Source organism: Accipiter gentilis, chromosome 5 (genome assembly GCF_929443795.1).
Source record: "Accipiter gentilis chromosome 5, bAccGen1.1, whole genome shotgun sequence".
NCBI lineage: Eukaryota > Metazoa > Chordata > Aves > Accipitriformes > Accipitridae > Astur > Astur gentilis.
Genome location: NC_064884.1, coordinates 35,506,562 through 35,578,650, shown reverse-complemented (window position 1 = coordinate 35,578,650; position 72,089 = coordinate 35,506,562). Strand labels below are relative to the sequence as shown.

The following is a 72,089-nucleotide window of genomic DNA, read 5'->3' as shown; positions in this document are numbered from 1 at the left end:
GGCCGAGTACCAGAGGGTCTGGTCTGAAAAACACCTCCTGCAGCACTGGAGCTGTGACATACAGACATTTCCAGAGAAGACTGGAGTACGCTCCTCCTGTGGCAATGCAGAAAGAGCAGCCCCCAAGCTGAAAAATGATCTGATAGAGGAAGGTCCTGCTGTGTCTTTCCCCTCCTTTAGTGGATATGTAAAGTCTCTAGGAAAAGTAACAAGGAAATACTGAGTATCGCATTAGTAGTAGACAGATGATACTCAGCTTCATGTTGCTGTTATGGCAAATCCAGCTGGTGATGTGGAAGAGATGATCTCCAGCCACAGGAAATTTTTACTTGAATGTCACTCATCCACAGGGGCCAAGTTCCCGATCAAGTGAAACCATGCCGGTAGGGTTGCTGAAAACAGCATCAGCAAGTACAACTGTCCTTCCCCCTCTAGTAAACGAGGGACAGAGCTCCAGCAACATCGCAGGCGCCAGGCTGGCGCTAAGATTGCAAGAAGGCAGTCAGGTCAGGGAGCATTGTAATTATACCAGCCAGGGTGAGGAAAAACTTGTGTTTTCTATAGGACCTTTGCAACTGTTTATAAAACCTCTGGTAATTTACAAACTGAAGAGAAGATTATTTCTTGTGCTTGCAGGGTTTGCACAGAGAGCGCACCAGCTCTCCGTTTACCACTGAGTCACTGGTTTAGCATCAGCTTGACCAATCCACATAAGCTGCAGCCAGTTAATTCCACCTCAGCAGCAGCAAGCAGTTCCCTCTCGCTGCCAGCTAACCTCTGGCACAGAGAGCTGCAAACACTTTTGCCGCGTCGCAGACGGTATGTTCCTGCTGGTTTATGACCAGTTCTTACTGTAACTGAAGCAGCTCATCAAGGTTTTTATGTACTAATTGTCTTCCAAATTGTCACGGTGGCTGTTCATTTTAAATTTACATGCTGAGTGGATCATAAGCTACAGGAGGTAGAAAGAGAGGCCAAATCAGTTTCTGCTTTGAATGGACAATTTGTATTTAAGAAGGGGTCTAACTGAGGAACACAAATGCAACCAAACAGTGTATCTAACACAGAAAGTCTCCAAAATCGAGACTTGTACACAAGGGAAGGGTATCTAAAAGACAGCTCTCCCTTTCTAAATATTCATCATTTTCATCCTCAATTTTCATAGTAGCTCACTGACTGTTCACTTGGAAGAGAGGCCAAGCATTTAATTATCAAATGATGTGTGCCTTGGCTCAGGGTAGACTGAGGCTGAAACTCCCAAGGGATAGGAGACAGCTGCTCAGCACCCATTACAGTTTCACTGGCACTTAAGGGAATTAGTGCAATTAGCAATTGTAAGACAGAGGAGATTCTCAAGCTGACAGTTTTATACGGGAATCCAGGGAAGCTAATTTTAATCTTTCTGAATGTAGGTTTTCCTGCAGAACAGAATACTGGGAGCAGATGCTGCCCTAGAGTGCTCAGATATTTTTCTTGGAAGAAACCCTATGCTCCCGTGAAATAGTTAGCAGGGGGCTGATTCGTCTCTTATTTCTGTCAACATCCTAGTGTTTACAGCAACATCCCAATGATAAGTATTACCGTACCAAATCCAGATGTCCCAACTCATTAAAAACTTTATGAAGTCAACAGGAATTCTTCTATGGATAGGGCAAGCTGCAGCTTGCTCTCGATGGATGTAACCGGAGCCAAAGTTTAGTTGCACTTGCACTGGCAGGAGTGCAGAAAAACTCCATAAAGCTCCAGATTTACAGTGGCCTGGCTGACAGCAAAACACATCCCCAGACACTGAAACTTACCCAAAGGAACAGACTTCTTTAAACATCTCATCAGAAATGGCCAGCAGCACACCTTAACTTTTGACCTTTCCCTCCAGCTATGACTTGTTTAGCTTTTAGCTCTGTCAGCAGTCCAGATTTTCCCTTTTCCCTCACCATACAAACACCCAACAACTTCTGTTCTACTAACGCGCTATCTTCCTTACTCAGGATACCATGGATAGCTAAACAAAGGGAAACTGGATATAGCAGTAATTTTTTTTTTTTTTTTTTTTTTTGCATGTGTTAGGAGGAAAACATTGCCCCCCAAAGCATTACCCATGCACTCCCACTTCTCTCATTGCAGTTCTACTTCACACACCCCTGTTCCCCACCTCCCTGGATGAAGATTACAGCTCCCAGTCATCACCAGCATGCACCCACCTTTCCTTAAGCCAGGAGCTCCCTGCAGTGGGTTGTGGGATTGGCACAGGTGACATCCCTTGCATGAGCAGGCAGGAGGGATCCACTGCCCGGGTTCCTTCTCAGCCTTCAGTCATATCCTTACAGGTAAGAGGTGTGCCCGAAGTCTGGCCAGCAAAGCTCCCAAAGCCAGAGGGGTCTTCTGTCTCCTTCGCAGTGAAACCTCAATAGGAAATGGATGCTTTCAGGGTGATTCCATTGAAAGCCTACCTTTCATTTCTCACTGCGTACATCGTATCACAGTATTTAAAACTAAAGAGATTTCTCTCCAGCGAGGGGGAAATCAATTAAAAAAAAACCAACAAGCCACACACCCCCCCCCCCCCCACTACCCCCATTAGCGCAAGTGCTGTTACAGGTGATGTCATAGGATAGCATCATCATAGCACATCTTATTGAAAGTCTGAACGTCACTCACACCAGCTATTTTCCTTTTAATTCAACGAGACCCCACTGCAGACTTTCTGTGAGATCAGCTTTTAATAACTGGATGCCAAAGAGCCATAGTGCCTTCTTCTAATATACTTAAGACTTCGTTTATTCCAGAGTATAACAGATCTGTAAAAACCTTGATCAATGTGTGCAGCACTTTTGATTGGTGTACAGCCTTTTGACAGAAAAAAATTAATCCCCTATTTACAGCACAAATATTTCAGCATATCAGGTCCTAAAACGCTCTGGTCTGCTAACAGATGTGGTGTTTTTTCCAAGGTCACACTTTCTTCCGCATTATTGCTAGAACTGGCATCTCTTGAGGAAGACTGAGTGGCTGCTCGGTGCAGGACAGCTGCTGAAAGCTGCCAGCCGAGGCGTGGGGGACATGGAAGACAAGGCTGCTCCTCCCGCGCGCGACCCTGAGGAACAGGGAGCATTGGAAGCAACAACCCAGCAAGTCACAAGAACCTTCGTAAAGTTGCATCAATATACAATACCACAGTAGCAGCAGGAACAGGATCCCGTCGCGTGCCAGCGGGCACCGTGCGCGACAGCTTGTGCTGAACGGCCTCAACCCTTCCCGTGCCAGCAGAGGGATGCGACAGAGGGATCCGAAAACAAGCGTGCCGGTGGTGGCTGCCCGCCAGCTCGGGTGGGCTCGCCTGGTCTCCTCGCAGGATGCTCTCGTCTCCTCTCTGCCAGCCTCTGGCTTTGGGCAAGTCCCTTCACCGCCCTCGCGCCCTTTGCAGCTCTGGTACGTTTTGGTTGCAGGTTCCCTCTCCCTGTGTAACTGGTCCACAGACCATTTAACTCGATAGAAGATTCTCTCATTTGGGATTTGCACTTTGGATTCTAGCCCAAGCATTTGTACTGTGCCCAGAAAAGTAAGGACATGCTGGAGTCGTGGCTTAAAACTAAGTTAAGATACCTTATTTTCAATATAATGTCTCATGCTTTGTCAGGAAGTTTGGGGTTTTTTTGAAACATATCGGCTATTTTCTTCGTTCTTTAGGTTTTAGCTAGGTATAACTGAACAAATTTTTCTTTTTTTATTTATTTTTGAAAGTGTTAAAAGGAATTAGAAGCAGTAACACATGAACTGCAATACAGCAGTGGGCCAAAGAGGTCTCCTAATTATACCACGCTTCTAAAAATCGTTCTGTGTATATTGGGATTGACTAGGACTGATTTACAGTTCTAGGAAGGAAACCACGATTCCACTGATCCGACTGATGACTTTATCGAGGAGATGTCACAGGCCCAGTCTCTGTGGAGCAGGAGAGAGCAGTGTATAGGTGATGTAGGGAAGTGTTAGCTGTTCCCAGAAGGCAGCAATTTTGGAGCTGGGTTCAACCAACCACGCCAAAAAGAATAATTATGGACCCCTGGGCTTCTACACATATTGTCATTGTAGTTTTGAATAACAATTATTTACACATGCAGAGCATTCCTACTAATTGATACTATTTAACAGTTAACATCTATCAGACAATTCAGTTACATACTGAGGACCAGGAACACAAATTATTAAGCGCTGTCTCTCAGAAGAGGCACCAGCTATTTTTACTTTCCACAAACCAGAAAGTCAGAAAAAAAAGGATATTTAATGGCTACTACAACAATCAGTATTATTTCAGCAGCAGGATAATGCAAGACAATAGTTTGTGTTCACAGATTTTGAAATAGCTGCAAACCTGAAGAGACAATATGATGTAATACTGACAGCAAATTGTGAATGCAAAAGAAAGGGAACTGACAGGAACGTTAAGTTATTCAGAGACCAAGAGAACATTAAGTTGTACATTTACCCATTCCTGGTACTTTTCAAATAAGAATTTAGTTTTGCTACTTTCTAGATAAATTATTTCATTGAAATTACAAGGCCTACATAATGCAAGGAATCAAAATTCTCTTTCTTGGCTTATCATCCAGAAATTTAAGTTTTGGAACACGATTGAAAACTGCTGTTTTCTCTCCTGTGGGTTGCTTTCTAAAAGTCATTAATTTGCCACTGCAAAATCTAATTAGTTTCACTATTCTATTACTAGAACAATTCAATTATTCTCCATTTCCACACTGAAATCTATAACTAAATTACAGAACATCAAGTTGCTTGCAAATACCTGACAAAGTATGTTAATATGCATTTATATAAAAGAAAACATTTTCTATCAAAAAGTGGGTAATTTATAGACTTTATAGTAATTTGATTACTAAAGCAATAATTGAAAAATTTAAAAACTTAACTGTAATTCAAAGATCTATCCCAGGATTAATTTGCAAATTTAACATTATTATAGTAACAAAACAATAACATGAATAAATGAGGAACTGGCAGAGCTGACACTAAGGCAACTGACCATTTTATTTTAACATCTATATCTGTTCAGATTTAAAATATTATAAAAGGATAGCTAGAGCCTTTCTAAGCAACAAAGTTATAGTTAAAAGTAATTCAGAGGTTATAAAAGAAATTTTGTTTTGGTACTATCTAAAATTATTCTACATCCCACTGTACATCCGTATGACACCAAGGAAGCACTGCCTTCTGTTATTACACAGCTATGATAGATTCTGATTTAAGATTAAGTTTTAAAGCTGACAATTACACCAGCATATGTTAAGAACCTGGCTTACAGGGTTTCTGCATTGCTATAGCTGCTCTATGGAAATACCCTCTTTCAATAATCAATGATGGTATTTTCTTCAGGAAAATACACAACTCGCCCTCTCCCACGTCAGCACCATCTGCTGAAGTTAAAGAAATCAGCACAGAAGCAGCCGGTAAACCAGCAAGCAACACGTTGCAAAGCAGAGTCAGTATCAAACTCCCCTCTGCGGCTCAAAGTTAGGATAATTCTGAAGACCTCTCTGTATCTTTGCACTTCCAACTGCTTTCTCTGGTGGGAGTAAAAGGTGGAGTTTTTTTCAGTTCAATGGAAGGTGAAAGAATCCCTTGAGACTTCTAAGTCCAGGGCCACGATTTTGGGCTTTAAAACCTCTCCACATAAACAAGTGCCTCAAAAAATGACCAAATGGTGTCCTGTGCCCAACAACAGAATTCCTAAAGTGCAGAGCCAGTGGAGACCGGGACAGCTCGGAAGGCCTTTTCTACCTATTTTAGAATCAATTCCCCCAGAACGGGACCAGACCCACCCCTTGCCATACCCCCTCTCACACATTTTTCTCTTGTGCTGCAGCAGCAGCAGCATGGTGTGCCCTTTACTAGGCAAAAGTAGAACCCCCCACACTTCACTTTGTCAACCCCTTTGGTGTTTTATGTCCTTCAGTTCTACTTTGGAGGCTTTTAAGGAGAGCTGTAAATGATTCAGAGGCACCCACCTTTGTTACGAGTGAGTAACAAAAAAGACATACGTGCTCCACAGGGAAAACAGAAAAGTCCTTTTCAATAGCGGTAGCTTGCTGGTGAAGGAAGCGTATGTTAAGAACTGTAGAAACTTTATAGAAAAATCTATGCTTACAAGATGTCCGACGATTACAGTACGCAAAAAGGGGAGATTGCCCAGAAATATCTTCTGACATTGCAAGCTCAAACCTCTGGCAAGACTTCTCAGCAGTCTGTTTCCCTGCGTAACAGGACTGGCCTAGGCTTTCTGCCTTTCATCCATCCCCTCTGCTGACATGGAAGTCCGCTAAGTGCAATTACAACATCCACTGTCTTACCCCTTCAGAGACACTTGTGCGTTTACAGCAGAAGTGATTAATTACCTTTCCTTTATTAAGCAAGACTTGCCAGTTTGTTTCAGACAGATCTATAAATTTGTATCTTACGAGTTTGAACTGTTATCCTTCACAAATCCACAGCATAAATTTGGCTAGGGAGTCCTATGACTTTTCTTAGGTGCACGTTAAAACATGCATCACAGGGGTAAAACTTTTCAGCATTCCCATTTGCTCAACCCCTGCAAAGCCCTGTATATTCATTCATAACCCAAGATTCCAGTAAGAAAATGACTATAATCTCAAATCATGAACACACAAAAACGTGCCGCTCCATCAGATGAACATTAAGCTCCAATGACTAGGTTACACTTACGATCTTTCCCCCTTTGTTTATTCATTGCTTAGATCAGTGACTCATTCTTCCCACAGGAAAATCAGCAGAAAGGCACCTCCTCCCCATCTCCTCCGACTCCATCCAGTGCAGGTTCTAGCTCCGCTGCAGCACGTCCAGCAGCAGCAGATATGAATGGATCACTGGGACTCGGAGGTATTCCCTCCTTCTCTTTTCTGGCTGGTGGCAATTGCTCTGGGCTTTCTACCTCTGTAAGAAGAGCCGTATGACAGAAATCTCTTTTCATCAGTTCTACTTGCGAGGCCTAACAACAGCGGCAGCAGTTAGCACAGTATAATCATTTCCACAAAGTCCTACGTTGCTTTACTGAGAATTTGTAGAAGACTAGAAGAGAAACAACGCATGTATGTTCTTTACTGGCTGCTGGTCCCCTTCCCGCGTGGACGGGACAGACAGCATGCTCTCTATGGTACTTGAAGGTTAGTGCTGTGAAGGGGGCACGCATTTAAGAGAATGGTAGTACACTATGGAAGATCTTATGTCATTTAGGTATATCTGCTGCAGAATCAAGAGCGTGTATATTTTTAAAAGTGCCCCATATCAAAGAAAAAATTGCAGGGAGGAGCTGTTAGCTTTACACCTGCACTACTTTGGTTTACTTTCCAGTATGTTGGGAGAAGCTGGAATAGAAGCCAATTCTGCTGCTTGCAGCTGCTGAATACATTCTTGTATTATAAATGTGCATTAATATACATGGGAGATGGAAGAATTAGTATCATTATTTGTCATTTTATGAGTAAGTGTCCTTTTGTGAGCAGGAAACGGCCTTTATGTTAGCAAACGGGAGATCAGAAACTTTGTGCAACCAAGATCCCCCATTCCCAGGACCAGAGTTACCAAAGGGAAAATAGAAGAGGCATTCCCAGGAATTATTGTTCCACAGCCCAATATAGTAATGTTTGGAAATGACAAAAAATAATCCGCCACCCGAAAGACTTAGGCTGACTTTCTTATTGCTTAAGTAAACCTCCAGTTTGGTGATGTAAAAGCTGGTGCTCATCCCTTCAGTCAAACGTGCCCTCTATTCCCTCACCATTTGTTCTACTGTTGCTTCAAAGCCTACAGTGCAGAATGCAAACCAACTGCATGCAGGGAAGAAGGAAAACAAAAAAATGTCACAGTGGGAGAATGAGAAAGAAATATGTCAAATACAATGGCTTTGTTCTCTATAAAATGTATTCACTATCTTATCAATGTACCCCAAAGCTGATTTCTTATAAGTGCATATGAAGCACCTAGTGAGCGGTGGCCCTATATCAATATGCAATTTAATAGTAATTATTTGGTTGTCCAAGATGACATGCTGAATATGTATATGAATACATACATATGCTCTATTAGTGCAGAACAAGTCATTAAAAATGGTTGAATGCGCCTTGGCGTTTTAAATGCCATTCTAGAATAGACTAGGCTATTTCAGTTGGAAGTGACCTAAAATGATCATCTAGTCCAACTGCTTGACCAGTTCAGGGCTGACCAAAAGTTAAAGCGTCTTAAGGGCATTGTCCAAATGCCTCTGAAACACTGACAGGCTTGGGGCATCGACCACCTCTCTAGGAAGCCTGTTCCAGTGTTTGACCGCCCTCTCAGTAAGGAAATGCTTCCAGATGTCCAGTCTTAACCTCCCTGGTGCAGCGTTGAACCATTCCCCACATGTGCTATCACTGGATCCCAGGGAGAAGAGCTCAGCGCTTCCCTCTCCCCTTCTTCTCCTCAGAAAGCTGTAGAGAGCAAGGAGGTTGCCCCTCAGCCTCCTTCTCTCCAAACTAGACAAAACCCCGTGTCCTCAGCCACTCCTCACAGGACATTCCTTCCAGCCCTTTCACCAACTTCGTTGCCCTCCTCTGGACACATTCAAAGACCTGAACATCATTCTTCAATTGTGGGGCCCAGAGCTGCACACAGTATTCAAGGTGAGGCCACACCAACACTGAACACAGCAGGATAATCCCCTCTTTTGACCAGCTGGTTATGCTGGGTTTGATGCCCCCTAGGATGAGGTTTGCCCTCTTGGGTGCCCTGGCATACTGCAGGCTCACGTTGAACCTGCTGTCGACCAGCACCCCCAGATCCCTTTCTACAGGGCTGATCTCCAGCCACTCCTCTCCCAGTTATACTTGTGGCCACTGTTACTTCATCCTAGGTCCAGCATCTGGCATTTCAACTTGTTAAATTTCATCCCATTAATTGCAGCCCAATGCTCCAATCTATCCAGATCCCTCTGCAAGGTCTTCTGTCCCTCAAGAGTCAAAAGCACCTCCCAGTTTGGCATCATCAGCAACATACTTAATGGTGCATTCAACTCCTGCATCCAGATCATTGATAAAGATATTGAACAGAACTGGCCCTAGAACAGAGCCCCGAGGAACACCGCTGGGGACCACTCACCAGCCAGATGCAGCCTCACTTGCTACAGCCCTTTGAGCTCTGCCCTTCAGCCAGTTCTTCACCCAGCACACTGTGAACCTGCTCATTTCACCACTAGGCAACTCGTGATGCTGTGAGGGGACATATATCAAAAGCCTTCCTAAAATCCAGACGAAGTACATCCAACGCCTTCCCTTCTTCCACTAGGCAAGTGACCTTATCATAGAAGGAGATCGGAATAGTTAAACTGGACTTTCCCTTTGTGAACCCATGTTCACTGTGGCTGACAATTGCATTGTTCCATAAATACCTTTCAACAATACCCAGTATAATGGCCACAGTTTTTCCAGGAACCGAGGTTAGACTAACAGGTCTGTAGTTCCCAGGGTCTCCTCTCATGGCCTTCTTGGAAACTGGAATAACAGCAGCTACCTTGCAGTCAGCAGGGACTTGTGAACATTCAGCTGATACAGCCGGTCCCTTACAATTTCACCATCTACAAATGGCAGGTCACTGCTCCCATGCTCATGGTCCTCCGACTCAGGGGACTCCAAGAGTGACAAGACAAAAGCCCACCAGGGTAACAAGAAAGGCAGTCTAGATTTTCTTCCTTAACCAAATTACATAGTCAAGAGAAAGGCTAGATTCATCAACAAAAGTTGTTTGACAAATGATGATAACCTGTTAGCAGCATAAAGAGGGAACAATTCACAGCAACATAGCGTCAATCCTGCTAGGTCACTAGCCCCCATAAGATAGGAGGAAAAGCAGCATAAAAAAAGCCCACAGCTATCTAAGCCAGCCTACACTAACAACTTACATTTTGAGACACCCTGTAAGCAGTCAGACCTTACACTTAGTAGAATTTGGAAAGGTAGTTTCTCCTTGATGTGAAGGTTGCTATCAAACCATGAGATGTTACATCATGGAAATAATGACATCTGTTCCTAAACTGGTAACATTTGATATGTGTCCAGTTGAATGAATGGGACTGGGCACTTGCTTGTGTGAAATCTATAAATACACAAAACAAACGGACTTGGAATTTAAGCCCTGGAAGGCTGACATCTCGTATACAGAAGGAAACTGAGCCAGAGGTTTACAGGTATCTCACATTGCAATTTTCTAAGTAGAATTATTCTAGTATTTAGACACCCTATGTCATTTGCCTCCCCACCACCCCAGATGACTTAATTCCTTAACTACATTTGAAAGCTACAAGTTCAACCAACTGTCCTCCTTACACAGTGTATGACAGTACAATATGTAGAATGACTACTTGGGACTTGAATTCAATACTACAGCGATTCAATAGTTACCTATTCTTTCCTCCTCCTCCTCTAAAGGAGAGAAGACAAGACAGTGGATGCACTGGGACTTGTGATAGTGGTTCAGGTGCACTTTATCAATCCAAAACCTACGGACTTTACAACTAAAAGCTTGCAAGCCTCACTGATTGCTCAGAAATTAGATTACCAGGTCCTTTAATTAGATTACCAGGTCCTTTTTACATGTCAGCTGTACAATATAAAACCAGAAATAGGAAAGTTAACAGACTGAAATTCAACATCTGTTTCTACAGTGGTGAAAAATAGGGATAAATGAAGAAACAAAAAAGAATTTACACCAGGCTAAAATTCCCTTTACCTGGAGACTTTGACAAAATAAGCTAGTTTTACTGTAGCCATTTTATGGATTATGACTCTTTTACTCTACTTCCACTGACCAAACACAAACATTCTTTGTAACAAACCGAGCAAGCTGGGAGTGGGTGGAGGGTGGGATGAGCTCACAGACACAGAGAAAGGGAGACGGACAGACAGGGAGGGAGAGACAGGAATGTTTTGGACCTCCTTTTCTCTCCATTATGAAATTCCTTTAACCTACATTAATAATATATAATCTTGTAAAGACCTTACTTGTTTCAGGCAACCGAAAAAGGAAGAAAAGCACAGGCACAGTGGCTTTGCAACTAGCCTTTCAGTCTATAGAAAAGCTTATCATGCAGATTTTAAGCAGTAAGTCCTTAGATTAAGCTTCAGAAACAGGCTCCATTTATAGCTTGAAAAAACCCAGATTTTCCTTTAGAAACTCATCTAATTCCTTACCTTGGGGGAGCAATAAATTTCAAGGTTAATTTTTCTTACATCAGTCAATGCAAGATTGACAAATGCCCTCCAATTTAACTGAAGCACAGCTGCTAAATAAACGAGTAATTCTGGGACTCCTAGAAAATACAATGTAGTCATAAGGATTGCAAAAAGGATGGAAAGAGGACAGCACTGTGTCAGAAAAGACAGTGGTAGAGAGTTGTTAACGGGTCCTTAGCCACTAATGCAGACAGAACCTTAGAGGAGGAACCATGTCTAATTATGGTTTTAACCAGAAACAACTATGCATTTTTTGCTTCTGTAGGGTCCCACTCCCATTCGTATTGAAGCACAGTTACTTCTGAAGTAGAAGGTGCTTTGCTGGCAGACAACTTGGATACACCTACAGATATTGGCAGAAAAGTGGTTTTGGAAGACCTGTCTCACAAAAAGCATCAACTCTTACATCCATTCCTTAATATGCAACTTTAATATGCATGAGAAGACTGAGGTGAATATTCTTTTGTAGTATCTGACCAGTGTGAAAACTGCAGTGTATCCCAGGCTTTCATTAGTATGCTAAAAAGTTACCTAACAGGTTATGAAAACCTTTTCCTGGCATAGACTAATTCAGAGAGCAAAGATGACCTTAACTTAGAACAAAGCTCAATTTAACACCCTAAGGGAATCCACTCCTTAGTTTCCAACACAATCATACTGTGTGGTTCAAGGAAGCCTACTACTTGCATCAAGCTTTTACGGATACCTAAGATGACAGCTCTGTGCTACAAGACACTGAACTTTTATATACAGGGAGAAAAAACAGTCCTGAAATCCTCACCAACTACAGCCAAAAAACTCCAATTATTTGTCATGGAACTGAAAGAGATGAAAAGGTCAGCACTGAGTTCTTTGGAATCAGTGGGAGCCTCATTTTTAAAGGGACTGACTTCACTGGATGATACGAGCTGACACTGTTGTTTATGTTTACATGTTTTAGCAGGAGAACACATGAGAATCTGGTACGTGACTGTGGGTATGTCCACACAAATATTATGTAAATGCTGCAGTCAGTATTTATAGATTTCTCTCTTCTGTGGAAAATGCTATTTCTATGAGTATATTGGAACTATTACAACAGCGCAAAGTTTGTTCTCAGCTAAGATACTGTCTTCCAAAAGAGTGTTCTGATAGAGAGCAAAATCATGGCAGCACCGTGAAAACAGGCTTACTGTGCTTTGATAAGAGAAAAGCACTGCAGACATACAAGCTGCACCCTTCACAGAAAAAAAAAAAAGAAAAAGGGGAAAAAAAAGAGAAAGTTTACCTCATGAGGTGTCTTAAGATGTCTGAAAGAAAACCTTTGTCAAAGAAACTAAATGTTGCAAAGAATGGCAAAAAGCAGTAAATTACAGTGTGGTTTCTTTTTCAAAATTAATTCTTTAAATTTAGTCTCTCTTCTTTTACATGATACTAAGTATCATGTAAAACTTGAAGAATCCATTTTCAAGTTTCTTTGCTAAGCTTATATAGTTACCCAAAGCTTTGTATTTTATGTTTGCTTTCTTTGGCCAAATAGTCTATGTGATAATTTTTTAATAGGAAGACCTGCAAGAGCTTTCAGGGCTGGCAGCTTCCTTGTGGGAGAAGGAGCCAGACGTTTGCCTTTTCAGAAAAAGTTTCTGCCGAGAACGAGCACCGTGACATGCTGAGTCTCTGGGAAAGCAGAGATCCCCAGTGCTGTTGCGGCTAAAGATAGGCTGCAGCAGACTATATATGCCAGTGGTTCAACCTCCCAATTTCAAGAGGTGCTTTGACACAATTAGCATACACATTTTAACATTATACCTCATGCTCTAGGTCCTGGTGCTCCAGGTCAGTCAGGAGAGCGCCTAGAACCAGATCGCTGGCTTTCCATGCTGTTATGTGAGCATAAAGAAAATAAGTCAGGACTACAGACTCATGCACTGCTTGATGAGAAGCTATGCTTTTGGTTAGGAATCCAAAAGCCACATCTTCATAAATAAACAAGGAAGCCATCATCTCTATATAAATAAGCCAAAAACTCGCATAGCTTGGGAAACCTCTCATAGCAGATATTTTTCAGTTTGCTTCTCTGTATTCACATTCACTGACAACTATTATTCCCACATCTAGTTATTTAAAATGGGAGCTATGAATGTAAACACTGTGTGCTTGCACAGTTTTTAACATAGATACATCATTTCTCCGAGTGAACAGCAGCTCCTCGTTCAGTCACATTACGTTGTACACTACTAAAATTCTCTGAGGACAATGAGGAAACTGCAATGTTGCTGCTCTCAAAGTTCCTGGAGTGTCTGTACAGCACGATCTCCAGTACACTGTAGAATAATTTAGGCTGGAAGGAATCCATGGAGGTCATCTGGTCCAACACACCACTCATAGCAGGGCCAACTTTGAAGCTGGATCAGGTTGCTCAGGGTGATATAAGTTCCCAATACGTTCAAGGATGGAGATGTCACAGTCTCTGTGCAAACCACTGGATCAATCTCATTTAAAAAAAAGGTCTACCACCTATTCTATTTCCCTTGCTGCAAACTGTAATCTGCAAAAAAATCAGTAATCTCCAAAACAAAATGTATAAATACGACTAATACATATTACAAATATGGGAAATAAAGATGTATTATCTGTAAATTTACTAAAATAGTCTTTAGAATAAAGTATCTAATCGGTCCAGAAGGCCAGCAGACTATAAATACCAAAAAAAACACTTCTTGATACAATATTATTCATGTAAATTCTGTTCACATTTGTTGTCAGCAGTGTCTGCCATGCAGATAGGCTTAATACCCAAATGGTGCAACTCAAATGTAATACGATTGAAAACAGAACTCAGGAAGCTCAATAACTATATGGCAAATCTATTTAGCAGACATGATTAGAGTAAAAAGTCTAAGATGAGATGTCTCAAAGGACACAGTTTAATTTCAATCTCAAGGAAGTTTTCTAAAATATACAAAACCCACTGTCTACTGAAACAGTAAATACTGTAATTTGAGGGAAGTAGCCTGTGGCTTATGCATATACATTTGCCTTGTCGCTAAACTCAAAAGTGTGTTTAACATCAACTGCGTAACTGAGCTTGCTTCTGTAATACCTTCAGAAATGATGTTATGTAAATGAGTATCCATAATCTATGCCAAAAGACTTCAAATTTATCTTGTCTACTTTCAGCAGTCTAAAAGTTAGCCTAGATTTGTTTTCTAAACTTTCTACTGTCAATAGAGATGGGGTAGAGTGATCTCACATAGCTAAGGATGAGGTTTCACAAAAGTTTCATCTCTCTCCACTGATTATCTAACTTAGATTAGGTACCTAATAATAGACTGCCTACCTTAATTTCATCTATTTTGAATATTTAGATTGCTGCATCTTTAAAGGGGAGAACTAGACAAAAAAGTCAGGGTGAGAAAATGTACACAAGCACCAAATGATTATAAAGTCATCAGCAGCTTAACCAATTAATTTTTTAAAAATTCTGTAACAAATGCATTACTTTTTTTTTTTAAACAAAGCACTAAATTAGTTATGGCTTCAAGAATAAGTGAAAACATGTACAGTAAGTTCAAGTATTTAACTGATTACCAGACCAACACACATACAAAAAGCATAATTTAATTATCAACATTTTGCAGTGAGTAAGCATTAACAATGAAATTTTTAACTGTCACAAGTCTTTATGAATATCTAAAAGCCTAATACAAATATCCAAATTAATACAGATTAGTCATTTAAAGTGTTACCAATAAGACCTTCAGTAACTCTGCATTAAGTGCTAACAAGCCCTTTCTAGAAGAATATTAATTTACAATCATTCTTTCTAACAATTCTTTGTACAGTAAAAAAAATTAGATTTGTGTTTTTCTCCTTCCCTTTCCCACCCAACCACCCACATAGTTTTGCTCTCAGACTGAGCTACTAGCCAATCAATCAAACCTGATGGTAAAAATCCTTTCAACCAAGGGTCCAAGATCTTAGTTTTTAGCATCCAGCTCAAATGCTCTTTGGGACTAAAATCCATGTTTTTGTATAATGTGCAAAGTGCAAGTTTTCTCCAGTGCTAAAAGAAGTGTGTGCTGCTAAGAACTTCACCACAGAATAAAATAGTAACAATTAAGACTTTTTGATTTCCAATAGCTCTGTAACGGACAAATGTTAGATGATGTTTACAGGAATGACAGATCAAGTGGATTATATACCGGTGCTTATTAGGTCAGGTACTTTCTGATTTCATTAGGCCAAACCAATGTTTTTACTCAAGTTCTTCAGTTTCCTCTGTAAAAAGGTCAGCCAAATCTGCCACTGTCAGAACTGAGGCTTCTGACTGTTTCATGGAAGAGCTCGTGTGGCTGTGGGAAAAAGTTGCATGCAGACATCAGAGAAAGAATCAACTTAAGTAACAAGCTGTTTGAACTAAAGACAGACCACATGATTCAGAGTCCAATAACTGTTCAGCTTTGAAGCTCAGCAGGAAAACACACTTTCTATCAGGGAAAATACACACACTCGTCAGCTACTTCTTTTGCACATTCAGAGTAAGATAAAAAGTCCATCTACTGTCCCTAACAGTGGTCGACACCAAACATTGCAGAGGCAGCAGAACATGGGATAATCTGCTTTGCCCTCTTAACATTTAAGGGATTGGCTTTAGCTTCCAAGCATTAAGGTTTGATATTACTTTCAAAACATAAGCCCTCATTGGATCATTCAACCACTGGATATTTATCTGAATTTTATATGCAAAAGTAGTGCTACTTTACAGACAGGGAAACTGATTAAATCATTATTTCGAAGCTAAAGCTGAAACCTTTCATGACTACAACCAGAGATACGCATGTAAATTTTTAGTCTCATAATTTGTAGCAGCCAAAAAAAGGAAAAATAACTAATTTTCTTAAACTAAGGCCTTCCCCTAGATTTGTTATGTGTATACAATACAGTTAAAGAGGTACAAGTCTCTTATACTTTCTGCATAAAGAATGCAAATACCACTTTTGTTCCACTCCCAGTCTGTCATTGCTTACATATTTTGAAAAGATAAACACAGTGAAAACTGCTTTCTGTGTCTGCACACCAGACTGACTTACGAGCTAGCATCTGGACAACTCTTGCACTGACTGCAAAACCAACCAGTGTGACATAGCACTGACAGACTAGGTTTGTAGAACTTAAAAATAATGAAAGAAAGAATTTGTGTCATATATTAGACTGTCACTCCAGTGGCAGACTTAGTATTACTTCATTAATTGCAATGCTTTTATACTAATGGAAATAGGTAAACTGAAAAGATAAATCATAACACAATTTATTAATTGGGCTTTTATGAAATAAAATATATAAAATATAACCAAAACATTCTCCAGAGAATTAAAATACCTTAAGCTTTAAGTTACAGGAACCAGGTTAAAAGATCAGTTTTTCAAGTCTTAAAACTTTTTGTGAATCAAAACAATTTGAAGGAGAACAGTTGACGTTTATATGTAAAATATGCATACCTAACTGTAATAAAAGTATGGTTGAGAACCATCTTTTAATTTTCAATGCAATAATGATGTTTTAAAAAAGTTCAACACATACCTTCTATCTACAGTTTTCAGCATAGTCTGCATTCTCTCTTCTATTGTTGCTTTTATCAGGAATCTATGAACAATGGTAGATCTGAATGTGTTTAAAAAAGAAAACAAGACCAGAAGTAAGCAGAAGTTATGCTGTTACTGTCAAAGTTTAAGACCCCATTTTTGTCTCATACTAATTATTTTAAGAGTGCTGAAAAAAATGCCTCTGTATTTTAAGCAAGTCTTACAAGGTAATTAACAACTTCCACTGACATTTAAGGATGCTTAGTGCCTCCCAGAGCACACACTTCCACTTGGTTGGATCACATACTAAATGAATATAAGCTGTATTAACTAAAATCCTGAAGCAGATGCTGGACAAAATTCTGCTTTCTGCGTCCCTACCACAAACAAATAGTCCTCAAGAGCCTAGCCTGTCATTTAATCACATTACTTTGGCCCACTGGTTATATACAATGTTTATACTGCATTGTCACAAGTCAGTCCAAGAGACAGAGCTCAGTGTGATGGATAATTAAAGCTCATTCCCAGAATTTTAACAATATTGTTCTTGAAGATGAAGATGGCAAAATACTATAAATTTTTTTAAAAAGTCAGTAACTGTAGTCAGTAAACACAAAATTGTAAACACTGGTAAAACATAAAACCCAAAATGTCAATAAACATAAAATGAGAACTCCATTTACAAAATAAAATTTCAAAAAGCTGTAATAAAAAAAATAAATGTCAGGCACAAGAAAATGAAATGGAAAAAGTGTCATCTCCAAAGATAAAAATGAAAAATCACTCCAGGGTCCCCAATATAAACATTTTTCAAGATACGAACGCTTCAAAGTGGTTGGATGGTTTTCAGATCTTAAGTTGAAACTTTGGCAGGTAACATTACACAAAGAAATGCTGGGGGAATACTTTGTGATTCACAGGCAAAGGTCTACCCCCCCCCCCCTCCCCAACCCCCCAAAAAAAAGAAAAAAAGAGAGAAGTAAATAAGAACAACTGAACTGGTAATAGTTGCACCAGTGAAACTAAACAGAGTATTCCCTTATGCTCAGTGTACTTGAACAGAGCCCTTTTTCAAATAAGCCTTGCTTAAGTCTTATTCTTAAGAAGTACAGCACACATTCTTGCTGGTTTTATTGCAAGGTTTTTGCCAGACCTTTTGTGCCAGCATCATGTAGAATTATAATGCAGGCTGTTGCAATCAATCTTTCCTATGCCCTCACTATTAATTCAAAATCTTTACCAACACACCCAAATATCCACCTGTTCATAAACATTCTTTCGCACGCATGCTCATTCATGCCCTCTCGCTTTGTCTCCATTTCCAGAACACAAACCCCACTATTATTCCAGAATATTATTATTCCAGAATTGATTCCAGGTATTTTTCTTCTTCATGTACAGGGGTTTTAAATTATTTTTTCAAGTGACATGAAAAGGACAAACTTTCCAAAACCTTTGTTAAGCATTCAGTACTACCCATGTAAAATCTACAACACTGAAACAAACAAAAGGTATGCAAACTCATTAATGTCTTCAAAAAGATATAGACAGGGGTGAGGGCAGAATTGTGATTTAAAAACTAATCAGTTCTGAAAAGTGTGCACTATAACTTTCTTTTGGGGAAAAAAACCAACCAACCAAACCAACCCACCAAACAAAACAAACCCCCAACAACTTATACAGCTCCTAGTCTGGAGCTGGAAATGACCACCTAGAAGGAGCCTCTGAAGGAAACTAGGAAGGGCTGTGCCTGAACTTTAGCCACATATGACATAAATGGCGAGTTGCTCAGACCTGCAAAGCAAAGACATTTCTGGACATGCTTACAAGCAGAACTTCAAAGTTAAAAACCAAGGCATCAACGGCGCACATAAAATAGGGCAGCAGCTGAACAAGGTTTTTCAGGATTTTGGACTGAAGAGCCTACACTCTTCCTAAATGCAGTTTGCTTCTGCATCTTACCCCATAGCACAGAAGAACTCCCTAAAATACACTGTGTATTTTCAGCAAACTTTTTGTTTAATTTTAATCTTTCTGTCCCTCATATGATCATCTTTAAAAACAGGATTCCTATGAGTACCCTCATCTCCAAACCTGAGAAGTTCAGTGAACTAGATTTATTCTGATTGCAGTATGCAGTTCTATTCTGGGCCATATCTAAACCACTCAATGCAATTTTAACTCTTACTTTGTTTGGCCAATACGATGTACTCTGCCAATAGCCTGTAGCTCATGTGCAGGATTCAGAATGGGTTCCACAAGCAGAACGTGAGTTGCTTCAATGATGTTTAGTCCATTGGAACCAGTGTGAAGAGGCAGCAGCAAAATATTGATGTTGGGATCATATTTAAATGCAGAGAGATTTTCCTAAAAGGCAAACATTACAGCAGCGTGACAGGAGTTCCTCAATAAAGACTGGGGGGGACATCTCTATATTTTCAAGAAATTAAACAGCTACTACAAGCCCCAGAGTAACAATCGTGCAAGCCTGACTGATCCAAGACCTGTCATTCCGGAACAGGTACTCGACAGATATCAGGAAGGCAAGAACTTCTTGCAACACTGATCGGCGTGTCTTATCCTTAACATCCATGCCAATGCTTCTTTCTCAAAAATGAATGTACTGTTTATCTCCAAAGACTTTAAATTGTGGCTTTTTGTGATTATAATTTTCAGAATTAATGAGTTGGAGATCAAAGCTTCTGCCAAACAAATTTGCTGCTCTTTCAGTTTCTCAAATGAAGCAATGAAGTAAAAGGATCAAATTAACTTCTATGAACTGTAATTTTCCCCACTGAAAAGAATTTTAAGAAAAATATCCTTTATGTACCTGAAATTTACTAATTCCATTGATCTGAGAAAAGATCATGTTGTTGTCATACAAAGCTTTTGAAATTATGTCCAACACATCTTGCCACTGTAAAAAAAAAACACACAAAAAACCACACAACACAATAAAAATAACTCAACATTACAAACAACAATGACAACTAAAATATACTAACTTCCCTAAGAAAGAGGAGATAAAAAAGCCTTTCATAATACTAGCATTTGCAATTTTAAAAGTAGTAAAAAAAAGAAAAAGAAAAAGGATTTGTGTGCCAGGAACCAAATCTTTCATAAAACAAAGAAATGTAATTAAAAAGATCAGCTTGAATAAAAGAAATTGACAGCCATCACAAAAAAGTTTTACAATGTATCAAAAATATCTGGACATTACATTTAAAAATATCTAGAATTTCTAATGCTCCCATATAAATCTAACAGTTTGCCCTTTAAAGAAACAAGCTTTTACATCTGTTGACTACAATCATTGTTCATGTCCCAGTTACATGAATGGCCTTACAAATTCTCAAAACAATCAAGTGGCTGTACAGAGTGATTCAACATTTTGGTAGCTAAACTAATTCCTGAAAATATTATGACCGCTTTAAATGACCCTCTCCCCCCCCCCCCCAAGACAAGACAGAAAATGGCTATTAATACCGTTGAGAAAACTAAGGATTTAGCCCCTGGATCTTTAAATTGAATTCTCTTCAGTGTTCGGACCACAGCTTCCACTTTGGTGGAGTGACTTCCCTTTGAAAAGTCAAAGAAGAGCATTAGTAAAGTAGGATATGAACTCCTTCCACATTCATTGCTTTATTAACTACTGCTATACTAGGACTCTTCCATATCCTACACAAATTTAAAAATTAGCAACCTGGAGGAAGGGCAGGTTAAGTAGCACTGAACTGCTTTTATACCTTCCTTATAACACACTGCTCTAGGATCCACGGTGTATTACAGCACGTGAAGTACCCAGAAAAACGAAGTGCCACACAGATACACTTATCTAGTTCTGCATGAGATGGAATGGATAGCCCAAGCAGTGCAGTTGCACCAAACATGCCAGTTAGGCCTCCTGAGGTTTAACTGGGTGGTACAATCTTTAAAGAATCTTCCAAACGCACACTTAAATTTCCCTCCCTTCACACCTCTTGAAAACTGGCAATGAAAAAACCTACCTGAATGCTATTTCTGTTGGTTTTGTTTCTCACTAAACTTATGCTCAGTACTATGAAGCTCGTTAATTATATTTAAAATACAATTAAATTAATTCTTGAAGGATTACATGCTGCAATGAAAACATCTTCATATTCTGCATTCAGAAGTATTTCAGTGCTTAGTGAATCCAATAATACATTCCACTTCTTGTCCACTTTGATTTCTGTATGCCTCCCTTTCCCTTTAAGTCAAGGATTCCGAGAAACAGTTCTTTAGTATCTCCCTCTATTTCCTTCAGTATGTACTTTGTATTACAGAAATTTTACCTAATGTGTCGGTTTATTTTTAAGAAGCCCTTATTTAATTCCTTACTAGTTCTTACATGCATAGTAATTTCAAGCTGTGCTAGATTCAGCTGGACAAATATTGTTTTATTTCTGTCTGCACCTGTCCTCTGAACATTGAATTAACTGTGTTGGCTTGCTACAATGACAGATCAAATTTGCTGAAGTTATGCTGCTTACAGAATTGGCGGGGAAGGATGTCAGCAGTCTAAGCACATGTTGGGAACCAATGCTGGGCTGCTTGATCATTCATACGTTATGCAACTAAATGAATGCTCCAGAAATACACATAAAAGACTTTCTGCACACTGTTTTACCAAAGACTGCAATAAGCAGCACCATTTTATTTTCCAGGGTCTTTCGTAGTGATTCCAACTCTGTCATAGACATAGAAATAAACCAGCTTTTTTCATGTCATCTCTGTTGCACCTGGTAGACATTAACACTGTTTCCAAAAGTCAGACAGACCATTAAAAATGCTTATGTCAGTAGGTGTTATGATCTGCAAAGATGAATGACACATTTGCAGCCCTATGGCAGCTGCCTGCCAATCATAACCACCTACAGTTAGGAGATCCGAGACTAACTTTTGGTATTTCCTATATATTCCAGGGTCGTTTCTGTGCTTTTCTGATACCATTTATCTCTGATTCAACGATGACAATTCTGGCTAATTTGCTCTGTCTTTTCCTCAGAGACTTTTTTTGGACCTCACCATAGGTCCTATCTTTCCCTGCTATAAGAGCTACTAGTTTTAGCCACTGTTGTTTTTTCCATCCTTCAGGCTTCCTGTGAATCAGGTATTACAAATGTGACTTTGTATAAGATCAGAGGAACTACAGCAAAGAAAAGAACAGCACAATGATCAAAGTGGTTATAATCTTTTTGCTCCTTTTTTTTTTAAAGAAGATAGCTAAGTGTGCAAAGTTCTCCATCCCTCCACTTACATTATATTAGGCAAACTGTATTAGACTTGTCATTGAACTAACAATTGACTGAAGCTTTAATTCACAGTACACACACAAAAAAATAAATTTTGTTCTCAGTATTTACAGAGAGATGAAACTGATACAAGTACCCTTGCTTTTATGAGTTCTTGGCTTTCAGTCTGTCTTAAAAAAATCTTACCCCACTCATTACCCATATACCTTGAGTTTGTAATTTTGTTGAATATCCAGATGAGTATTTATAAACAGATTAGCTAGTTCAAATTAATTATGGAACAGCACACATTAGAATCAAAACTGCCCTCTAACAAACAATTTCTGTCTTGGATGACAGGCTGGCAATACCCACTGTAATACTGAGCAGACACTGAAAGCTTTTACAGAACCAAAACATGCAGGGATGCCAGTAAGCACTGTCTCAGTATAAAATGCTCCCATTTACAGCAGTCCTTTTGCATCTAAGGCATTAATTTAAGATGGCTAGTGCTGGTACAATAAAGAGCACAATGTATATGACACAACAGAAGGGGAAAAAAAAAGAAAAAGGAGAGAGGCACTGCATACTGAAAAGAGACCAGAGGGACTGAGAAAGTTCAGATGAAAATATAAATGCTAAAAACACAGAAAAAAAAAAATCACAGTTTTCATATACATACTGCAAGATACTGATCTTAACCTCAGTATTCTATAGAAACCATAGTTAGTTATTCTTTCTTAACTGTTCTTCAAGGAATATGAGGTAGAAATTTTTATGTTTAACGATGCTGCTTGTTTTGATAGTACATACAGTGAAGCCACAGTATAAATTGTTAATTTTTCATTAAATAGGAATGGGCCTTGCTCTAGATGACATGTGAATTCACACAGAATTCATATTTTTGCTTTGCCTGAGGTTTTTGATGCAGAAATACTTCAAGAAAACACTATAACCTTTTACACAGGACAGTAGATGACATTCTTTGTTTTATCTATGAAATTTAGTTATCCTACTTATTTTTTAGTCTAACTTATGAAACAGTTGAAATTTTCTTGTTAGAAACAGGGTGATATCTCTAAACTGAGGAAATAACCTGTTAAAAAACACGTACAAAGTGAGGTCCAAATAACTAGCACTTCAAAAACAGAGCCTATTCACTCCCCCTAGTGCCAGATGCCGTCAACTACTTCAAATCTAATAATTTGAGTTAGGAAGCATCTACCCATAAAATGGCATTCCAGTTGTCCAGGGAGGGTGACATAACTAGTTGGAACATGGTAGCATTCATTTCAGTACAGGCCAGCAACCCTAGTATACCCGCAAAATTCAAGGAGACTTGCACAGATACCATGAAAGTCTGTCAGTGCATTTTGTTATTACTTTTAACTATGCTAACCGGATTAAAACTACAATTGATATGTCCAGCTGTATTATAACCATATTTTAATTTAAGATAGAAGTATCATCTAAATCAAAATACTACTAACATTAGTCTTTTACTTTTGCATTTTAGTCCAGAATCCTCTATTTTTTCCACAACTGCAAGAACAACAGGTTTTTTTGGTTTAACACTATTCTATAACAGATTTGTGCAAAGCAAAAATGTACCTATGCACTACATATGTATCAGTATTGCTAAAGACTCATGGAGATGCTGTCTCTTGCTCCACCCCTGCCTTCAACCCACTGAAAACCCTCTGTTACCAAGAAAAGTAGATAAAACAGTGGAATCAGGACTGTTTTCCTACATATTTGTGTCCAGAGGTTCATTAACTTTTGTCATTAGGAAGGCACACAAGTTACAAATAAAGTTCCCCCCCCAGACTTGAACTTTCAGATATCTTTTGTAGTAAGGGGAAAGTCAAGCCATAGTATTTTGCCAAGTAGGGGGCATCCTTTATGTGTACTGCTATTTTAAGGAGACTTGTAGAAAATTAATTGCCTTCGAAACTCAGACTCTCTGTCAAGCTGTTTGAAATTATCTAATGGGTTGCTAAATTAAGGGAGAAGTCTAAGATAGTACAGTGAAAAGACCTCGTCTCCTCAGAAAGCCAGGCTAAAAGCAGTAAACACAGAAAGTCACAGTAGAAAATACAGCTACCAGTCTTCAACAGAGCTGTACATTGTCAGTGGAAAGCCTTGAGAAAGTAATTGCCCAGGTAGGGAGCTGTTTTAAGACCAAAAGTCACTCTTTATTCAGTGATCATCTTTTCAGTAGGTATATGTATCCGGTCAGTGAGGCTTTAACCAAATACCAACAAGTTTAAAACACAGATAGGCAAGAAGCACTAATAGTTTTTCCAAAGTTTTCCTTTTGATTTTTCATACATAAACAAACAAAAACCCCCAAGAAGAATACTGGCAGAGTATCCAGCTGCATAGAGTCAACACTCATCTAGCTTACACCACACAACTAGATCAAAAGAACTGATATGAGCTTGAAGAAAGCAGCCTCGCAACCATATTATTGATGATACACTTGTAGGGAAAAGAGAATGTCCCCAACATCGCACCAGAGAAACCTTTCTTCAGACAACAAATTCATAGTCAACAGGTTCCAATGAAAAGCATTGGTTTTGATAAATAATTTTTTATGGGATTAAAATATTTCTATTTTCTCTGCTGTGATTTGATTTATTATTAATAAAATTTGGGTCAAGTTACTGAATATACTCATTAGAACCTGTCCACTAATTTATTAGTGGACTAGTTAGATGGAAGAAGCATTGATATAATCTCCCTTCAGGTTTTTAGTGTTCATTCACCCCTATTAAAAAAATAGTTGGGTTTTTTCCTCCTCATTATGGTCTGTACAGCAGACAATATTACATAGATATGCAAAATGCAAAACAACTACTCTGCTTCTCAGGTAGCTCAAGAAACATTCCAGATGACTAATCTTAAATTCAGAATCAGCGTTTATGTTCTCTGGCTAACAATGAAGACTTACCAATTTAAAATATTTACATTATCCTAATAGCCTTATAGTACATGCAGCTTTCTCAAACTACTCATGCCAAGCAAAAATAGCAAAACTATGCCTCCAAAAAGCCTCATCTCTCCTTAGCTACAAAAAGTCAAAAACATCACAACAAAAACCCCCAAACAAACCAAATAATCACCTGCATACAAACAACATTGATTTCTACCCAGTGTCAAATGCTTAAAAATCATAACTAAAGCTCAGCGAAAGCTGTCTCTACTTATACCCCAAGACAGCATTACTTTAACAGATGTGTAATCTTGTAATCCATCTACAAGGCCTTTTCTCAGGCACATTTAAAGAGTAAGTGTTAAAAAGATACCCTCTTTCACACCATTTCCTTTCATGTTTTGTTTCTGAAACTCTTGAAAGTTATGAAAAGGGTAGGTTAAAAAAAACAAACCCTAAATCAAACAAAAAACCAAAAAACCTTTTACTTGACAGGAAAATGTGTATCCTTCCTTGGGGAAGGATGCAAAACCATTGATTACACTATAAGAAAGGCCTATATACATCATGTCCAATTCAAAAGAAAAAGAGCTATACCTGTTAGAAACAAAACAAATCATAAAAGTGAACCTACTTATAAAACTGTATGGTAGAATTGACTGCCTAAATGCAGTACGCAACAAAACACAACAAATATACACTGCTGAAAGTTTGGCCACAAAGCTCATATAAACAACGTACCTTTACAGGAATATCATCCTCTTGGTTTGCAGTTTCTGCAGTAAAGACATACGATATTTCTTTATGAGATGTTGTCTGCCTGCAAATGGCACATTTAATTGAGCTCCGGCGGGTGCCAACACTATACTGTTCTATGATGATAGCTATACACTCATTACAAAAACAATGTCCACATGTCAGCACCGCCCACTATGCAGGGAATTGAAAAAAAAACAACACAGTATCAGTTTTGGACCAATGCAAAAGAAAACAGTGTAGTAGTACATGATAAATTACATTTTTACAGAAACATTACTTTATTTTCGTGAAACTCATCAGATTAAAATTGAAGAATTTTAGAATTTTTAGCACTCCAGCTGCTAAAAAGCCTGGATTTCAAAGTTTTCCAGCACAGAAAGATTCACAATCCACAGAAGTTATCTGCATTTATTGTTAAATTTTTTGCATTTTCCCAGTTTTAAATTCGAGGAAAGACCATAGAGTCTTTCATTTCTACGAAGGATGATTCTTAATGCATAGGTTAAGTACACAGATTAAGTATGTACACCATTTTTAAAAAAGATTACACAAATGTTTGTATTGGCCTTCTGTAGAAGTCTTTATACATTCATACTAGATCAGTCTTTATTAACAAAGTCCTAAAGAAAGCGCTTTAATTTTTACCTATTTTTAAGTCCTAGACACGATCTTTGAATTTAAGAGGAAAGAAGATTTTGAACAGAGAGGCTTAATCTGTTTTTGACAGAAATGCCTTAGAAACGAAGGATTTCATTGCAGAAGCTGTACTTCCTTTGCGGGCCTAGAACATCTATGTGTCAGCTGTGACCTTCTATAACAGGAGTAACTTGTAAACCAGGGTTTTTGCACCTAGAAATAGTGTCTTACTCTGTACTAGTCTGTTCCATAAGGCCATTTTAAGTGGAAAAAATAAAACAGTTTTCATGGGTGCAAGAAGCAGAGGGAATTGACTAAACAACTGATTATCAAGCAAAAAGATCTTCTAGGATTTGTAAGGTTCTTTCAATCATGCAGAAACAGGATGCAAAGCATTTTAAAAGTTCCTTATTTTTCCTTTCAGTGAGCTCCTCCAGCTCTGAGATGAAGCATAATGGCAGTTAACAGGGCAAACAACTGTTCGGTGTAAAAACCTTTATCTCCCTTGGAGGAAGAGCAGAGAGAGCATTTTGGAAACATAGCAGGACACCAGTTTGTGCTTACACATGTCTATAAACCTAACAGAGGCTAAACCACCTTAAAATAGCTACCCTAAAAAAAGAAAGCCAATTTAGTTTGACTGTACAGGTGTCCTTACATGTTTTTACATAATGCATGGTAAGTAAAGTATAAACTATAGCTTTGTACTTTATGATATAGATCAATTTTGATTAAATCTCAATTAAATTTCAGCTCCTGCAGTTCAGCAGGTAAGTGGTAGGGTAAGAAGTCCAGATTGCCAGTCCTGATTTTATTGTTTTTTACTACTGTTTAAGTGGCTAATATCCATTTTTTTGAAGCCTAGATGAAAAAAAATACCATCAAGAAGAGCAGTTATAGTAAAATACAGTTGTATACTATAGAAGCTTATCTATTTCTTCATTCTATTAGCTTATAAATGGGAAAGAAATTTTTCTGACAAAAGTATGAAAGCAAAACTTCAGAGTTATAAAACAATCAGCAACACACATTTTTGGAACACTTTTGTTGAAACACTTAAGCACTGATGTCAACAGCTAAAGGCAATAGAGGCGCTTGCATCTGAGCAAGATGTTATCTCACGGGAGAAGCTGGTTGGTACATTACAGGAAAGGGCTTATTTCCCCTGTTTTAATACAATGTTCATTTAAAATCAGATGTTGAAAATTTGACACACAGCTGACTCAGATCTAAGTAAAGACATTGTAAAAACAAAGCCCACTGACTAAATATCTTACCTGTTTTCCTAGTTGACGTGCACAGATTGGACATGGTTCTGGGTTAACTCCCCCAGTAGTTTTATCCTGAGACTATAAAGTAGAAGAAAAAATAAACTTTGTGTTTCAAGAAAGAAAAAGTTATTCTATGTTTGAAAAAAGCTTCTAGAAAAAATGAATAATGAAGTCTTTAAAAAAAACCTGTGTGAGCAAATTAAAAAACATAATTCATGAAAAAATGAGTCTATCTTGAGGAGTTAAAAAAAATACCTTATTTATGTAAGTAAAAGGAGCACTACTTATACTGCAGTCCTTTGGATAGCATCTGCATCTCTACTACAGCTTTGAAAAATCCTGGGGAAATGCAAGCTTCAAACAAGAAACTCCTCATATTTTCTATCAGCTTCACATTGTTCTGAAAACACCGAAATATACTCAGTCATGCTTAACTATGCTTACTTAAGCATAATTGTACTTATGTGAACACTGTAATTAAAATAATGTAACATACATGGGGTTTGTCTGGTTTGGTTTTTTTTTTTTTAATATTTATTTAGCCCACAGACCTGCTTGTCCTTCCATTTAAGAAGGTAAGCTCTTTGTGAAATAGCAAGGGTACACGGAGAGGTACATAATTTTACAAGGCTTCTACTAAACATGGCCCAGTTAGTTTTAAAGAAAGTTTTAACCATGTAAAACTAGTTCATAGTTTTATAACTGTGTAATTAAGCAAATAGCCAAAATATATAATGTAATAAGTAACTTCATGGCTATGCAGTAACACAAAGAACAACCCACTGAATTTCAATGTCTAATGAATCTTTACAGAAAATATGTTTTCTTTAAAATGTAAGTTTTAAATGAAAAAATAGTATGTTTCTTCCACTAGGTAAAGAGTACATCACTTTCGTAAAGACCAAGGAACCGTAAACCTTACTTTCTCCAGATTAGTGAGATACAGAAGTTGTCCTAATTTCTTCTGAAGCTGTGATTTGGCAACAGCCTTGTCATTCAAAAGTTTCACTCGATTTTGCTCCACCTATGGAAACAGTATTAAACACATTAAAAAAGGGGGGAAAAAAATAGTTAAGTTTTACAATAAGGCTTAAATTCTTTTTTTGGCAAAATTCAACTGAATAATTCACTGGGGACAGACAGAAGAACAGGTCATGCTGTAAATTTAAGATGCACTTTACCCCAAGGAAAACTGATTAGCTATTCCTTTGCTGTACCCAATATGAACACAGTACTGCGAATGGGCTGAGACCCAGGAGATATACAAACTTGCTTTTTATTGTTTTATTTGCATTATTGGTTCTTTCCAGAGACAAAACCAATTTAAAATAATTTTTTTAAAGTTACTTAGAAATTTCATTCAATTTGTCACCTATCTTCTTACAGCCAAATAGATCCTAGATTCTACTGCTGGTTCCAAAAGCAATGTGTAAGAAACAATACTTTCTTTATACTTCTTAGAAGCTTTCACTTTTCATTTAACCTACACAAAGATAGAAATATCAAGCTGACTCTTTGTTAGATTAATTATAGTTGGTAGTGGTGTAGTTATTAGTAGTGCAGAAGAAGCAAGCACCTGAAGGATGACGGCCAAAGTAATGGGTGTTTCTTTTATGGTTGCAAATACATACATAAATCTTAGACTTTGTTAAACGTTTGTAAAGTGAAGTGCTCCATTTTAAAAATTGCTTTAATACACAGATGAAATATCTACTCCCCTACAGAAAGAGAAGAAGCACTTTTATCTAACACTGAATCTCAGTGAAGAAAGCAAAAAATGTTTCTATTGAAAACATATTTCTATTGGTAAAAAAATGAGGTTAAATCAACCTAGCATTTTCTCTATGTTCATGAACAGAAAGTGGCTCAGAAATTCCAAGATACTGTAAAAAGATTTATCTCTGAGGTTTTCATTGCTGTTTTTTAAGTCCTTGTGGAAAGTTGCACTACAGGTGAGAAATCAGGTCAACTTAATTTTCCACCAGCTTGGAAAACTGGGCAATTGTGGAGAAAGGTCCCAGAGACATTCACCTGATGCTGGAAGGACAGCAGTCTTTTGGAAACATGACACTCACAGTCAGAAGGCTGACAAAAATGTATCAAAATAAGAGTTACAAGCTTAAAAAGGCCCATACACTGAATGTAGAAATAGATAGAAACTCTTTACTCCACCAAGGCTTTCTGAAATGGACACAGAGGCATACTATAGACCTTATACATAGATCTAGACACAGATTTTATTTTTGTAGGAGGTAGGTTCTTTAAGGGGAAAAACCCCACTTCTTTCCTGCCAAGTACTTTACCTCATGTGGTTCTATGATGTGGAGAACTGGTGGATTTGGTTTTGGCTCATCAGGATGACGCACTCTCAGCCGTTCTGTAGCCATTGCCAATTCATCAATAGCAGACACGTGATCCCTAAGTACCATCCAATATTCATGAAGTAACTGTAAGAAAAACCCAAACATATCAGTAGCAGAACTGAATTGAATTCCCTTTATATAACTCTGCCATACAATGTATAATGTGAAAATCTTTCTGGAGTAAGGGATAATATTTCTTTACAGTAATTCAGGTACCACGACAACAAATTACAAAGGAAAACAAACAGTCTAGATATCATCTCACCTGCTTGCTTTTCCAGCCTCTCTTTATGAACAAGTATAAATAGCTGTGTCTCATTTCTTCTACAACTGTTACAATAACTAATGCAACTAAAAGTTCAGAAACAAAATGCCTTTCAAGACTAAGCAAATGCTGAATAAAATAAGGAAAAATGATTAAGCAATTTTAAACAGCTAACTATTATACTACTAAGATTGCTTCTTAAAGATGAAGTATGTTTTAAAGAAACATTAACAGTTTAAGTGGTCTTGATAAAGGCACAGACAAGCACAAGGCTATCAGATTCAATTCTCCCAAGAAAAAGTAAATTCTGGTTTTCTACAAAAGAAATGGCTACAACTAGAAGTATACTATACATATAAAATAGTATTTTTAAATTACTGATAATACTGTAAAATATTTCTTCCTGAGCTTTCCACTAGTTACGTATTTTATAAAAAAATCTTCCATGATCTTACTGAAATTCTAAGACCTTTTGCAAACACCAAAAATTTGTTTGTTGATTTCTGATTTTTCAATTGTAAATGTACTTTGAACACTCAGTTGCTGGCGGGCGTGCTCATTGTTTGGGGCTTTTCTTTTAGCTCAAGAAAGACTACAAAGCATTTGTTTTGAGCTATGCATAGACTACAAATTTAAAATTACTATGTATTAAACCTGGCATACAGGGTAAGGACAGAGAATAAGCTGAAAGGAGCTTACTCCCCCCCAAACTAAAGTAAACTAAGGGAGAAACTAAACTAAAATTACTTTTTTTAAAAAAAAAAAAAAAAGGCAGCTTGTTTTAGATTTAAGGGTTATTTTACAGAGTATCATCCTTGTAGCTCAATGTAGATTTGAGCAGTATGGACAACTGAACGAGTATTTCCAAATCACAATAGATGGAATCATAACAGCACTATTTTCATTCTCATTGGCATATTAGTCCCACCTTTTGTTTCCTAAAGTAAAAGGACATGAAGAGACTGCTCCCTTCTTGCAGCAGAAAATCCCCACAGGTAGCAATGCCTTGGTAACTGGTTACCTTATGTCCTCCTCCTTTTGTGAGCTGCTACAAGCCGAGGACATAAAATAACGAAGCATGAGAACAGCCAGGGTCATTATTCTCCAATCAGCATTTTGGTACCATAAGCAAGTGACCTGACTTTGTGAGAGCAGCACAATTTTATTAGGTGTTTAATAACTTTAACTATCAGATACCTAAATGCTGACTGAGATGTCATTTTGTTTAAAAAGGTTTTGCACTGTGTTACACTGTAACCTAGTAATTTTTTTTAAGGCAGCGCCAGATTAAGACTCACTCCTAATTAGCGCTACCAATTTCAGGAAAGTAGGTGATCAGTAACCAAGTTTGCTGAAAAAAGAAGACAGACTGAATTCCATTAGTTAATCTAAGATACATAAAATAAATAGTTCTCTCGAGTATCTTCTTTTCCTCTATGCACTAAAGCTAATAACAAATATCCAAATTCCTGGATAGCATACTTCCGCAAGAAGTATCTTTACTTTTTCAAAACCTCCTAGGATAAAGCAAGTTAAGTGACAATTTCCTAGAATCATAAGGCAGCAGCCTGGGAGAAAGATCACGGGGTGAAAACCCTTCAAGGAACCAGAATTTCCTCTGATGTCAGACCACAAAAGAAAAACACCAACCCCCAAAAAAGAGAGCGTACAAAAGAGTCAATGAACCTGGCACTACTGTACCATGTGTGTTCTACTGAAGCTGAAGTCTGTGTTAATTAAAAATGAGGAAGAGAAGCATTCAAGAGAAAACACTTTTGATTACACCTAAGCTGTAAGACAGGATGAAACCCTTGTGTGCAACAGCTATTCCCCCTTCTCCATCACTGGTATGTACTCACTGCAAGGAAACACAGACACACAAGAATGCATAAGGAAAGCCACAGTATACTCCTGCAGGTCTCTGATCCAAACAACATTAGACCAATTATTTCAGGTTACATTGTGTAGTAAACAAGATCCAGGAAATAAAGCAATTGTGAAAGGACATCTGTAGCTAGCACAAGACTGAAGGTAAACTGAATTACAGAATGGACCAACACTCGATTTGCTGAGTCTGGCTACATTCTGATTTAACTAACAGGCAAACACATTTAATTATATCTGCATACTGTCATAATAGATGCAATTACATTGCTTACTAATTTGCTTAGTAGCCAGTATAGCTTTTAGAAACTCTTAAATCATATACAAACCATTTTAAATCAAATCCTGTAATAAGCACTATGAAAAAGTTTTGTGCAGGCAAACCCTTATTTTAGGAATACAACTTAGATTTGTTCATATTCACCTTAAATTTGTTTATATTGCAGTAAATGGACTACACAACTGTTTCATCACCATCTCATTTACTGTACCTTATATTCCTTTTTCCATGCTTCAAAGAGTTCCAGAAATACGCTGCCTTCTTCGGTTAGCTTAACATCCATTCGGTGAGCTTTGGCAAAGGAGAGAATAGCTTTCAAGGCACGTTCAGTTTCACTGGTCGCCCACAGTCCTCTACTTGTGGTGGGCAAACGGTCATCAACAAGCCCTTCTTCATCTTCTATCATCTCTTCGAATATTGCCATTTGGCCTTTAACACTTCAAAACAAACCCAACATGATACTTATCACTGATTTTGTACTTCCACATCCATTTCTGCTTATTCATCATATACTTCAGCCTTCTAATATTTGATTAAAAAATAAAGCAAACCGAACAAATATAATAACTGTTTTATTACTTGATATCCCAAAAGCTTGCTTTGAACACAGTGACCTCAGTACCAGCAGTGAAATCACCGTACAGGTAATTTTGTCAGCTCAAAGTTACCGATAGCTTTTGTAAAGACTTATGCATCTTAATTATCTTTCAGTAGTTATTAATGATTAATGTCACATTCATTCTAAAAAATTGCAATTCTGACTTCCTAAATCAGCAAGAGTTGCAGTTAAAATCTGACAAAAGATTTGCTGTGTATTGCATTATTTAAAAACACTACAGCTTCCCAGTTCTCTCCTTAACAATGCTAATTCAGAAACACACTAACATTTCCTAATGATTCCAGCAATCATTAGGTAACAGAGCTCCCACTGGTAAAGACTTTTCAAAATGTCTTCTCAGTGACCTAATTTTTTAATCCAATTTTGACTTTGCAAGGGATATGAGAGATAAAAGTAAGAGAGAAAGCATGAAAAGGACATACTTCTCTCACACCATGTGCTGGTACAACCCTTCTTTCAGCTCACAGCTGCATTTATGTCTGAAATCTCCTCTCTCATTGTAGCTTTAGTCAAATTTTATTACTTTATGAATTATACAGAATTAAAAAAATAAATCTATGAACAAATATGGTTATTATACCACTCAACTGGAGTGCAAATAAATATTTGCACAAACAGGAATATGTGTTTAATTAGCATACTTATATTTATACACACACTTTCTGAACACTTCAATACTTCATTTCAAATGCATGGTCATATTACAGCAGCTTGAGAAAAAGTAGCATGTATTCATTCCTTGTACATAACTTTTTCAAACGAAATTTACATAGAAAACTAAACCTGAGTAACAAAATTGCTATCAAGGCCACTAGCAAGAAGTTGCTGTAATTTGTTCATAAAGTTATTTCAGAAACCTTAAAGTAGAAAATATAAAAAATCCATCTTTCACTTTTTTTAATAATGAGAAGTTTATAAAGCTATGAACTTACGTATGAGAAAAGAGCTTCGACTCGTATTCTGTGAACAACTCATCAGCCTTACAAAAGACACAGCTGCAATACAAAAGATTGGTTTCTGATGAATTCTGAGTGTTCCTGTTTTCAAAATAATTCCTGTAATTCCCTATTCCAACACATACAACCACACAAAGTGCTTAAAGAAAAGAACCATTTAAGTCTTATGTACGGTTGATATAATAAATGACAGGAAAAGATTTTATAAGAATTAACCCAATGATTCTAACAAATGGATCTGTGATACCTGTGTACATACAAACCCTGAGTACAGAATAAACACTTTTATCTCTTCTTATTTCAAATGAAGGAAAATTTAATAAGACACTTTAAAAGCATATTTTCTACTTTCAAGACATACTTGTTAAGCGGAAGTCTAACAGGTCGCAAATGGCAGAGTGTGGCAGCCTCAATAACCTGCTTAGAGGGAGGGCCTTCTAAGTTTTTCACTGCTTCTCTTACAATCTTCTGGAACTTCTTCACTTCCTCCAGCTGGGTTGTGAGCAGGTATTGAAGGCCTCTGCAGTCACGGAACCTGATTTAAAGAAGAAGGGAACTAACTGCATGCTGAATCACCAAATCCAAACTTCATTTAGTATTTTGAAGTAGAAGAGAAACAGCTAAATAGCAATCTAGGATAACATACGAAGTTCACATCACAAGCAAATGCTTATTACTACTACGTGTAATGCTGTCATAAATCATTCCATTGTATCCCCTGAGATGATGCCTGGTATTTGTAAAACAGAAAGACTCTTTCCAAGACTCGAGAGATGCGACCAAATATTAGTAGTCAACACCAACCTGCAACATTCTGGTTCACAATGCAAATCTACTAAAGGTAAACAACTGCACATACTTATAATCTTATTTGCGTCTGTTGGCCTACAGACTGATTTTCAATGCAGCTGTGCAATTTACAGCAGGCACATGCACCCATCACAAAAATAAACTGCATTTTGAAAGTTAGGTTTCAAAGGTAAAATTATTAAATGGACATGACAGTGAACTATTTTCCTAAAACCCAGCTGTCTTCATTGATTGGAGTGAGAACATGAACACCAGTTAAGCACTTCCCATATTGTGTTCCTCCTGTGAGCAGAGCTCTCCTGCTGAGAGTGCACCATTCATACAAGGTCTGGTATTACAAGACTGTGGTTCTACCCCATATGGAAAATTTGATCCAAAACATCCCTTTAGTAAAGTGTGGAGAGAAAAGCACAGGTTTAACAACACTACTAAAGTTTGGCATTTAATACGACCTACTTAAGCAATATGTATTTTAAAATAAAATGGATGAGTTTGCCTAACCAGGTAGTCTGAAAATACACATAATTTGCAATCACAAGTCTGTTGTTAATACTACCAGTTGCCACATATTCCAGATTTATATAAATCTCCCACATTATACACTGGATTAACCATCTCTAATATTCAACTAGAGATTAGCATTTGTTGCTCCTACCATTGACCAATAATACTTCATAAGACACTGTTTTTTCAAGTTTTATTGCATATGCTAAAATAAATTTAAAAGGAAATAAGTTTTATCCCTGTATTATAAAGGAAACAGTTGAGTTGCAGATAGCTTTTCCAGAGTTATACAACATGTAAGCAGCAGTAATTTAAAAATATACTTCCTAAACAGCTAATTTCAAGTGAGGAAAAAAAATTATCAATTTTTTCCAGTATAACATGGGCAAGCACATAGATAGATGCATAGGCATATGAGCTCAGCGTGAACATGCAAATAATCCTTTCCTCAAATTTATTTTGACCAGAATGAGATGCTATCATTGTCAGATAACACTTAACCATGAAACATTCATATCCAGACTTACAGACTCATTGAGGTTGGAAGGGGCCTCTGGAGATTGTCTTGTCCAGCCCCGCCTTGCTCAAGCAGGGTCACCTGGAGCTGGGTTGCCCAGGACCATGCCCAGATGGCTTTTGAGTATCTCCAAGGATGGAGAATCCACAACCTCTTTGGGCAGCCTGTGCAGTCATGCTCACAGTAAAAAAGTGTTTCCTGATGCTCAGAGGGAACTCCCTGTGTTTCAGTTAGTGCCCACTGCCTCTTGCACTGTCACTGAGCACTGCTAAAAAGAGCCTGGCTCTACTTTTTTGCACTGTCCCTTTAGGTATTTATATACGTTGAGAAGATCCCCCCTGAACTGCTGAACAGTCCCAGCTCCCTCAGCCTCTCCTTATATGAGAGATGCTCCAATCCTTTCATCATCTACTTGGCCCTTTGTTGGACTCTCTCCATTAGGTCCATCTCGCTCTCGTACTGGAGAGCCCAGAACTGGACACAAAGTACTCCAGGTCTGGCCTCACCAGTGCTGAGTAGACAGAAAGGATCACCTCCCTCAACCTGCTAACAACAATTTGTCTAATGCAGTCCAGGATACCATTAACCTTCTTTGCTGCAAGGGCACATAAATGGCTTTTGGTCAACTTGGCGACCATCAGAACCCCCAAGGTCCTTTCCTGCAAAGTTACTTTCCAGCTGGGTGGCCCCAATTATCTGGTATGAAGAGACAGAATTTCCTTCTTCCTTCTCAGCATAATTCTGAGTTTTGAAAAAAGAAGAGGTGCAGTTTTGTATCTTTATTTAGATTATTTAATAGAATTATGTTAGCTACTAAAAAGTAAAAGATATGCTTATTTCCAGCAGGGGCAAGGAATTGCCACCTTTTGGGATCACAATAACAGAGTAGTCATAGTGGAGGATATGTCTTTACATATTTAATTAAAAAACTGTGCGTATTTTAAGTGTTTAAATTTATATAAACATTAAATATTTATATACATATGTATATGCATTTATATACATATATTTATAACAAAAAATATGTATTTAACTGAAACACGATTAGGAAAGACTGTATTGAAGAGCATAAGGATTGTTCACACATCCGAGAAAACTGCCCAACATTAAACTGCGAGAGCACTCTCCTTCCTGCGTCTCCCTTTTCTGCAATGAACTTACAGAGCTGGAGCACAAAATGCACACGAGGGGGCTGGGAGAAAAAGGGTTTATTCAGCCTTAAAATGAGATCACTCAGGGGAAACCTTACTGCTTTCTACATTTACCTGGAAGGTACAGAAAAGACTGAGCCAAACTTTTCTCAAAGGCACATGGTGGAAGGACAAGATACAATGGACACAAGATGCAATACAAGAAATATTAACTAGATAGAAGGATTTTTAATTTTTTTTTTTTTCCCCACCAAGTGGGTCAAATATTGGAACAGGCTTCACATAGAGACTATGAAATCTCCCTTCTTGGAGACACCCTACACTTAACAGGACAAATCCCTGTGTAACTTGATCAGGCTGAATGTCTGAGCATGGGCCTTGACCTACAAGTTGGGGGCTGGTCTAGGTGACCTCCAGATGTCCCTTCCAATCCATTACTCTGTAACTGCCCTAGACAACAGTGGTACTGTTGTCTCTAACATGAAAGCAAAACATTTTTTTTTGCTCAGAAAAGCAGTGATGCTGTTTTATGCTGTTACACAAGGATTTTCTGATATTGTCTGTCTACTTTCCATTTAAGCAAGTAATTTTCTTTCAGAGGTTACTCAATTGTAATGCAATAAACTTTGCATCTTTCTTGCTCAGCAGTTTCATGAGTACAGAAGACTGTAAAACCACAGTAGATAATACAAAGGAACATTTAAAAGAATGCTTGTCTAGGAGAAAACCAATTCTCCTGCTTTTCTTTCCAAGCCTTCTATCTAGCTATGCTTTTTGGAGGACTGTTTTTGAAACTTAATTGCAGCCCAGATGCGCTGAAGCAAAAATGCCTGCTATTTAATTGCAACTGTTAACACAAACTGGTAACAGGACTTGAGCAGAACTAACTGTATTCATTAGCCTATTTTAGCTATTCTCTTACTTCTCTGCCATGGAGAGTTTATTAGTCTGCTGTTTGTAGTTGCAGGTTATTTCGTTTTGCACACGTTGAGCAAGCTCCTCATCAATGGCATACTGTATTGCTGTCTGGATGACATCCAACCACCAAGGAGAACCTGAATGTATCTGTATGCAAAAGAACAGATTTATCCATGAACATTCAAGGAACGACCAATTTACTCATTGCAGCAGAGGCTTATACTGCTCTTTAGGCCACACTCAAACACAGACTGGTAAATTCCATGTCAAGTGGAAGATGAGAGTATGCTTAAAAGATGATCTCCTTTCTGTTTGAGTGAATACATGATTAAGATTTTCTACATTCCCATCTACTTTCACACCTTCAAATTGCTTCAGCAGAGCTAGATTCACCAAGGCCATGTACATAGAAGAGCCATGTAGAGATAGTGTAATCTCAAAGTTTCCTCTTTCTCTCAAAAAGAAATGAAAGGATCATTTAATCAGAGAAAGCAAGGTCTCTGTGAAATTAATAGAGCAACACTGAAGTGACTTTATAATTTTAAAAGGTGAAAGAAGATGCAGAAGTTTACTTCCTCATGTCCCATTTGCCCCCATTTGTGTACTATTATGCAAGTGACAAAGAGCATTTCAACTCAGGTGTTCATCAATTCATTAAGGGTTTCCACATTTCCATGAAACCTGAGTTGTCATATTGACTAAACACAATTAAGCCTTAAGCACAATGACTAAATGCATGTCAAAGAACAGTTCCTTTGAAAGTAACTGAAATACCAGCTGATACATCACAGAACTGTTTCAAGGCCAAAATCTGTAACTCATTTACCTAAACTAGAGGTGAAGCACAGTAAATATAAAAATCAAGCACTGTGTTAAACTTTACTAGAATCATCACACCATGTACTTCTGCTTTTAGTCATCTGTTCATCAAGTGCCGTGTGCCTCTCTATGCAGGAAACACAGAATAAATACGTTTTGGAGCTCTGTGTGTGTGCACGCACATACGCTGCTTAAGTCCCATTCCAAACAGGCCTTCAAAGAACTGTTAGAGATAATAAACAGCTGGGGTTCTGGATAAACAGATGAAAATAATATTAAAAAAACCCCTCAGAATTCAGAGGCTAAATGCGTAAGAGGTACCTGCCTTTCTCTGGAGCTCCCGAATGGTCTGAAGAACTGGCTGTAAGGCCTGATGGGCTTCTGCAACTTCTGCATTGGATTTACTCATATAATGCTGTCGAAGTTGTTCTGCCTGTATGGAAATAAGAGCTTCAATTATGCACAAATCATATTTATGAGGAATAATTGAAAATGTAAAAACTCCTCAGCTACCACGATGTTTAGCTGTCTAAAGGTTAGCTACGTACATACTACCCACTTTCATTTGTAAGCAATATCTAGCATTAATTTTTTCTTCTAGAATCTAGCATTTATTAGTAAGCCCAAAAAACATTTGAGAAGACAAATGACTACAAAGATGCTAACTATGCAATTTTGCTTTTGGACAAGCCCAAACAACACAACAGGAATACACTGCATTACAAAAAGGAAATGGAATTTAACTCATAATTTTTACTTCTCTGTACATTAAAATATATTGTGTTGAATAAGCAAACAATAAAAAGATCCTAGAACAATCTGAGAACAGGACAATTTAACTTACACATAAAACATATCCATAAAAATAACAAAAAAGGTTTAAATTGTTATTTTTAGGTGCATCAGATTTTTTCATAAAAATTACTTCTGACAGTGAAAAACCCTCTTGGTATGCAGATGTCTCCACAATATAATCAGTACCAGTTTATTTGATATTTTAAAAACTAATGAACAAGTAACTTACATTTCTTACAGGTAACATGTACACACATACCTATCTTTCACCATTACGTTCCGATTTCAGTAGGTATCTTTATTTTGTGCATTTTTGGGTGTGTTTAAGTCTTTTTCTTTGCTACTGTCAAGATAATTATATTGTTGTTACAGATGGAGCTCAGTTTACCAGGAGTGGACAGCACTCTCAGGTATTTGGATGAGCTACTGGCAAAAGATAGCTAGAAAAAACAATCTCTGCCTCACATTTGTAAGCAAAATACAATTTTTTTTATTCTTCTCTTTACAATAATGTCAGGAGAAGGTGATACAAAAAGATTGCTAGAGTTACAGGTCAATAAAAAGGGTAGTATTTCTATGAAGGCAGGGAGAAACTCCTTTAAATATTTAAGGAGCAAGTCTCATTAAAACAGAAAAAAATGCTACCTATGCATAGAATCTGCATAAAAGTGATAAAATACCGCAAGATATCCGTAAGACAGATACTGATCACTACCACATAACTGGAGAGGCTGAAAGAATGGGGCTGGGAGAAGAGAGGCTTAGAGGGTACAAAATAGCAGCCTTCCAGCAGCCAGAAGGAAATCACCAAGAACTGGAAGCCAGGCACTTTACTGAAGTACATGGCAAGTGAACAAGTGACAATGGCTATAAATTGGCATGGGAGGTTCTATGTGATTTTTTTTTCCTCACTGTGAGGATTATGAAGTATTGGAACAGGTTGCTTAAATGAGTTGTGAAATCTCCTTCCTTGGAGGTTTTAACAGCCTAATTGGATAAAGCCCTGAGCTACCTGGTCAGAAATCAGTGTTGACCCTGCTCTGAGGGAGAAGTTCAGCTAGAGGCCTCCCAAGGTCCTTTCCAACCCAAATGCCACAATGACGTTCTTTTGCAAATGTGGACCATACGTCCACTATGAGTAACCAGTGGGGAACAGTGGTCGCAGCTATTTTATCAGGTATTTCCCCAGTTAAGATTAAGGATATAGTTAAATATGCTTATGCACATAGAAGTAACACACAGTTACTTTCTCATCTGGCCAAAGATGGTCAACCTTTCTAGATGTTTAGGCAGTACAAGAGTGACAAAGGTGAACCAGTTGCTGTAGGGCCTTGCAAATACAAGTAATACAGGGAGAGTGTGGACAGATGCCACTGGCAAACTTTAGGCTCTGAAGAACACTGCAAATCAAGACCTTCTCAAGAAGTTTTTAAAGAAGATATCAGTTCCACACACAGGACCAAAAAGAGAGGTAGAAAAACGGCTTCAAGGTGCAATTGAGAAGATGCATTAGACAGTAGTAGCTTATATTTACTAGGAGACAGAGAAGCATTTTGGAATGGAGGACAGCTATGCAAGAAAGATAAACTTCACCTAGAGAAGACTATCTGCAGTTAAAATCAGAAAAGCTGAAGAAAATGTGAGGAAATAAAGGACTCAAAAGAATTCAGGATGATGCATTCTTTATCAGTAACATCTATGTAAGTTATTTCCACAAGAACATCGTGGGAGTGGGGAAATCACATTTTAGAGATAAAAATTATTAAAACTTCCATAAAACACACTCACAACATAAGAGATCACCAAGCATTCAGAACAGCAGCATTTTACCGGATGTTTCTGCTCTTGTCTCACACACTAAACAACTCTTGATTTTACTAACCTGAAAGGAAATGTACGTCGTTAACTTGAAAGCTATTTAGTGATATTTCTTTAGAGAAAATATTGAAGGATAAAAAATAAAAAGGTGCTTTTCAAAATGTATTTATATAAAAGCGAACAATGTTTACCTCTTCTGCAAGTCGGCTATCACGCAAAGTCGGGGGAATTCCTGGGTGCTTTGCCGACAACAATTCCATCAAATTGTGTGTAGAATGAAGTCTCTAAATATACACAAAGTCAACAGCAATCATGAAAACATACATTACAACATCTGTGACAGGAAAAGCTTAAACAGCAATAAAAGCTTACAGCAAGAAATCAGTATTCATTTAAAACTAGTTGTATCTTTTTCTCTGTTAATCTGGAAGCATCTTATAAAGAAAATAAACATTCTTTTCCTCATTTTACTGGGGTAGGAAATGAAACATTAAAAAGACCTTCTTCAACACCTCCAAAGCAAATCAGCAGGAAAACTTGATACCAAGTCATCAGATTCTATCCCATACTCACCCTGCTAATTAAAACAGCCCTTAACTACTATGCAAAACAAATTATCTCAGAGCACATTCTTTAGTAAATATCTTTCAGAATATTTTAAGGACACAACTCACTTAGTTTATCTAAAGCAAAACAAAGTATAAGGAAAAAAAGAGCTCCCAAGAGCTTCAATCATTTTTCATATTTTTCACTTTTCTGAAATAAAAGATGACCGAATAAAGCATGACCTTTTTGTTTATCTTTTAGGGAAAATAAACATGATTGTTAATATAAGGCAACTCTGTTCCTCTTCCCTGGGTTCACCCCATTTATCCCAAACCAGACCCCTAATATTATGCTGTCTGCATATGTCCCATGAACTCCTACTAATTATCTCCACTATCATGAACTTGTGCCCTTCTCACCTCCTGGATTCACTTTACCTTGCCCTATTACTATCTCAGGCACTGAAGAGCACTGGCCAGCAGCAGTTTGCCATTATCTTAAAGAGCTAAACCTACACAACTGAGAAGTATCCAACAGAAATTGAGTTTTATTACACAAAGGCAATATTAGGCATTGTACACTAAGAAAAAAAAGCTTTATTGGATTGCATAATCCAGCAAAACAGCTTCATTAACAACCTTGTTATAAGTAGCTTAAGTTTATGCTGATACGGCTATGCTAAGTGAAAAATGCCTCTGGGAAGACACAAAAGAGAAGGAAGGATCAAAGCAGCGCAACGGAGCCATCAGATGACCACATGCAAGATAATCAAACAATAACTTACTTCGTGAAGCAAGCAAAGTAAAGAAATAGACAACTGATCACTTCCTATTTATCCATCATTAACACTTTAAATATCATCTTATACTTAAGATAATTTTGGTCAGTTTAGAACTGGTATTTCTTGAAGAAATATAATGATGTTACTTAGAGAACCATTCCTTTTTTACCAGGAAAATATATTCATATTTTTAATATAATATTGCCTGAAGACAAAATTCACTTTGATTCTTTTCCATGTTTTGATGCCCTTTCAGAGAACATCATCTGCAGTGCATCAATTTTATTATTCCCTATCATTTGGCACATTAATATCATGCTCAAAGCTAACCCAGCATCCTGTATTCACGGGATGCAATATAGTACTATTAATGTGAGCAGTCACAGTCATATACAGAAGTCTAGGAACTGAGCTTGTTAAGTTTATTGCAGAACAGCAGGTGGAGATCATACACTGCTTCTGGGATAATATGAAGACTCACAAGCAAAAGTTTTTATAAATACAGTAGCTTTTAAAGAAAAAAAGGAAACATGAAGGTCACTGGACAGATTCCTATGTAGAGATTGTGATAATGACAACAGGCTGAAAAAGTCATTCAGCACACCACTGGGAGGAAGAAAAGAGTGACCTGTTAAATTAAATCTAAAGTATTCCAGTTCTTAACTACGTCTCTACATTTGAATGCTCACTCACTTGCAAGGAATCTGTTTTGAGCTTTTCTTTGTGCTCTTCAGATGATCGCAACACTTCTCTGTACAGCTCTGCAGCCAATGCATATTCTCCTGAATTAAAAAAGAGTAATAAAAACATACACATATTGTGTTGGTTTTTAAATATACAAGCAGCCATGACTGGCCATCACTTGTAACATACTAAGATGTTTTCAGAGAGGCTGTATCTGCTTGTCTTCAAGCAAATCTTCCCTATTCATTCTGCCCCCCCCACCCCCCCCCCCAAACCCAAACTGGTAAAAGACAGAGTATTATATTTTACGAAGACTGAAGCAGTTTCTAAATTAAATATCTTGTGACTGGCAAGATCTGTAGACTTCTTGATCTTAAAATAATGTATTCACAGTTGCCCAAGTCCAAAGTATCTCACATGTTGCACTAAAAATAAATAAATAAATCTACAACTCACTGCAGTGATGCATTGCTAAGTTTGTACTGCAAATACATTATTCACTGTTCCAGTGAGCGTTCCAATGAAAGTTGTGTCACACTTGAAAAATGATTAAATACATGCAGGGAGTATAACTACTGATGTAAGCTGCTAACGTTACAATCACTTCTCAGAATATAGATTATATAAATTGAAAAAGAAATACAAAATTGAAGTTGCATATGGAAAAGCAGAAAAAAAAAATTTTTTTTTTCCCCAACTGATGGAGTTGTAATAGTCTTAGAAGACTTCCAAAACATGGAGAAGTACCAGGACATGAAATGTATGAAGACAGATAACAGAGTAAAACAAAAATCATCTTCCTACATACCTGGAAGTATAACAACCCTATTTCAACAAGATTTGTTGCTTCTTACATTGAAATAGTTGCCAGTTGTAAGGTGTAGTCCTGCAATATACTATTGCCATTACTAGTAACAGGCTGAAAGCTATGTGCTGAATTTGCAAGGCCTCAAGCTTAAGGCTTGTCAGGCCTCCTTTGAATTTTTCCTGACCTGCCTGGACCTTTTACTTGGCTTAGCCGTGACAGCAATTTCTCCGATTCACTAGGTATCTATGGCTAATTTTTTTTTTTTTTTTTTTTAAGCTTTTGTTTATCTTTGTGTGGTACAATCACAGCTTTATATGGTTAGCAGAAACAAACAGTTATTCCATGTAGAATGACATATTTACAACTAACACAATGATGTACTGTAGAGAAATACAGGCCTAGTAACAATAGCAGAGGCCTTGAAAAGTACAGATATAGGATGCAGTGTAGAGTACAGCCATGGGATGCTAAGAGATGGTGCACAGGTTTGGCAGTGAAAAAGGAAGCCATGGCTATAAACAACTCACCCACAGTCAAAGAAATGCAGACCTACAGCTGGACAAAACTGGTTTTAGGGGCAAAGAGAACAAAGAAATAGTATGTAACATTCATAAAAGGCATCATGTACACTAAATTTGGAGTTAACAGGGTGCTGCAGACCAATGAAGAAAGAGAAAGGTGTAAAAAGTGTGCTAGTAAATGTAAAACTTACTCTAATCGGATTCTTCAGTGAGAAAGAAGAAACCATCAACACAAACATCTTATTCCTCCTGACAAAGAAGTCCAGGTGGTAACAACTAGCCATAGCACTGCCACCACCAGTATGAAAGCACTGACCTCAGGACCCAGAAGGGCAGTAGAAAGGTGAGCACAAAAGCAGGACAAGCAGTAGAGACAAGTAAAGTGGTTATTATTCTTTTCTCACTTGTAACAATTAGATCTGGATTAATAACAATTAGACCTGTAAAATTTCAATTATACTAACAATAAATTCATGGCTTTACTTATAAGGTGCACTTCCTCCTTGCTGATAAAGATGACTGAGTGTAACAGTAATGCTGGGGGGGGGGGGGGGGGGGGGGAGTTACAGACTAGAACTCTGCCTTGGTCCTGCTTTTGTTTCTCACCAGATGCATTTTTCAATCTGCTTTTCAAAAAAGGGCAGACTTAATTTTTGCTACTGGTGGATTTTGTAAGTATTTAATCTGTACAGCAGTCTTTTTAAGCACTTAATTCTATCTGAAAAACTTGTTCTCCATCCTGCAATCGTAACAAAGTATTTCAAACCTACTAACTACAGACTATAGAATCTGAATGTAATCTTTCTGTAAGGCAAGTAACAAAACATGCAGTTTTTTTGTTCTCCTCTTTGAAAGACAACTTTAGCATGAGCTGGAAACATTCAAGCAGTTTGTCAACTTTAGAAGACTTATTACTTGGCAAAGAGGCATTTTTTTCACATTCATGACCAGGTAATTTTAATTTATTTTGTTTAGTCGGACATTCGAGATTAATATAATTATTTTTCTTTCCCATTTGAAGCTTTTCTTGCTCCTAATTCAGACAAAATCTACATTGACAGAGCTCTATAGCAGGCAGCAGCAAAGAGATTCCATAGTCAGCAGAGCAGTTTGCATGGCAGGGGGCACAAAGGAAGCCCAGAAAGCACTACTGATAAAACAAAAGCAGGTTAAGTACAATTACACCAGTATGACTTCTTTTATTCTCCCAGTACACATAGATGGTAAAATCAAGAAAGAATATGAAAAAAAAGGCCAGAAAGAGACATCTCAACAATGCACCAACTACACCTATTCTTTTCTCCCTCATCTAGAACGTATATTGGTTTTTGTTACAAACAGTTACAAGCCTCTCTAGTTTCCCAGGATTTCACTATGTCTTTTTCCCTGAATTCAAAAAAATCACTGTTTTTACATGGTATCAGCTAAACCATAATTAGCCCACTAAAGTGAGTAAAGAATATGCTACAGTCATCCAGCCTTACCTTTAATGATATGGATACCAGCTAAGCCATTAAGAGCACACACCAACTGTCGGTGAGCTTCCTCACACTCTGTTCGACATTTCTTCTGCAGAGATGTTAACAGCTCCTCCATGGTCATGGTGCTGAAATGGAAACCAAATCGCTCAAATTTGAAACAAACCCACAATACTAGAGAAGTAAAACTGTTGTTCTGTGTAGCATGAAAGATTGTTACATGCATCCAACACACTGTGCAAATGTTTATTTGAGATTTATTTATGTATTAAAAAACACCCTAGTTATCAGCTTTTCTTCCAGCTAGAGCTTTATCCTAACTTGAGTAGGTCAAGAGGTTGACATCTAAAAACAGAAATAAGTAAGAACCCAGAGGAAAATTAGAACTAGGTAAAATAATGCTTCACATGGCAAAATACTTTGCTCTTTCTGTAACAGCAGTGAACTGGAAACAAGCAAAAATAGACCTCATTTTGCTAGAAGCTGTTCAAATGAAAACAGCTGAGAGACTACATTTCTCCCCTCTGCTACCAATCTAAACATGCAAAACACGAGGTGTCAAGGCAAAGAGGAAAATGTGTGAAAACAGAACAGTGAAGATTAACAAGTATCATTTTAAACTTCCTTTTATACATTTGGTTATAGAATCTGTAATTCATGAGAGGAATTTAGTCAGAAGGGAATCAGCTTATAAAAATACAGGAAATGAAGATGTAAGAGGGAGAAGCAAGAACAGACATGAGAAAGAGAAAGAAAGAAGCATGAAAGAGCTTGGAGTAAGGCTAAGGGACAAAGAATCCGGGCAGGAAGAAGACTGATGTGAAGAGAGCGGAGAGTAAACTGCAACAACAGTCTACAACAGCTGACCTGAGGCTGCTTCTATGACCAACTGCTGCTGTGAGACCAGATACTACTCCCCTCCCCAAAACTCTGCTCCTCAGCCTCATTCATCTTCAGGAGAAACATTTACTATTTGGTATTTAGTGCTGTGGAGTAGAGTAAGAGGTGACATAACTCCTGAGCAGTCTGGGCCCAAGGTATGCTGGAAGCGTATCCTTGAGCAGGCCTTTATTTTATCCTCCTTGACACACTTCCATTCGCAGAAACCGTTCTTTGAGTTTACACTACAGTGTTACACTAGAGCAGGCTTTAAATCAATATAATCACTACTTATAATTAGCTGAATTCTGCAGAGGTATTGGCAAATACACATAGCACCTGCTGCTCATGCTCTGATACTTCTACCACTACTACTTACCTTTCATTTTCAAAACCATCAGCAGTTTCAAGAAAAATTATAAAAGCAAAAGGATGTACATATAAAGTATGCAATTTGATACATAGCCCGAGACTACCAATTAAGACAAAAAGGAGGGATTTTTTTTACTCAGTTTAACTAGGGGAGCCTAGAAAACTCCATTTTGAGGGTTATATTTTTGCTGAGTAGATGTTCTCATTTACTGCCTTCACTACACAGGTGCGAGAAAAAGTCATCTATCATAGAATATGTTGCAAACTCAGCTTTCTTGTTTCACACCAGTTTTCTTGTTTCACGCCAGCTTTTCTTATCCATATGCTCCAGCATCAACTTTCTTGTTTCAGTAAATTTCTCTTATTCATCAAAGTTCCTAGCACTGAATTTCTTCATTGTTCTCCTACATATAACCAAAGGCAGGAGCCAAATCTCTCTGTTCTGGAAATGTCCACTACTGCAGTCAAGCTCGGTTCACAAAAAAGGTATGTAAATAGTACTGTGAAACAACTTTTCTTTGTACATATGTATGATTTTAAGAAAGATTTAATTTTCATTACTAGTTTGTCCACCACAGTTACTATACAGCTGTCACTCTGCAACCATTCCACAAAAATCAACGCAGTACTAAGCTGTCCCCAGCATACTCAGCTCAGTTTACAAGTTTCACTTTTACTCCACGGGCTCATTTTAATGCAAATAATCTTGTATGGGCTGGTGGGAATATTGATCTCTCCAATGTTTGAGTCCTTGCTTCTACACTAGCAGACCGTTAGACAGAAAGTGCAACATCACACTGCCTACTATTGGTCCCTGCTGAAGTGGGTGCAGTCAGCTACAGCTGCTTAGGCACCATAGGTGGTGGCCTGCATGAAAACAGGGGAAAGAGTAGGACACAAAACTTGATAAAAGGATAGAAAGAGACCGAACAGAACTGATGTGTTAAAAGTTCAAGTTCTTCCCTATCTGTAGCTTAGAAAAGAAACAACATAGACAGTGCCCTGAGAGCCTGGAATGGAAATACCCTGCTCTTTTACAACGCCCCTCTGACTGAAAAAGTAGCAGCTACATTTCACAGAGTGGTAGCAACATGCTTTTAGTCTAACAAAGGCTGAGACCAAACTGGTATTTGCAGGGCACTTGTGAGGAAGATAATCTTGAAAGCATGGAAAAAAGAGGGGGAAAAAAAAGCATTTGAACAGCTTTCAGATTTGGATCTACTTTTACAAATTCTGCAGCTCACATTAACAGTGTTTTCTTTGAATTAAAAAATTAATCCATTCTGTTTATTCATTTTGTTCATTGTTCTCATTTATGAACACGAGTTTTGTAAGAGACAGAAGAAAACCAGTAGGCTTATTTAAAACTGAAAAGAACCTGGTTTGTTTCACACTCAGTCTGTCACCTGCAACACCCTAGTATGCATCAGCATGGTAAGGTTAAAGTGTTACTGCACAAACATCTGCCTCTCAGTACAATGTTCTTTAACACAAGAATTACACTAAATAACCTACTGCATCCTATTCAACTTCTGATGTCAGATAACTTGGTGTGACGTAGCTGCATATTTAACTAACGAAGCTTAAAATTAGGCTTGAGAACTGTACAAGATCTTGCACCATTAGGGACAATTAAGAGTTTTGCTTTGGATAAAGCAAGCCATTTAGGAAACGACAGAAATTCACCTTTTCTGTAATGGCAAGAACTCTCCCCGAACAGCTTGTGGATGACAGCAGGCCTGCCTCAGCCGCAGCAAAGGGTACAGAATAGAAGTCACAGTCCTTCTATCTAGGCTACTAAGCTTAAGAGTCCAGTCTGAAATCTTCCTGAGTTTTGCCAATGCATCCTGGCAGCACACCTCATGCTGGCGATGATAGAAGTGTCTCTCCACAGGAGAAAAGTGAAGCCAGTGTACATTTTCTGTCTGAGGGGGGATTTGAATCTGCAATTAAAAAAAAAGGTAATTTGCAAATAAAGCTATTGATAAAGGTTGTTCAGGAATTTTGAAATCCCAAACTCTTATTTACTTGGTCAATCACATCCTTCTTTGCTGATCTCCACATTATCCTGGCAATTAGACTGTAGAGAGGCCGGGGATTTTTCCTACAGTAAGGTCGATATAAAAGTTGGTCCCACCAATGTTTGACCCAGTAAGGATCAACTCCAAGAAAAAGGACTAATCCATACAGATCTGTCAAGAAAAGAAAGTGGTTTAGTACAATGTTTGTATTTTAATACTTCACAATATGCCTCCAAAAAAATTAACTTTCATGGAAAGGTTACCTGGCACAAAACTACTACATTCTGGCCATTACCTTTTCCACTTGTTTTCCAGTCATTCCCTCACCAAAACAGCTAATTTAAAGGCAGGGGACTAGCTGGGGGAAGGTGGAGGTTCTCTCCTTTAGCTACTTTTTCACTGTCTTAGAACTTGCTGAAATATAACTATTTGTGAGACACTTTCCTAATTTCAAGTTTAGCAGAACAGAGTGATGAATTGAAACCTATTCAGAGCAGGGGTGAGAGGCAGAAATTACACGATTGCATATGGCTAACTGGGTTTGCCAGGTTTTTCTAGAACAATATTGCACGGTATCATTACTTCACAGCCTGCTGTGTACCAACTGTCTGTTGCCCACCATCCTAAAAGGGGCCGCAATTCAGAAGACTTCCACTTTTCTACTAAGGCAGAAGAAATCAACAAAACACACTTTTATTGTTTTCTTACTAATTGAGAGAATACAGCTTGCTAATTCTGCCCAATTCAGAAACCCATCATTCTGGGGGATGAAATATAAGGACATACTGACTTTAAGCTTGTATCTAGATCTTACTGGAAAAATACAGAAGCACATGTTTAATGCTTCATATGGACAATGCAGAAATAGAAATATATGATGGTTCTTATAGATATCTTATAAATAGTTCTTAAAGATCTGGTGGCTGCATTCTTTATTCTGTTAGCTTTATGGTAATTTTGGTATTCAGCTGAGAGCCACAAGACATTCACCAAATTCATCATAGACCAGAGCAAGAAAAATCTTGCGAATCATTTCTGTGCAGGAAGTAACTGTTTACCCAAAGGTCCTATCCCACTTTATTACAGCAGTGGTAGCACAGATCCAAACTAGTCAGCAGTTTTCATCCCCTATATGATGGGGGCTGCCTCAGTATAGTCTGAGCACCTGGCCAACACGTATTATGGGCAATATAACATTTCAGATATGTATTAAATCAACACTATCACACATAAGGACTTGAATAGGTTAATCACGACAGTCAAATCAATCACTTCCTTCTATAGCATTTGCTTTATTATGTATTCTTTATAAATTTAATCTACAATTCCATAATGAATTAATCTACAATATTGAATTTTATAATCGTTTGGTGTCTGAACAATAGTTCACAAATACACACAAACGCTCACACCGATTTATCCACTTTCAAACTCATTGCCTCAATGTGTAGCACATTCCTAAACCAATCAAAGAACACAGGGAGATAAAGTTAGTCAGTTCCCTTTCTTTTTTCTATCTTTGTCTGAAGCCCGTCTACAGAAACCAAGCTGTCTACAGAAACCAAGTACCTCACAAAAAAAGACAAGATAGATGACACCTGCCAACATACAGCTCCCTACTCCACACATCTCAATTCATTAAGTCCTTACATAAGGACTTAATACAATTTCATTAAGCTTTAGTACAATTTTTAGAATTTATATTCATGGCAGTTGATGCCCACAGTAGTTCATACAGGGCTATGCAAAAAGCAAATACAGCTTTGCTTGCTGTATTTGACAGTTAGAAGGATTCTGTAATCAGAGCAGACTTTAGCTGCAACAGAAAGAGGTTAATATTTACCCACTTTGCTAAGTGAAAACCGAAGAACAGATTTGAGTCAGCTGTCTGACATACAGCTTCTCCCCAAAGTATTTGTCTAACTCGGGGAGATAAAAAGATTTCAGCTCTGCAATTACTATATTGATACATTCATTGATGGCTTTATTACATGGTTAAAGGTTATGGCTTACCAAGTCAGAGTACATAATGAATTCAGATCAAAACTAGCAGACAGTTTAACTACTTCAAACCACTACTAGCCCAAGGAAAACTCACAGATGACAACACTACATAAAATCTCACCTTCTAATCCTCGCTGCACAGGAGTGCCACTGACACACCAGCGATTGATTCCACTTAAACGGAGAGCCATTTCAGCAGCCTAGCAAAAGACGACAGAACTAATGCTATGAAAGGAAAACCAAAGATAGTGTGGAACATAGCCTGAAAATATGTGGACCTTATTTTTAAGAAGTCTGAACATCTTTTCAGTTTGTAAGATTAGCAGAGCTATAAGCAGCATTAGTACCATATATTATAAAAATGTGTATAAAGTCATTGAGCTTTTTTGAAGGTAACTGAAAGCTGATAAAAGCCATACCCAGTTCCAAGCAGTCAAGTGCAATTAAGGGCTCACAAAAGGCAAACAGTTAGCAAAAGAAACTGTATGTAAAAAACCATAAAAATAAAAAATTAAAGCCTATAAGCCTTTATATAAGTAGTGTTTTTGTCTTCCTGTCTTGGGCAAAAAGACTGGATGAATACCAATTAAGATAATCTCCCTCTGCAGACTGCAGCCCTAGAGTCTGCAGACACACTGCTGACTATGTTAGCTTCCAGACCCAAAGGATGTATCTATGCCTCTGAACCATGCCACTGAACTGGCTGGTGTCTTGTTTGAAACTATCAAACACCACATACGACATGATGACCTAGTTCTTTAAACTGTCAATATAGATTATGTTAAGTATTTTTTGAGCTGGATATACTTCATAGTCCATCAAAATTCCAACAAGAGAACCATTTAATAGTAAATATCTCCAACAGAAAATTCACTTCTAAAGAACAAGCTACAAGGACAAATTACCTGAGTGCACTGAATGTTAAGAGGGGAGAGGGAAGTCTTTTGTATTATTTACAGTGAGCTTGTCAAAACCTTTTCAAGTTAAGTAAATGCATGACTGGGAATGTCATACCTTTGCAGTAGTGCATTCAACCATTTGTGCTTCATCAAGGCAGATCCTCCACCACTCCACTGCTACTAAGGGGCTTGGGATGGCCATGTACCGCTTCTGGTTCCTGAAACGGCGCCCATCTTCGCTGTTACTGTGGGGTATATCTACATAGTTCAGTTCAGAGCGGAGAACATCATATGTGGTGATAACCACCTCCTGCTCTGCCAACATGTGTGGCTGCAAAAATCCATGCTTCTTCACACCTTGATATACCTACATAGATTTGTATTCAATAGCACAACAGCAAAGAATGAAGGTAGGAGACACTTTAATAAAAATGCAGAAGTACCAGTACAGCTTAATACATGCACGCTTTCAGAAGTGTTCCTCATATAATATGAAACCTGTATTCGCAGAGTAGCATGGTGGGAAATCCATACAAGTAACACAGATAATAAATGCAATACAAACACTGATGCAAAATCCTTATGTATAAGTACTCATATCTTTGCAAAACATTTTTTTCTCCTTTGAAGAACAGAGGACTTCAGTATTTGCTCCAACACTTATTTGTTGCAACAGCTGTATGCAAGATTAACCATTCTGTAATGTTGTATGGAGCAACATTATAAGTCAGTGTTACACATCCTGTCCTCTCCTTTACCGTAGATGTGTTACCTTTCTCCCCACGGCCCCAAGAATTTCATGGATGATTAGGCAAAGATAGAAGTATGTGGCAAAATATTTAAAAAACAGAAATTATACCCTGGGTAATGTTTTATCTACAAAAAGGATTTCTACAGTGACTCATGAAATAGAAAGAATACCTTAGTAAGAAACAACCCCTGTGCACCAACAGATTATAATCCTTTCATATTGACATTTCTTCTAATATCAGAAGTATTTTTCTTATCTCCCTTGTCATTCTAAGCATACAGCAGTTTAAATTAAGAAATTAAGAAACTAAACCAAACATTTCATTATGTTTCCCCATGGTAGTATTCCATATCTAAAGAAAATACAGTATGTATTATGAGTCCCAATATATTTACAATACTGAGACATGCTGCAATTTCAAATAATGTATGGTATAGCACAAAATCAAAAAATATTTTTAAAATGGGAGTGTTTTCTAATCTCCAGGTTTATTAGCTGCTAAAAGCAATGATTATCAGAGCTATATATCAATCGCTGTTTTTTCCTTCTTATATGGACTTTTTCTCTTGGTCCCAATTTACTTCAGGAACCTACTTCAAAATTACAGGCATCCATTGCTTATTTTAAGAATTTTATCATCAGCTACTTCTTTCCACCTATTTATTAACATTAATCACAATGTTGAAATAGATAAGGCCTTCTTCTGACAGATACAGGCATATTCCTATCTTATTTAAAAAGAATCTATATTCTAGTCCCATCTTCAAATAGCTAGCATCTTTCTAGTGCTCTCTTATTCTGCGAGTTCATGATTTATTACATAAACATCAAGATGGTCCATTCTTATCTGCAACTACCTACAAACACTTTTACCATTTAAGAAAATGACACCGTCTCTCCAGTCCCTCAGTGTCACAAACTTTAATGTTCTCTTAACTCACACAACTAATAGTTAGAAATACCAAAATTAAGGTGACTATCAACCTTCGTTGATTCCCCCCCTCTTTACCCCTTGATGATCAGCACATGACTTCACTGTCACTGTACTTTTCCTTCCAGTAATAATCTTCCTCTACAGTTGTACATATGGCAACAGTGCTTCTGTCAACTGAAAGAAACACTGGCAGAAAATTTCTGTTCAGCCTAAGTGTGACACCAGAGCATGTGCAACCAGGTCAATTCACATGAACTGAAGGGGGGGGGGGGGGGGGGGGGGGGGGGAGAAAAAAGAGCATGCTCACTGAAGCAACCGTTAAGAAGAAAAAATAGCTGTTGAAGACTAATGATCTCTTCCAAGTATTTATGAACAGATTTTACGGAGGTTTATAACTTGGCCAAGTTTTGGTTGTTTTCACAGCAGCAGGAAAAGACAACCTGCCACAAAGCAAGACCTACTGATAAATTTTAATTTCTTGTTCTATTACATAAAATCATTAGAATTTCCCATGTGTTGTAAGCAGTTGGAAGAATAAAAAACACCCTTCACAGGCAAGAAACTTGTTAATATGCAAAACTGTTTTTTTGAAACATCTGCACTAATTTTTTCTTCAACTTTACAGAAAAAACCCAACAAATTTTCATTTTGAAGCAACACTGAAAGCAAGTCTGGATGACTTACTGTTGGCAGTTAAAAGAAAATTAAAACAGTGTCTTAGAATGGAAGGTGTCACACAGCTTAAAGTACTGACATTCAGTATTTAAGCTATTTTACTGTTACCATGTAAATCTATTTCTGACAGTTTTCATCAAAGCTGGTATAAAACTTGGACTGGGTCCTATGAAAGCTGTGCAAGTTTTACACATTTGTTAATTGCTGCACTAAAGCTAATTAGACTGCTCACACAAATGGCTTACTGGAGGCCTAGAATTCATTTATACATTGGGCATCTATGTAGGATAGCGGAAGGTATCAGCTATAACCCTGAATACAAAGCTTCCTCTCTTTATCAATCTACTACTACTGTTATTTTATTCAAAGTATAAGGGCTCTAAAAGCACTTTATCATTACAAAGGTTCTTGCCTACTAAAAATATGAAGGACAAAACTTGACTAAATCATAAATAAAAGACAATGACTACCCTTGAATACTGTGATAACTATATTCAAAAAATCCTACATAGACATAGTTACTGTATGTATAATTAGGGTTTTTTTAGTGATAGAGCTATTAGAAATCAAGTAAAAGGACAATACAACATCTCCAGATAAGCAACATTCTAATAAATATGGCAGATGTTATAGAGACAATGCCCAAGTTGTAAAGGTGTCATTCTTTAGTAAACACCAAGGCCCAAGACTTCTTTTGTAAAGCCCGAGGACCAAAAATCCAAAAGTACAATCTTTACCTACTGAAACTTTTTTTTTTTTATCTAAAACGAAATGAGAAGTAACTGTCAGAGCGCTGCTTGGGTACAAACGTATAGTGAGACTTGACACTGCCAAAACACCCATAGTTAGGCCTTTCTAAGTTCCGTGGTAATCTTTCAGAAAAAAAATCCCACCACAAACAGCCTTCCCTCTCAGAAATCACTGGTTATTACAATTGCTCAAAATCTGCTTCCATTTGATAAAGATATCTAGCCCACTGTATCATCTCCCAGTGACCAACTAATAAGGAAAAAAAATGAAGAACTAAATGCAGACAGTCTTTCTAGGACACAAGTACATCACGTGGTATCAAAGTATAGGTCTAATAGCAAGAAATGTAGGATTGTGACACAGAGGACAAAGAAACTTCTGAACTTTACATGATACTGTAAAGAGTGTCAGACAGGAAGCCCCAAGCCTTGACAAAATAACTCTCCAGAATACAAAGCTATATAATCTTACCAGAACTCGAAGAGAAGATGATCTTACATGTCTGTTGATCTCATCTACCCACTGATGACAAATAGAACTCGGAGAAATTATCAGAGTTGCTCCTGTGGAAACTGGTTTCATCGCCACAAGGCAATGGGGACAGTAGAAGGGTTTGATCTTCAGGTTCTCCTCTTTGTAGTTTACACATTCTGCATGCTGCCATAAGTAACATTTCAGGCACTGCACACGAGCTTTATAGTCAGCCAATCCAAGCTCACCACAGATGCATTCAAAACGATATTCAGAGGTATTAAACGGAAATACAGAACTGGTATGTTGTACACTACTGCTGGCATGTTCTTGGGAATGTGAGGACTGGTCCTTTGGGACTTCCTGCTGGACATCAGCTGTAGTTTTAGAAATGTCAAAACCAGGATGACTGCTCATGTCACTGGAGACAAGGAGGCTGCCATGCACATCAGGAGACTTTGGGACCACAGCTTCCTGCTGAATGTTATTCTCTTTTACAGAGTTCTCATGATCAGCTTCAGGTTTCCAGTTAGTTTTGGTAGTTGTACAATAATCATGTTCTTCCATGGTGATATCCACCCGTAAAGGGGTTTTAAGGACATTTTCAGAAGTGACATCACTATTTCTTGATTCTTTGGTTTGAGTTTTAGCATCAACCAACTGCTTCTTCTGAATGTTTTCTGAAGTCCTTGCTATCTACAAAGTAAAATTAACCAAGAATGTCAGACTTTCTCCTCACCCCCCCCTTTTTTTTTTTAATGTATAATATCTATGTCTTGGTGTGTTTAAGATTTTGTATCAATTTCCAGTTTGAGGATTTGGTTAATGCATACCAGTATTTAAAAATGACAACTTCACAGTAAGAACAATACATCTGCCAGCCCCCCAGCACTATTTTAAGAGATTTATGACAGATGTAGTTAATATTTTAGCCCCAAATTTGATCTGCTTATGATTTCTGCTTCTTTGTTCATCAATGTCAAAGCAAACACTGCAGTTTTCTTAATTTTTATCAATAAGCCAGTGTCACTGAACTAGTGCAGAGACAACACAGCTGAGAGAGGCATGCAATTGGTAGAACTAAGATCTGCCTTTACAGCGTTCTTTGAAGTAACTATGGCAGCATGTTTTACCTGCTCCTTGGTTCTTTCTCGCCTCTTCTGTTCCTTGTAATTCTTTCCCAGCTTGAAAGACCCAGCCAGACCATGTCCTTTGACTTGCTCTACTACTTTTTCTGCAATTAGTTTTTCTAGAGTTCTTTTGAGAAGCCGTCTATTTCTCTGTATGTCATACCTATATATAGCACTGATGTACTTAAATATTGCAATAATCGATGCTCCTTTCTTCACATTCATTTCCTTTACAGCTGCTAATATCATCACTCGTAAGCCTATGTGTAGGATCAAAGCAAAAAAACTTACATGTCAGATAAAATGAAAGTTACCTCAGGGAACGCATATTAAGGGAACTCTTAACACTGTGTTCATCTAAAAAAATGCAAAACAAAAAGACAGGCAGCAGTTCTGACAATGCTTTACTTGAGGTAGCCTTACAAATTGCTATTTTTCAGTGATTCTAAGACAATATTGAGTAGCAACAGAAATAAGTTACTCAGTTTTCTTACTGAAGCTTATAAAAAGTGTATTTCAGTTAAATGTATAAACTCTTTTACAAGGACCTTTAGTTACATGGAGCTCCGTAGCACAGAGATCTGAGTTGGCAACTTTAAGTGTGGATCACTTGTTTGTAGCATGCAATCCTACATCACAGCACTCAGCAAAAGAACAATTTCATTCTACCGAAGTAAAGAGTAGCATTGAATTCATAGTGGCCAATATAAGACTTATGCCAAAAGCAAAAGCAAAATAAGTAATCAGAAATACTTACTGGGATATTGAATTTTTTCCTTCAATTTAATCTCTATTTCCCTTGTTTTTTTCTTTGCATTTCCTTCTAAAGGTTGAGGTGGAACAAAGAAGTTCACAAGCTTACCCTAATGCAGACAACATTTAATAGTTATTAGTGCATGTCTCTTCACAGTAATTCTGAACTTCATTAATCTTTTCACATTTGAAAATAAGCATGAGCTGCTATAGATGGGTGCTCTAATCTCACTAATTTGCTCAGATAGCTCACTTTTAGCATACAGAGCAATACCCCATTCAGTTCAGTTTCTTGGCAAATGGTGTTCAGCACCCTACACTGATAACAGAAAGAGCAGCCCTGTAAGCTGCTTGGGTCCTCCACTACCTCAGAATTAAGTTGAAGGAATCTATAGCTGTAAGTGATCTAGGTTATTGATGCAGGGAGGAAAATGTATATTTAATAAATAGCTACAAACAAAAAAAAAGGAGGTAAGCAATATAGATTGAAAAGCCCTAGTTAGTTGTATTACAAGTAAGTTTCTCTTTTTAGGGATTGCCTCCCCAAAATTTACTCTATTAGTGATTTTATTCAAGATGTATACTCAAGAACTGGGATATAAAAAAGAATCCCAAGGCTGGAACAAATGCAGTGCCAGTAGTTCTATGATTAACTGTTTTATAGCTGTATTCATTGACACTTCACTCTGCCCTGTCCAATTGGTTGCTTTGCAGAATTCTTAACCGTAACTGCAATGAACCTCCAGACACTGAGCTCTACAGTGAGCCAAAACACCTGGAGTAACTCTGACATTGGCTTACACAAGCCACGAGTCATCCATCAGAAAGTCTCAGCTGGAATAAAGCACTTCTGGTTTGGTTTTTTTTCAGCACATCATACAAAAGACATTTTATATTTGATGACAAGAAAAACACAGATGACAAGGGGCCTTCTGGATGAGTGGAATAGTGCCTCTTAACCCCACAGGCAATGTCATATAATTCTGTTCATAAAGGTCCCAAAATATTAGCCAAGATGTCTGTCCCAGCTACTCACACCATGAAACAGTTTTGTAACTCCAGCTCTCCAAAGGCTATGGTCTCTAGCTATTGTTGCCAGTTGATGGTCAGATGCTTTAGTGCCAATACTCCCCTCTTCACATTCAGTGCTGACACTCTGATGCATTTAAGAAAAACCTTATTGTCTCTTTGAGAATTGGGTCTTTTTAACTGATACAATTACAAGCAGGTAGATCATTATGAAGAGATGTACAATGAAACTGGCTGCCATGAATTCAAAAGGATGCAACCCACAGAAGTGGTAAGAGTTTTCTTAAGGATAAAGGTTCTCTCCCTTCAGAGAGAATTTGTGTCTTTAGTGAGCATGCGGAGTTTTCACAGGATGCATGATGAGGAACGTGAAAAGATGGCAAACTGCTGCTAAATAAGCCCATTTATTATATGAAATAGAGGGCAAGCAGAAATCTTTATTCACCAAGTTTAAATTTTTCCTATTTTAGCACAGAACATATGTCTAATCAATGTCTGATACTCACCAATACAGTGAAGTGAAGGGGAGAATGATTTCCAACATCGTAGACTAACCTACATATTTATACACTCCTGGAGTGCATGTAAACTACCAGCAGCCTATTAACAGCACAGTTGCCTGCTAACACCCTTCAACAATGGCAAACTATCAATTGCTTCTCATGCAAACCATTCCACTATTTATACCAGCAACTATCACATCCTACAAAGCAAAAACTTTCAATGTACTTTAATCCAACTTTAAATCTGGACTTCTATAAAACAGAGAGCAATAAACTCAAGCGAGGAAGGGCACTTACATTAATTCTGAAAAGTATTTTCTTTGTACTAAATCTTATCCCAGTTTTCTTACCTCAGGTAATGTCAGATCATCTTGTTTAATGTCTGGTCGGGTATGAGTCAGAATAAGAGCCAACACTTCTACTGTTTTTCCAAGACCCATCTCATCTGCCAAAATACCTCCAGGCCACTGGGGTCCAGCAATTGGATATTCACGGATAATACTAAAATTCAAGTACATTCCCAAATGAAAGTCAGTAACTATATAATGGTGTGACAGAGAAGTGCATGTTCAGGCTCAGGGGCACACAGAGTATAGCTTCAGCAGCAAAAAGGTTGTAAGGTGAGGCAATAACTTTTATCAGATAAGCTGAGATTGACAAAAGCTAGCAAGCTTTTTGGGTGTACAAACCTGACCAAGATGAATATGTATGCCAGAAGTTTGGGGATTTTTTTTCCCCTGCTAACAGCCCCCTGCCTTGCTAACCTTAGCCTATCATAAAATTAGTCTCAAAAAAATTGAAATATATTTATATTCACATGTGTTAAAAATCTGAAAGTTATACAGGGAAAAAAATAAAAAGCCAACTAGCAATCAAAAGGTTCTACTCTAACCAAATTAAAAGTGCAACAGAACTAGCAATACCAAGAATTAATAAAAATTATTATACTGCCTCCTTCCTCTAGATTTTACAAATATCGGACCAGAAGGTCAAAGCCTTTGATGCTCTAGTTTAAGAAAAATGTTAATCTTAAACCCACAAATTTGCACTGAAATTAAAAAAGAAAAAGCTTTAAGAATTATATCTTCAGCTGGAGATATACATATTTACCTGTGCATTATATACTCCAGTTTGCCTTTTTTTTCAAAGTAAAGATATCTCTGTTCTAATTCTTTAGTTCCTAACTGAAAAGTGACAGTTATGCTCTATCTTATATCCTCCAGGTAAAAGTTGCCAATAAGGTTTTCACGAAGTACAACCTTGAAGTGTTCTCAGAAAGAGATAACTATAAAAACATACCAGCCAGTAAATGGATTATAGTAGATTTTTACTCCATCCAGAGTGACAACCTCCCGCCATAGGAAGTGCAGTGCATTTTCTACGGAGAAAGAGTTCATGTTATTATTATGAGGTTTCTCTGTAAACAGCACACAGCTTAGAATTGCCTAGCCTTATTGTGACAAAGACAAAAAGCAGATGTCTACCTCCAACCTCCAGTGCTTCAGGACCAACAACATATATCAAATGCTGTTCAGCAAAGTTTAGTTTATCATTTAGTGTACTAACCAAACAACAGGTTTTCTAAAAATAGTAATGACATTATTAACAAACAGCAAGAAAACACTACTGCTGACAATACAATGCCACTTTACTCAATTATGCAAGTTTTCCAAATCCATATACTTGCCACTGCTTGGAGTGCTTGTGAGGTTCTCTCGGTGAAGCATCCAGTTCACAGCCTCACTTTGGTACGGCCTCAGAATAGGAATTAATGCAGGATGCTGCACATCCTCTCTCAGTAACTGGATATCCTGCTGATGGGTGTGCCTTACAAAGTCATAAAGCTCTTCAATATTTTGTCGCTCTAGTTCTGTGTCAGATTCTTCCTCATCTTCCTCCAGCTCATCTGCATACACCAGGTCATTCAAGACATGCATTATCAATCAACTTTGGTCAATATTTCAGTATATTTTGCTGCAACTTTAGTTAACAGGTGAAAGCAAGCAAAACAAAACATCATTTAAATGTATGTATCAACTGCACCTGCCTCAGCTAGCAGCAGTATGAAACAAGAAGCACTACTTTCCTGAAAATCACAATTTACATGCTATGGCAATCACACAGGTATGCATATTCAGCAAAGCTCTTCCTTTAGAATTTAGGGATAGAATTACCAGACCTTGTTTATTTAATAAAGACCTTCCACTAAACATTTCTAACTGATACAGAACCACAAATAACTCGCATTTCAGATTTAAATGTTAAGATGGGTCAATGATCTTCTAGAAAGGGGAAAAACACAGTGGGTCATCAAGGATTTGCACATTTTTCATTAAATAAGGCCTTTCTTGATAAAATAACATATTAAAAAAACAACAGGATATTCTCTTCAGTGAGCCTTCCTGTTAATTTTAACTTATCGATCTGGATAAGAAAACTGTAGCAGTAGGACAACATGAAATTCTCACCACTTGCATCACTGCAAAAATTCAGACAAGGCATACTTTAGAAATTAAAGAGAAGTATGTACCTTCTAGGACAGAAGGCCTACCCTTCTTTTCTACCCTCTAGGAAAGAAAGCCTTGTGCTTATGTATTTTTTCACATAATTTGGATATATGGATATGCACAGAACTTAAGCATCGTAGAACAACAATTCATGAAAAATTCAAGGGCCAGCATTTTAGGAAACTAACATAAGATGAGGGAACAAAAGACTTAGAGGACAAGTTTTAATAGTGTTTTAGGTTTCAAATTAAAAACATCAGCACCAATAAGACAGCCGTACAACTCTACAGTTCAAAAGATACTAACCCTAGCTAGCATTGGAGATAAAGCCACCTTGCAGAATTTCTCTCTCTCAAAAAAAAAAATAAATTTAGAAGCATGTCAAAGCCAGCATTTTCAGCATAAAGTGACCTTAAGGTATATTTAACATAACATACTGATAAAAAGAGAAAACAGCTAATGGCAGGCACAATTAAATCAAATTATAATTACAATGTCTCACGCTAAAAAAGAAGATCTGTACCTGGCATCAACACCAGAAAGCTTAATCTCAAAATAAGGTTTGAGGGCTGCTATTAGGACTCCCTTTCATGGAAGGCAAAAGCTTTCCTTCATTCAAATGAATGGTGAAGAATGGTTTCCAAAACAAACAGCAGGAAATGATGTGCCTATGTGTGGCAGCCATCAGTGCCCTCTCCTAATCCTTTTAAGTCAATGGAATAATTCCAGTGCTTCACAAGGGGAAAGAGAATTCTGAAAGACATCAAGTTTCTATAAATTCACGAAAACTGTATAAATAAAGACTTGTAACGTAAATAAGGTAACCAGAGTGCATATGTGGGGTTATTAATGTTCCAGCCAAATGAAAAGCACCAAGCTGAGCATGCATCTTTATATACTACAGAAACTGTTCCAAAGGATCCTCTCACACACATTCCTCACTTCATGGAAAGAGCAGAGAAATTAGAGTGATCGCAGAGTATAACTTTGATTGGTGAAGTTGATCTATAATGACACCTATCATCGTACTTGTCAAAATATCAGTTTTCAAATCTCACATTTCAGAGCATAATAAATTGACTTCTATCTAAACTAAGTCTATCCAGAATTTTACAGGGGAGCAAAGACTACAATATACTTTAAAGTAAAATCTTTTTTCATACAATTGAATGTTTTGTCCCTACCTTTCTTGTTTTGTTCATTCTCTCAAAGATTCCTCCCCCCCCCCGCCCCGGATTACATGGTTCTATGTACCACAGGGATTTTTAAACAGGTGCTAAGGAAGTTTACTTCTCTCTGTTACTTATTAAACAGTGAATATTTAATTATGCTTTCAACCATTTCAAAATATAGTTCAATTACATAGCTCTCATCTTAGTATTTTTTACCTTTGAGAAACAGATGGTATTGTACTATTCAAAAATTCAGCTTCTCTGAGAAGTTTCATAATCAAGTATTCTACTTAATTCCTTCAATGACTGAACTTAAGTTCTGCTACTGCATCTGCAGTAGGATCTTTCCATTTTATCTGTAGGGCAGTTTTCAGATTGCTGTGTATCTATGTCAATGAAAATGTAATCTTTTCCCCCTTTATTCTAGATTAATGGAAAACTTGTTCCTTCACATTTGGTGTTAAAGAATGCCATATAAGGACCAAAGAAGAGCTGTTATTCTTAAGAAAATTGAAGGAAAATGGTATATGGTATATGCTATTGCCACGTTACTCTAACAAACTCAGAAACATTTAGTATTCACTAGAACAAATAGCAATTAAACTGACATTTAGTCTTTTTTAAAATTTTAAGTATAAAGACCATGGGTTTTTTTCACATTAAGAAAACAGCTAGCTGGATCTGTAAGTGATCTATGCCTGTGTGTTCACTTAAGCAACAAAACCCATCATGTAATACTATACACCAGATACAGGATACAAGCTATTATAAACCCAGTTATTTATTAAAGCAAACAAAAGAAATCTCTATAAACAAACTTCCCAAAAAAGTGGTTAACTCTACAATTAATGTTCAAAACTCACGAAGCTTCTGCATCTTAAATATTTTGTCACTCTATTGCAGATTCCTTAATGTATCTATGCTATGCTTGCCATACCTGGAGATGGAATTTCTGCCACAAAGTCTCAAAATCATCTAGCAGGACATCAATGGGACAAGTACATTGAGGAAAACAAATATATAAAAATTAAATGTAGGAATAGAGAGATCATGTCCATTATTTGTGTAAATCCTTGTGTGCAACTCCATCAACACAAGAATTTGCTCATCAATGGGGAGAACAAGAACCCCACATCTTGGAATGTTGTTGCATAGAGTTCATTTTAGATGGATATTGACAAGTGTTAAAATACATGCTTACATGCAGTTTTACAAAAATTTCAATTAATTCTGTTTAAATACAGGTGACATTCAAACACAAAGTTGTTAGAAATGGAAATCAATCTACACTTCTTAAGAGGAACGCATTCATCAACATAGAATCAAGGCTATATTATTTTATGCTACATCAAAAAGTATGTGCTTGAAAACTGTTATAAAATGTAACTTGTTTCACATTGTGTAACCGCCTGGGGTCTTTCCTCCCAAATCTTCTCCATTTCTGTGACATGCTTTATTTCTGAATTTGGAGCACAGCATAATACACACTACATAGTGTTTTAATGATCCTGCTTTGTTCTCTAAATACTTGCAGGACAACTCTTTACCTTTGATTTGGCTTGACTGACACTGAACACTAAGTTGATGAAATTACTGAGCTATAAACCTACCTACTGAACTACAGCCTTAGTTGCAACAGTTAGCGAAGGGACCATCTTCTTTTCTAATGTGAAGTAAGGATTTTTTTCTTCTGCATTGCTTTATATTTATCTATATTGAATTTATACTGAATCTCCACTGCCTAGTCTGCTTCCAAGCTTTCAGTTGTTCTTCATGTCTATTATGCTGAATAATACATTTAAAGTTTGCTGATAATACCATCTCACCAATCACTGTATTTCCCAAAGCATTAGGAGTAAGTTAACCTGCACATGCCTTTGTAGGACTTGACTGGTGACCTTCATGCACACTAACAACCATTTATTTCTATTCTCCACACCCTCTATTTTACTTAAGTCATTTATATGGCATTCATTGGCATAGAATCGAGACTATATTATTATTTTACCCCACATCAAAATGTACATGCTGAAAAACAGTCAGAAAATTTACCAGTTGGCAACACAGCTCCTTTCTGAATCCAAGATGGTTGCATGGCTTCTGAAAAGGTAAGTTAAGACATAATGACCCAATCACTCGGGTCCACATTCCTGCTCCAGTAACCGAGGGGCACGTCTTCCCTTTCAGAAGCTATATTGCCTCTTCACCTGTAAGCTACACTGAACCATGTAGTCCATAAAAATCTATCCTTTAGGGTACTGAGGACAAATGCCCCAAGTTCCAGCAGAAAATTTTTGCATCTCAAAATATGTCACTGTTCCATTTTGTCCGTAAACAATCTCTTTCCCCAACCCTTCCACAACGAGATGATAAGCAGAGAAGAAAATTGTGCTTCCTGCCATAGCATTACTTAAATTAAGTACTCTTTCATATGCCTTAGTCATCTCAAGTCTATGAATTCTCTGGCAGATATTCTACATCTAATACATTTGTAATAACGTATTTCTCCTAATGCATTTAAAAACATTAGTATTCATTTCTGTATCTTAAACTATTTATTCTTCAGATTTCTTTTTGGAACTGCTTCAATGTGCTTTTAAACCTAAACTGACAAATTTGCTTCAGTCAGATTACTTCAGTTTTTTGAAGGATAACTTCTGTGCAATATCTTCCCTTCCCCACATACTTAGTTATACCAGCCCTTCTCTTGGTATCTCTCAGGTCTTTTCTGACAATTGCATGTTTGTTCTTTGCAGCAGGCATAGATGTACAGATTTTATTGTTAGCTCTTTAGCAAGTTGCCTAATTTTTTTATACAAATCTACCTTTTGAAATTAAGTAAATTATACGGGGGGTGCTAGGCTTCTGTCGCTTCTGCAAAAACACTGAAACTCAGTATATTATGGTGACTGTTATTGAGTCAGTTTTCAACTAACATTTTGAATCAATCCTACACTCAGGAACAAGACAAAGGTTGGTTTAAGATTCTCCTAAGACATCACACCATAAAGTGGTCATTGACCACGCTAAAAATCTGTATCACTACTGAATATAATTTGGCAAACATATCTTCAATTCCAAAATAATGACAAGGCCCGTACTTGTAAACTTGCAGTGCTGTATTCTTAAAACTGTCATAAAGGTGCATTTTGTTGTAGTTTGCATTATAAATGCCTTACCCTATAAACCAAACAGAAATTCTGTTGCCACAGTTGTGTGTTAGGCACCAAACTAGGAATAAAAGCTTTCCAAATTTAATTCCTGATTCTTTTAAACAGTTCCTGCGTAACTCAGACAAGATACTGTAGATCTGTTCAAACAACCCACACAAATCAGTGAAAACTGTATTTACTCCCAAAAGGTAAGAACTCAAACTTCTATGTGCCTCAGTGCCTAATCTGTAGATGAGGAATATTATCACCTGCAGTTTGGCCATAAACTAATTAGCATATGATTATTGGTCAGATAATGAGAGAATTGCCTAATAGTATTACCTTGAAAATAAAGTTGCTCTAGATGGCAGGAATAACTTGCTATTTCCCCTTACATTTAAACTACTAAAAAAAGATACACTCTAATAACAAAAATTATTCCTCATCATTCAACTGAATCGAATTACCTGGAATTAAAAAACTATAGAACTTCTCCATGAGTTTTTGAATCAGCTGATTAGCTTTTTTGGGTCTTCCACCTCCATCACTGAGAAACTCTGGTTTACTCAGCCCAGCTTCCAGAAGGTAAATTCCAACCTGTGAAGTGGTTAATCATTTAATTAAGTGTTAGAAAGACAATAATATTATAAACAGAAGAGTATGAAAAAAACAACAGTGCTTTGAAAATTACCAGATGTAGACAGACATAATAAATCTACTAAAATCACCATATAGAGGATACAGTACTTTGCAGCTAAAAACTTCTGTGATTCCTTTGGGTAATACATTACTAATGATGCCACAGTAATACCAAATTTTTAGGAAAAAACACACTGAAAACATTTACAAAAGCATGTATAAACTATATATTTTCATCACATTATAAAAATATATGGTAGCTGCCAAACTTCGTTGTTCAGAGGTTTTCATTATATATTTCAATCAAAAAAGAAGAACTTTCAAAATGCAAAATATTTGAACTCATACCTTTAAAGCTTGAGCCTCTCCAGGTCTTTGATAAAGTCCAATTATCTTTTTTTTTTGCAACCACCTCAAGCCTTCCAATATTTCACCACCTAAAGTTGGTTCCACCAAAATACATTGTTCATAAGCACCCAGGTATTCTTTTGTTTCATTACTGTACTCTTCTTCACTTCTTTCATGAACACAGACCTGCAGCTGATCATCACAGTCTCCTCTCATTAAAGTAAAACTCCTTTCATGGAATTCATCAGTTAGAATTTGCTCAGAAGGAAGACGAAGAGCAAATTCTCCCAACAAAGCTTTCCAGGACCCATCCGCACGGTATGGCAAGACTATAATATTTAGCTGTACTGACACAGGAGTCAAGACGGAGTAAGAGTCGTCTTCATCGTTAACTGTCAAAAACTTAACAGATTTTGAGCCACTGCCTTCTTTTTGAATGAGATCATCAGTGCTATCATCATTTATAACAATGAAGGATGCAGAAGAAGTGCTTGGGCCTGGGACGTGGTCCTCATTAGTCATTTCATCATCTAATGTTATCACCTCATTTCTCCTGTCTTCATGCATATTCCAGCAGAGCTTTTTCTTCTTCTCCTCATCTATTTTTGATGGAGGTGCACGTTTCCGACGACTACTCATTTTGTCGTTTTCTCAACAGTATTTTCAGTTTCTGCAAGATGGAAGTAAATCAGTCAGCAATAAGTATTACAAAATCAAGTGCCCCCACTGAAATTTCACTGTGCAGTAGCTGCCAAACTTGCAAAAGGTCTGAACGCAAACATATGCACTAAGAAAACTAACTGTTCAAAAGAGACGTAGTTTTACAGAGCCTCTCCTGTCCCCATGCCATCACACAAAGCTAGACATGAAGCCTTTGCCTTGTACTATAGCTTATCATTTTGTCAGACAACTACAGGGAGAGAGGAACAAGAACGCTACATTTCACAGCTGCTACTCTGAATATTGTGGGACAGATAAAAAAAAAAAAAAAGAGAAGTGGTGGAATCCCTCAAAGGTGGGGGTGGAGGGAGATGGCAAAAGAAACTCCACAAGCAAAAGTGCAGGAGGCAGAGAAGATTCTGGGGTGGGTGTGGGGAACACACACACACAAAATTCTTCATTTCAAAGCCTACGTTAAGACGCAATTTTAAGCGAACTCGACACAAGGCTAGTCTGAAGCTGCCACTACATAAAATATGGTTTAGAGACTAAGCTACCAAGGTCTGTCCTTATAAGTCTCTAAGGACCTTCCTACTGCTACTGAATACTTTATTTTCCCAAGAAACTATGCATGCTGGGACCTGGATATCCAAATTGCTTGCAGAGGAGTCCTTACTTACTCTATTGTGCATTTCAGTGGGACCAATCAGCAAACTACATGCATAGTCTTACCGATTTTGACTAACTGCAAAGCTAAGTCTAGATACCCATGCAACTCCTTGATTGAACCTGGACAGTGAACAGATTTTGTGGATAAAATACTAGAAAACAAAGTACATATACTAAACAAGACACATGAAGAAGATTATGGAATATTAGACCAATCTGGGAAACTAATAAATATATACTCAAAACTACATGCTCATACTTAAATAGTCAAACAAGCAGTACCCTTTTTTTTTTCCCTCTCCAAAAAATACTGTTTTTATAAGGAGCCTGAACACAGCAACAGGCTTATGACCTTGTATTACAGCACTCTTTGTCAGCAAAGACAGGAAAATATACAGGTATCCATGTTAATTCAGCTTCTACATACAACTTTTAAGGAAATGTAGGCACATATTCTAAGCTACTAAATGCAGTATCCCACACCCTAATGTTAAAGGGGTTTATGCTCGAACAGAGCGGAATTCCTAGAATTCTGAATAATTTTAAGCGGGTCTTATAAAAAAAACCAACCCAAACAAAGCCTAACTTTTATAATTCGTTAAAGTCAAAAGAAACTTTCAGGAACATACAAATCTTGCACTCCTGCACCCAGAGCCTTGCTGACAGTACACGAAGCAAACCCCCAACGGTGAGCACACGTGTCGTAAGGCGGCACTCCAGCCAAAGAAAGAAGGATTCCTGCGTCACCAGGCCTGCACGTGCACACCGACTTCGGCGTCACACTCTGCGGTATAAACGGCTGTCACCCCCCCGGGGCCAGGGCCGGGGCCGCTGCCCGACACGTCCCGTGACACGTCCCGTCCCGTCCCCCCCCCCCCCCAGGCTCCGTCGCCAGGACGCGGGCAGGTCTCGGTTGTCCCTAACGAGGAAAGTTACTTGAAACTGGGAAGGCAGAGGCCAGCAGCGGATGATCGCACTCCTCAGCCACCGGTCTTTTACCTCACACGACATCTGCTCCCGCCGAGGTCAAAGAGGCTGCGGTACTGCCCACCGCCGCAACCCCCCGGCCCCCTCCCCGGTTACCACGCGGTCCGTGAGGCCAGCCGAGAAACCAGCAGCCGGCCCGGGGCACCCACCGCTCCCCGGGGGCACTCGCACAGGCCCGCCCGGCCCCGCCGTACCGCCACCCCGCAGCCGACCGCGCGGCAAGGCCGCCCCGCCGCCTCACGGCCCCGCTAGGTCGCCGGCCGGGCGGAGTGGCCGGCCACCGCCCTTCTCAGCCCGGGGCGGGGGGCAGCCGCCCCCTCCCTACCGCCGCTGCGGCCCCCGGAGGGGGCGGTGAGGGAAGGGGGGGGGGGAAGCAGAGACAACCGCCACCAACGTACCGAAGGGGTAACGCCGCTGCGGCCACCCTCACGGCCGCGGCTCCTTCCCCGCTGGGGGCAGGCCCCCCCCCCCGCGCAACGGCAGCGAGGGCTGGTCGGGGCTGGGGGGGAGGCGGGGGGGGGGGGGGGGGTGGCGGACGACCCCCCTCCGCCGCTGGCGAAGTCGGAAGGACCGCCCGGGCAGTGGAGGGGGAGGCGGGCACGGGGATGCGCGCGCACCCGCCCTGGCCCGGCCGGCGACCAATGGGATGCGAGGAAGGTGACAGTTCTCCCCGCCCCTCCCGCCAGCGGAAAAAGCAACGGGGGGGGAGGGGGATGAGCGGCGCAGGCGCAGACGTTGGCCCCTGGGCAAGGGGGCGGGAAAACCGCCGTTCGCCCTGAGTTGGGCGTGGCTGAGGGAGGAGCAAGAGCGAGCCTGAAACGTCATTGGCGGCGTGCGCAGGCGCAGGCGGCTGGGGGGGCGGGGCGGGGCGGTGCGGTGGGTGTGTGGGGCGGGGCTGCGCAGTCGGTCCGTCTTCCCGAGGCAAAGCCCTCTGACGTCATGAGGCGGGCGGGGGGGGGGAATGGCCTGGGTGAGGCCCGTGAAGAGCGGGGCTGGAGGGTATCGGGTAGGTTAAGGCCCCACATGGGGTTTGTGAGGTGTTTTAGGCCTGTACCACAGGGGTTCCTGTCAGGGGTGATGGAAGAGAGTCCCCTTGCGGGGGAAACTAATGAAAGCCTTTTGCCTCGAGTGACTTCAAGCACTAGTACTCCCACAGACAGTGCTTGCGTCATTGCTTTACAAAGTGGATGGGGTTTAGAAACTGTCACGGAGCAGAAGGGGTGCCGTCTTGTTTCCGTGGCCGATCCCACATGGGGGAAAAAGGTGACGCTGAGAAATGATTCCTGAAAGCAGTGGTGGTGGTGGAAACCTTGGTGCAATCTATGAGGTGAAACACTCTTAGGAGAAAAGAGAGGCACACAAAGGTCAGTTAAGTTGTGACAGGAGTGATATAAAGAGTGGATTTCTAGCCAATTAGCACTGCAAAAAGGCGAAATTAGTCCAATGAATTTTTAAACACAAATATCACTTCAATAAAAAATATGAAAACATTTATCTTCTTGTGAAATACGCAGATCCACACTTGGGGACTTGAAAAAGATGTAAATAATACACAAATTGGAAAGCCATTTACAATAAGAAGGTGAGGGTTGTTTTCTTACAGCACTCCTCTCAACCATTTGTTAGTATTAATCTTTACTTGACTTTGTCTGATTTTCCACCGTTTTCAGCCCTTTCGGAAGGGTAAGGCCCCTGTGGGTTCAGTGGGGCTGTGCAAAACCATAGTATGCAGTAGCGAAGGGAGCCTTCAGAGTGTTGGCCCTCATGCCGTGGTGGTTTGACTGTTTTAATTCACAATGTTTGGTTTGCTATGTGAGCATTTCGCATTCCTGTATGAAAATTCACTTTAAAATCATCACTTGGTGCTACGTTAAAAACGGCAAATTAATGCAGAACAGAGACAAAAGGGAAGACATTCTAGTGTACATTGGTAACTGGAATAATAGCAACTGAGGGGCTGAAGAATGAGCAAACCTGTTTTATGGGGAGGTTCCTGGGTCTGCAGCGTGGTGGGGAGCTGGAGACCGGCCCTGCTGCGGCATCGCTGGGGCAGGGGCTGACAGCCCCAGGGGCTGACTTGGGGTCCTGGGCCGTGGGGGAGCCCCGGGGGGCCGGGCAGGAACAGTCAGGGCTGGTGGTGGCCCGAGGATGCTGGTGCTGGTGAGTATTTGCTGATGCTGCAAGCACAGCTTTACTGCTAGCAAGTTTTCTGGCAACCGTATGAAGAAATTGTTGGGGAGGTGGCAAAAGAGCTAGTTTTGCTCAAAGTAGGAAGAAAGTCCTGTTGGTTCGAAAAGCTTAAGGCCAGACCTGGATCACCCTGGGGGCAGCTCCCCACCCACCCCCATGCTATGATCCCACCACCCCCAGTGATCCATGCTGCTGGGTTTGCTGTGTCCTGGCACACCGGGTTTGTGCGTTACAGCCTGTGCTGCCGTGCCAGTGGCTCGGGGTTCCCTTGAGAGGCTTTGTGTCTTCCTCCTAATGAGAAGGTCTTGTTAAAGGATCCTCCTCCTTTTTTTCTTTTTTTTTTTTTTTTAATGGAGGCCTTTTATTTCTGGA

At 38.4% G+C, this 72,089-nt stretch overlaps 1 protein-coding gene across 5 annotated transcripts; it reads right to left on the bottom strand.

The window, feature by feature from the left end:
* Positions 1–14,872: 14,872 nt before the first annotated feature.
* SHPRH (SNF2 histone linker PHD RING helicase) lies at positions 14,873–70,033 on the bottom strand. 5 transcript variants are annotated; one of them, XM_049800557.1, is made up of 31 exons: positions 69,926–70,033; positions 67,212–67,881; positions 66,692–66,821; positions 65,125–65,172; positions 61,081–61,299; positions 60,693–60,771; positions 59,744–59,894; positions 57,866–57,971; positions 57,112–57,368; positions 55,979–56,674; positions 52,513–52,764; positions 51,620–51,698; positions 49,502–49,665; positions 49,160–49,416; positions 46,229–46,350; positions 43,425–43,513; positions 41,596–41,688; positions 39,117–39,224; positions 37,977–38,119; positions 34,434–34,607; positions 34,049–34,111; positions 32,709–32,934; positions 30,009–30,152; positions 28,628–28,729; positions 27,712–27,783; positions 25,781–25,969; positions 20,339–20,431; positions 19,683–19,769; positions 19,041–19,219; positions 16,851–16,931; positions 14,873–15,622 (listed from the first exon to the last, which is right to left on the bottom strand). In XM_049800557.1, the coding sequence occupies exons 2-31, from the start codon at positions 67,848–67,850 to the stop codon at positions 15,526–15,528; spliced, it is 5,139 nt and encodes a 1,712-aa protein (XP_049656514.1). In that variant the 5' UTR covers positions 67,851–67,881; positions 69,926–70,033; the 3' UTR covers positions 14,873–15,525. The 5 variants fall into 5 exon arrangements, 4 of the variants coding, with proteins under 4 accessions (XP_049656514.1, XP_049656515.1, XP_049656516.1 ...); XM_049800558.1 differs by lacking the exon at positions 69,926–70,033 and adding an exon at positions 69,677–69,691; XM_049800559.1 differs by lacking the exon at positions 65,125–65,172.
* Between the last annotated feature and the right edge of the window lie 2,056 nt (positions 70,034–72,089).

Coding starts and splice junctions, on each gene's coding strand:
- SHPRH (XM_049800557.1), bottom strand. CDS start 67,850: ATGAGTAGTCGTCGGAAACGTGCACCTCCATCAAAAATAGATGAGGAG. Junction 38,120..39,116: donor TTCGGGAGCTCCAGAGAAAG/GCAGGTACCTCT, acceptor TTTTGCATACAG/ATACATTCAGGTTCTCCTTG. Junction 32,935..34,048: donor TCGAAGCTCTTTTCTCATAC/GTAAGTTCATAG, acceptor TTTGTTTTGAAG/TGTTAAAGGCCAAATGGCAA.